The 71,556-nt window shown below is 37.2% G+C and overlaps 4 protein-coding genes, 2 long non-coding RNA genes and 1 pseudogene across 20 annotated transcripts in view; 4 read left to right on the top strand and 3 right to left on the bottom strand.

Annotated features, from left to right (window-relative positions):
- Positions 1-13,777: 13,777 nt before the first annotated feature.
- Positions 13,778-15,157, bottom strand: LOC147495673 (uncharacterized). Its single transcript, XR_015197649.1, has 3 exons — positions 14,907-15,157; positions 14,057-14,184; positions 13,778-13,835 (listed from the first exon to the last, which is right to left on the bottom strand). It is a non-coding gene; the product is annotated as an uncharacterized LOC147495673 (long non-coding RNA).
- Positions 15,158-15,635: 478 nt separating this feature from the next.
- LOC147495672 (importin subunit alpha-1b-like) lies at positions 15,636-19,743 on the bottom strand (annotated as a pseudogene). Its single transcript, XR_015199572.1, has 8 exons — positions 19,687-19,743; positions 19,174-19,223; positions 18,945-19,079; positions 18,754-18,840; positions 18,223-18,342; positions 17,577-17,704; positions 17,412-17,486; positions 15,636-15,951 (listed from the first exon to the last, which is right to left on the bottom strand). The product of XR_015199572.1 is annotated as an importin subunit alpha-1b-like (transcript).
- Positions 19,744-26,912: 7,169 nt separating this feature from the next.
- LOC147495671 (uncharacterized) lies at positions 26,913-31,773 on the top strand. 3 transcript variants are annotated; one of them, XM_086564328.1, is made up of 9 exons: positions 27,018-27,153; positions 27,253-27,470; positions 27,959-28,077; positions 28,161-28,261; positions 29,793-29,868; positions 29,957-30,022; positions 30,114-30,165; positions 30,304-30,482; positions 31,491-31,773. In XM_086564328.1, the coding sequence occupies exons 4-8, from the start codon at positions 28,224-28,226 to the stop codon at positions 30,429-30,431; spliced, it is 360 nt and encodes a 119-aa protein (XP_086420454.1). In that variant the 5' UTR covers positions 27,018-27,153; positions 27,253-27,470; positions 27,959-28,077; positions 28,161-28,223; the 3' UTR covers positions 30,432-30,482; positions 31,491-31,773. The 3 variants fall into 3 exon arrangements, with proteins under 3 accessions (XP_086420455.1, XP_086420454.1, XP_086420456.1); XM_086564329.1 differs by having other exon boundaries at positions 26,913-27,470; XM_086564330.1 differs by lacking the exons at positions 27,018-27,153; positions 27,253-27,470; positions 27,959-28,077; positions 28,161-28,261 and adding an exon at positions 29,636-29,674.
- A 921-nt stretch (positions 31,774-32,694) lies between these two features.
- Positions 32,695-37,561, top strand: LOC147495670 (U3 snoRNP-associated protein-like EMB2271). The gene is made up of 6 exons (XM_086564300.1): positions 32,695-33,602; positions 33,689-33,998; positions 34,271-34,492; positions 34,744-34,983; positions 35,372-35,437; positions 36,698-37,561. The coding sequence occupies exons 1-6, from the start codon at positions 33,445-33,447 to the stop codon at positions 36,773-36,775; spliced, it is 1,074 nt and encodes a 357-aa protein (XP_086420426.1). The 5' UTR covers positions 32,695-33,444; the 3' UTR covers positions 36,776-37,561.
- Positions 37,562-41,541: 3,980 nt separating this feature from the next.
- On the bottom strand, positions 41,542-42,165 carry LOC147495669 (uncharacterized). Its single transcript, XM_086568448.1, has one exon. The coding sequence runs from the start codon at positions 42,163-42,165 to the stop codon at positions 41,542-41,544; it is 624 nt and encodes a 207-aa protein (XP_086424574.1).
- Positions 42,166-58,016: 15,851 nt separating this feature from the next.
- LOC147495668 (uncharacterized) lies at positions 58,017-62,279 on the top strand. 2 transcript variants are annotated; one of them, XR_015197647.1, is made up of 5 exons: positions 58,017-58,480; positions 58,841-59,339; positions 59,536-61,419; positions 61,655-61,718; positions 62,208-62,276. It is a non-coding gene; the product is annotated as an uncharacterized LOC147495668 (long non-coding RNA). The 2 variants fall into 2 exon arrangements; XR_015197648.1 differs by lacking the exon at positions 61,655-61,718 and having other exon boundaries at positions 58,018-58,480; positions 62,200-62,279.
- Positions 62,280-63,844: 1,565 nt separating this feature from the next.
- Positions 63,845-71,556, top strand: part of LOC147495667 (putative disease resistance protein At5g43730) — a 9,235-nt gene continuing 1,523 nt past the window's right edge. For 4 of the 11 annotated variants that reach the window (XM_086564294.1, XM_086564291.1, XM_086564290.1 and 1 more), the window contains exons 1-8: positions 63,846-64,101; positions 64,340-64,408; positions 64,525-67,679; positions 67,910-67,979; positions 68,478-68,627; positions 68,751-69,556; positions 71,158-71,245; positions 71,327-71,386. In XM_086564294.1, coding sequence (XP_086420420.1) covers positions 66,061-67,679; positions 67,910-67,925 — 1,635 coding nt within the window. In that variant the 5' untranslated portion in view covers positions 63,846-64,101; positions 64,340-64,408; positions 64,525-66,060 and the 3' untranslated portion in view covers positions 67,926-67,979; positions 68,478-68,627; positions 68,751-69,556; positions 71,158-71,245; positions 71,327-71,386. Of the gene's footprint in view, positions 64,102-64,339; positions 64,409-64,524; positions 67,680-67,909; positions 67,980-68,477; positions 68,628-68,750; positions 69,557-71,157 lie in introns of all 11 variants that reach the window. The other 7 variants (XM_086564288.1, XM_086564297.1, XM_086564289.1 and 4 more) reach the window with 7 other exon arrangements.

The following is a 71,556-nucleotide window of genomic DNA, read 5'->3' as shown; positions in this document are numbered from 1 at the left end:
CGACTTACGTATCGAGGATGACAAAATCAGCCGGATAGTAGAAATCTGAATTTTTACGGAACATTTTCGGCGACACCCTTAGGATACTTAATAGACCGATCGAGCTAATTGCAAGCGTCATTTTAGTGGGTTGCATCTCGTCTAGACCTATTTGTCTATACAAATAAAAGCGGGGAGTAAGTTAACACTAGCCCCCAAGTCTAATAATAGCGATCGTCGTATAGGAATCTCCTAAAGTGCATTATGCGATGGGGCGACCGGGGTCCTTGTACTTAACAATTCCATTATGTTGGATAGAGTTGGGAATTGTTCTATTAAAAGGTGTCTTTTGGTATATTGGTCTTACGCCTAGTAGTACACAACTCCTTAAGAAACTTAGCATGGTGTGGTAGCTTTTTAATAGCGAGGAGGAAGGGAAGGTTTATAGTTAGATTCTTGAAAGCGTCCCTAATCTCCTCATAATTAGTATCCCTAGTTAACACGGCTAATTTTTGTGGAAGCGGTGGTTTTACGTCTATATTTAGCAATGGTATCACTGGATGTTTAACCGTGGCTTTATGTTTCTTAGGTTGTGTTGTATGGCGGGTACCTCTACGGTGGTAGGCTCTTGAGTTTCGATTTCCGGTATCTAGTAAAATAGCAGGTGTAGGGGCTACTGGTGGGGTACCTATAGGCATAGTTACTTTGTTATCAACCACTCTGCCAGAACGGAGAGTGGTGATGGCATTTAGCTCACCTATATTTTCATATTCATTACTAGTATTATCGATTATCTTAAAGGCTGTGTTTGTTGTTTTAGGATTAGGTATTGCGTGACTTGGCAACACACCTTTGGGTTAGGCTTTATCTTGAGCCAACTGTTGGGTTAAATTATTAACGGATTGTAGAAGCTATTGGTTAGATTGAGCCATGGTTTGGAAAAGTTTTTGGCTTACTTGTATGAAGGTGTCAAGACGATCCGGTTGTGTGGGTGTAGTAGTCACGGGTGGTGGTGTTTTGGAACTATTTCACGTGAATTATTTATGGGTGGATTTTGATAGTTATTATTTACCGGAACGATACCTCTATTAGCATTATAATTATTATAACTACCTTGACTTTGTGCTTGACCTTGTCGAGGTTGCACTTGGTTGTTATAATTATTAAAATTACCCTGACCCTGTCCTTGTCGTGGTGGAACTTGGTTAAAATTGTGCGTTGGCCTAACATATTGATTATTGTACCCTGGAGGTGGGACGTGTTGGTTATTTCTCCAACTGAAGTTGGGATTTTGTCTCCAAGGGGCGTTAGGTTCACTATTAATGGAACAAGCCCTGTTCATAGGCTATAGGGCCGTGGAAGTCGGGATGCTTTCGTGGGGCTCAATGAAACTACATGGATTTGAATTTACATTCATGACGGGGATAGGCTTTTGTTGAACCGAAATGGCCTCTACCTTTTTAGTGAGTGATTCGATTAGAGTTTTAAGCTCGGGATCGTGTTTAATTTCAAACATACGGCCGCCTTAGCGTATTAGAAGAACTAGCGAGCGGTGGATATCGTCACCCCCCCGGTTGTTATTTCGCGCTTAGTTTGATCCTCTAAAATTTATAAGCCTCCGAGGCTCCTTTGCTTAAGAAACTACCCCCATTCATTATGTCTAGGACTTCTTTATGGTGGTGTAGAAGTCCTTTGAAAAGGCACGAACTAACGTGTCTTTTCGCTAAGTTATGATGTGGACACTCTATAAGGAGATCGGTGAAGCGATTCCAAGCCTCGAAAATGTTTCATGAGGATTTTGTCGAAAAGAAATGAATCTTAGAAAGCATCTCATCCGTCTTTAGGGGTGGGTAAAAATGTTCCATAAACAATTTGAACAAGTTTAGCCCACGAGTCCACGAATTAGGCGCTTTGGCGTTAACCAAGACGCAGCCTTATCGGCTAAGGTGAAAGAGAATACCCTTAGTTTAATTTGTTTCCGCACCAACCGTAGGATGGTGGAATGTTGTTAGGACTTGTTCAATCCTACGATGTAATGTGATGAGGTTTTTCATGGTCTAATCCATGAAAAGCGGGTAACAAATTAAAATATTTGGGGGATTCGGAAATCCCCACCGGGTCCGCTAGAACGATGCAAGATTTGGGGCTATCGCTCAAGGCTTTGTAGAAGTCGAGAGAGGAGTCTCTTCTTAAATCGGGCATTGTGTCGGTGATGTGTGTGAAATAGTAGCTAGAGGTGTAGTGGGTGGTATACTAGATAGACTTGTTTGTTGGCGTTGTTGTGTAATTACGTTCGGTGTTTTGTTCGGCCGGACCTTAATCTCATACAAGGCTAAAACCAAACTTAGCTAAACACATCAACACTCCAAACAATTACGATATACTAGTATAAACCTCTAACAAGAGATGCGAGGTGTGGAAGAAAGGAATACCTGATTGCGTCCTTGCCCGGCTTATGAATAACGTCTTGTTTTGGCGTGTTCGGTGTATATAACAAGTTAGAAACGAAAAACTTGAAAAATCAAAGTTGAATCAAAGCGTAGAATTTCGAAAAATCTAGCATAGAGCGGTCGCGCTTCATGTAATCTTCAAATTACAGTGTTTTAGGGATGGTCGCTCCACGGGGGGGGGTCGCTTTCGGTGTTCGAGCTTATGGTAGCGAGTGCGCTCCTGGCGTGGTCGGCTTCGGTGTAGTTTTTTCCGGAACTTTTCAACGCTGAATCGGAAAACCACAGTATGAATCAAACAAGGGTGGGTGGGTGAAATGGGACTTTAAGAAAAGTACTTACACTATGAAAACAATACGAAAGTGAAACTAAGACGGCAGCGGCGCCATTTGATAAACCATAAAATTGAATAGTTTTAAGTAAACTAAACTATTTTACGTGCCTATTATTTATCAAAGATTCTACTCTCAATCCTATGAGATATAGTGGAGTAGAGTGATTCGTTCCACTCCTAGTCTTTCCGCATGCTGTATTCTCTACGTATAAGTATTCTTAACTCTAAAGTCTAATGAGAGATTTACGAAGTGGCAACTAGACTACGATGCAACTACCCACAAGATGCAACTAGTCGACTTTTAGAACAACTATGGGAATGCTACGTTGATTCGATGATAAGGAGTTAGAGGGGGATTGATTCCACCCTAACTCAACTTAATCCAATTAACGACGAATCGTCGTAATCCGAATTTGAACTGCTTCGCAGAACAATTGGTTCTTCCTAATCCCTAATTACATATGGCATTTCTACCAATTCATAACTAGCATGTGAACGATTAAACCCATCCTCATGGTGAACTAATCACTTCTAGAGTGGAAAGGAAATTACGACGACTCTACGATAATCGGAATCAAGCTTTCATCAAGGCTTCTCAACCCCCTCTAATGGAGGTTTAGCCGAGAATCATTACCTTAATCATTTCGATTAAATTAAAACTAAACATAATATAAAGAATTGAAATTTACTAATCTAAATTAAACAATAATTAAAATCTAATTAATAACTAAGAATTGAATAACAAGTAATAAATGAAATCAGATCTAACACAAATATAAATGACAAGAATCGAAATTAACAAACTAACTATTTTATTTATCTAATCAATCAAGAACAATGATTCAAAGACTTAATCTAAAACAAGAATTGAAAATGGAACTTAAACTTAATTATTCTACTGAAAACTAGATCTAGAATTCTATATAGTTTTAGGTCTAACTAGCTACCTTAACTATCTGCCCTTTAACAAAGAGTTAAGCTTTGGTTTTTATACTTTCAGATCCAAAAATCGTGCATGGGCTTGGAGCCATATTTTGGGCCAGAGAATCAGGCCCAAAACCCAATTCTTTCAGTCCAAAAAGGCCTCTTCAGCTGCAGTTTGCTTCAACAGACTTTTCATCTACTTTTACTCCTCTGATTGGATCAAGGCTTAGACCATTAAAAAGCTCTTTCCGAGCCGGTCGTTTTGACATAAGATAGGCCCCATTCCGAGGTTTGAGTCCAAAGATATGGCCTTCTGAAGTTCTGCTGACTTTGTGTGTTGTTTCTCCCCGCGTCGACTTTTCAGCTTTTGACCGGGCTTTAGGAAGGCTTTGTCTTCTTGAATCTTGGCCTTTACTCACGGAACTCCTTAGTAACCGACCTTTGCTCCTTTATCTCGCTAAAGTGGCACATTTCTGCACATAATGGACTTTGAAGCCTAAAATGCATAAAAACATGTAATCAGTGTTAACTCTTAATTATTACTCACATAATTGCTCTAAAAGTATGACTGTTACAGGGTTAAAACTACAGTTTTGGGCTCTTATCAGCCCTCGATCTCCTACTCCTACTGTACTAGTTCATATTGATGTTGATTTACCCGTTAGTGATAGAATTGATACTCCACCTATTGCTGTTCGGAAAGAGAAGCGCATTGCAGGGTTGCCTTCTAGATATTGTAATACATTGGCTTATTCTATCACTGATTTTACTTCAGATCATCGTTTGTCTCCTAGTTACAGATCTTTTCTGGCATCTCTCTCTTTGGTTGACATACCACGTACAGTGGCAGAGGCATTGGCCCAACCTCATTGGAAGGCTGCGATGTTGGAGGAATTACATGCCTTGGAGGTTAATCATACTTGGGCATTGGTTTCTCTTCCACCTGGGCGTAGTGCAGGTTTTCACAGTGAAACAAAATCCAGATGGAACAATTAGTAGGTACAAAGCTCGGTTGGTTGCTAAGGGGTATGCCCAGATTCATGGGGTTGATTATCAAGAGACATTTGCTCCTGTGGCCAAGATGAATACAATCCGAGTTATCTTTTCTCTTGCTGCATCCAAGTCCTGGACCCTTTTTCAAATAGATGTGAAAAATGCATTTCTTAATGGGACTTTACAAGAAGAGGTTTATATGTCTCCACCACCTGGTTTTCATTCTTCTTCTTCTGCTTCAGGGTAGTGTGTCGGTTAAAGAAGTCTATCTATGGACTTAAGCAGTCTCCTCGTACTTGGGCTGATACATTTGCTGCAGCCATGACTGCATATAGATATGTTCAGAGTCAAGCTGACCACATCACCCTGTTTCTTCGACATTCTGGTACGCAACTTGTTGTGTTGCTTGTTTATGTGGACGACATTGTTATTACTGGCGATGATGTTCAAGGTATTAGTGACCTGAAATCCTATCTCAGTACCTGCTTTCAGGTGAAAGATCTTGGTCCCTTGCATTACTTCCTCGGGATTGAGGTTGCACTATCTAGTTTTGGTATTTTTATCTCATAGAGAGTATATTCTTGATATTCTCTCTACTTCAAGGCAACTTGCTTGTCGTCCTGCTGAGACACCTATTGAACAGAACCATCACCTAGCCGACTACGATGGGGAGTTATTGGACGATATTGGTCAGTATCAGCGGCTTTTTGGGAAGCTCCTTTATCTTTCTCCTACTCGTCCTGATATTACATATGCGGTTAGCGTTATCAGTCAATTTATGCACCAGCCGCGTCTTCCTCATCTTCAGGCTGCTATTCATGTGCTCCGTTATCTCAAGGGTTGTCCTGAACGTGGCATCTTGTTTCGAGATAATGGTCATTCTTGGGTTGAGGTGTGGACTGATGATGACTATGCAGGTTGTAGATCTGATCGTCGATCTACTTCTAGGTATTGTACCACTATTGGTGGTAATTTGGTTACATGGCGGAGTAAGAAACAAGATGTTTCTAGGTCTAGTGCCGAATTAGAGTATCGGGCAATGGCCCAAGGTATGTGTGAGCTGATATGGCTCAAGCGTCTTCTACGAGATCTCTATCTACATGTCTCTCTTCATATGCCACTTTATTGTGACAACCAATCTGCTCTTAACATTTTGGCTAATCCTGTGCAACATGATCGTACCAGACAATTTGGGGAAGATCGGTACTTTCTACGTGAGAAGGTGACTTCTGGACAGATTTCTGCTTTATATGTTCCGACGTCTCAGCAGCTTGCAGATTTTCTCACAAAGGCAGTTAGTAGTAAACTATTTTATGATGTTTTATCCAAACTGGGCATGTGTGATATTCATGGTCCAGCTTGAGAGGGAGTGTAAGCAGAGATAGTATTGTTATTTCCTTTTGTTAATCCTGTAATTACCTTATTGCCCTTCTAGGGTTCCTCTTATATTAGAATAAATAGAAAGTGATGAGAAGAAACTCTCATACACTTCATTTTCTCCTAAATTAGCTTCTACAGCCCTCCCTTTCTTTGTGCGTCGTAGCACAATGCTTTTTAGAAGTTTGTGTTTCAGTAAAATCATGGCCCTTTTTCCATCGTAAGAACTCGACGAAACTTGAATTTTCTTGTCTATAATTACTTTTCTCTTTTCTTAGGCAGCAAATTGAAGCTAAATTGAATACATTTGGCTTACCGTTGAACACCTAGAGTATATCATGAGTGTATAAGAAAGTATATAAACATTTGATATTATCCTTGCTTCTAAAGCTTTATGAGCTTCTCTTACTATCCAAACAAACTCACAATTATTCCCTTTAAATCAAACCAACATAATTAGTTAAAGTTGAATATAAACCCAATAAAGTACCCCCAAAAAAATAATAATTAAATAATAATAATAATAATAATAATAATAATAATAAATAAAAATAATAATACGGAAAAAGTTTTGAGTAGCATCAACAAATTCACAAGCCTAACCCCAGAGCATCTTTTCAAAAAAAAAAACACAAGCCCAACTGCCCCAACATATACTAGTCCCATCTAGAAGACTTCTAGGGGAAGCTGTCACAGAATAGAATACGAGAAAAGCAACCATCTAAAGGGTCTCAACAAGAAAAGCACCTCACTTATATCATATATACATTAGAATAGACCAGAAAGAGAGAAATTATGAAGCCTATAGTTTATATTGTGTATACCTTAACCATGGATATTTGGCTCTGTTAACCTCTCTACTGAGTTGGCAAAACAACACAAGGAACATAAATGATTACTAACATTGGAGATGAACAACTTGTCAAACAGTCTAACTTCCACCTTAAGAGGAACACCTCCTAGAGAAAGTTGTGCAGTCCAATGAATCACACCTTGCATTAATGTCGAATAAATGTGTATGTTAACACCATCATAAGTTTGAATATCAACTTAACTCTTTCATCAAGAAACTAAACTCTGACTTTGAATTCTAGAATGGATCGTATACTGCTCAGATCTCAAGAACAGTCTCATTATCATCGCCATAAATAACTTAAGTGGTGCATCTACATCTTCTAGGGAAAGCAAACATTTATGCACCAAAGAAACATTGAATGCTAAAAGATATTTCTTAATTAAGTCTGTGAGACTGTGACCCCAATACAAGACAACTTATATCTATGTGACCACCAGAATTCATATTCAAATCCTATAAATTTATGGGTTTACTACTGGAAGGTTGTGTTTTATTAGTGGTTTATAACACTTCTTCAAAGGTAGGACATATACGTGCTTCTAAGGAATTGGATTATCATAATAAACTACACTAGCACATGGATATGTTAACTTCCATGAATGTAGATATCAGTATATACTGTCAACAACTACATACATCCACTGCAAGTGCTAAAAAAAATATCAAATGAAGAAAAATCATCAAACAAAATAATAAAAGAGTAAGGTGGTACCAGCACATATCTTAAACAAGTTTTCATAGCTAGTGATGGATCCGTGGGGGGAGACCCTAGAATTTGAAACAAATTATCAATATATAATAGAAGTAGTTAAACTAGTGTAAGAAATGTTTGAATCAATAAGGGACTACGGGTTTTCCCCTAAATTTTTTTGATTGATAACAAAGCCTTGATCAATTAGGGGAGGGGACCCTTGATTTTGAAAAAAAAAAAAATCTATATAGTGGAAGCATTTAAACTAATGTAAGAAATGTTTGAATCGATAAGGATTTGCCCCCAACCTTTTTCACTTCACAATAAACTTGACCAACCAAAATAAATTTAAAAATTAAGCTTGCAAAATGTATTAAGTGATTACAAAATATATCATAGTACTTGGTGTAGTAAAATTTCCATGCATAGTGGTAAAAGAAAAGCAATAAACCAGGAGGGTGAGTGGACATTTACATGGAACTAAGAATCCCTTCTAGGTTGGCACCCTATAAATAAAGCCCACTTATTATTTGACATTCAACCCAATTCAGTTGGACAGGAATTCTGCCAAGCATATTGTTATTTCTCAACATGTTGAACAAGTTTAAGGAGAACTAAGCATAATAATATATTATCATAAAAACAATATTCTGAACTTGTAGATGAAAAATAATGCGGAAACTTACATTGTATCAATGTTTTGTTGTTGCCCTAGTTCAACAGGTATCTTGCCAAAAAGTTTGTTAAACGTCATCACTGCAAGAGTCCAACATGAATAATTTCAATGCAAATTGATGTGTGGCCTAGTTGAAGTTTACTAACATATAGAACATACTTTCTTATAATTTAAATGTCATGATAGAATAATATAGAGAAGAACTTGTTCAAATTAAACAAGAGATGACTTTTGGAATTACATAATCTGAATAATTAGGCATAGAGATCTTCTTTGAGTTGAGTTTGTACAATTTTTAAGCCCCAACATAACCTGGTGGAACTATTGCAAGAACCAGTGCATTACTTTCCTCTAGTTCAGCAGCTACAGGAATTATAAATCAATCCTACTCACTTTATAAAGCCTTAAAAGGCAGTAAAGGTTTTTAATAATGTTGCAAAACCCAACCTTTGAAAGTTTGAAACTCACGTCCAAATTCTAAGCTACAAACACAGACAAAGTGCAGCTTTAACAGTCAAAATTATAGTCAAATCAATCAATTAGGGGTATAATATAAATAAAAAAAATTATAATGTTCAAAGCCCCAAAATAAAATACCCATTAATCTCGCTCAAGATTCAGCAAAAACAATCAAAACAAAATGTATACCGATGAGAATGAGACGCTTATCGGGTTTGGATTGACAGTTGAACCGATGAAAAAAATCTCATTGTATATTTGTATCTAGTGGCGGAGTTAGGAATATTGGTGAGGGTTAGCCACTTCAACACAACTAACAAAAAATACACACTAACACACTTAATTTGTCCTTCTTTTTAAATCTTCGAAATTACAATTAATATTTAATTTAGCTTTAGAAAATTAAAAACTTAAAAATAGAAAATATTCCGTATATATGCTTTAGCTAGGAAACCACTTCAAAACTGTACAATTTACAAAAGCAAAGAATTTTTAGGTCTGTCATAAGAATAATAGCCGAGGCAATGGAAAAAAAGAAATTGTCACCACTCAATATGGCAAAAATATTGTAAAATAGTAGACTTTAGTGTATTTATTTTTGCCTTCACTTACACGTTTGCTTTAATTGTTTTTGTTCTATTCCAAAATTTCAATCAATGTTTTAAAGTAGATTCAAAACTAATTTCATTACAATAAACAATCAAAATTAGTGTAGAAACACATTCAACACAATAAATTATCATGGATTCGATTAACTGATATAATTCATTACAACCAATATAAATATGTAAAAATATCAAGGAATAAAATGTTTAGATAACGTACCAATGAAAATATATTATGAAATATTGGGACGTGAGTGTTGTTTTTTTCCTCATTTTTTTTCCTTTTTATTTTTCCTACCAAAGAATTATAATAAATGTTTATAAAACTCGTACCAAAAGTATTGTTCTATGAATGAAAAATAGATATAAAGAACAATCCATGAGAAGATATGAGACTGACGAGGTTTTCTTTTTCGTTTTTGGTATGTTATGTACGATGATGTATGTGTAGGTGTAGGTTAGGTAACAAATCAATATTCATATATATATTGTAGTTTTTCTTTTTTTTTCCAAAATTTGAGGGTGAGCCAGGGTGTACCCTGTGTAGGAACCGTTATTTCAGAATGTAAATTTCTACAAACCGTGAAAACCATGCGTAGCGGAATTAATGGTTCCCACGATTTTGGATAGAAAATTCATACCTTTAGAATCGGCTAAGATAACTCTGAGAATCCAATAGCTATGAAATCAACCTCTTGATCTTATGTTGTATTCCTTTCAATAGATTGGACGTTGTGTGGCAACGATCTACCAACCCCCTTCTTTCTCTCAAGATCATAAACGAGTTCAGATCTATCTTTTCTTGCCTCTCTTTTCAATACAATGAATAGTGAATTTCGGCCAGGAGAGAAGGGTTTCTATTTATAGGCTACAACAGGGACCATGAGGATAAATTAGGGTTGGGCCTCCTGACGGGCTTGGGCTTTCCATGTTCGCCCAGAACACACGGCCCAAGTCTGTCAACAAATGGCTTATTCCACTAAAGGCCATTGTTGCACTACCGCCCTAATCCCAAATTACGTGTTACGTTTATGGGCTCCATATTATATGCTTGTTGATCTCCCCATGTTTAAGATATCGAATGTCCGTTGATTAAGTCAAGTTACTGACAACTACATTAATCAACTTCTTATGTCCTTGAGTAGTACCACTCAACCTCATTGTCATGTCGGATTACATCCACCTGCAGGGTTTGCATGACAATCTTTATGAGCTCCTCAAGGGGACATCATCAACCCGACTACCTGCGGGTCACAGATTCCTTCTATAATCAACAGCACACCTTACATACAATGTCATTACCCAATCCATCGAGTTTGTTGATTCACAAATGAATCTCACTCATTGATTATTTAAAACAATGTACAATACACGTAAGTGCCCGTTATCATATCCGGATTAAGAGGACAAACATCCATAATAACAGAGGTGTTTGTTCTCTTATATAGTCAGTATAAGGAGAAACAACCTCACTTGGTCCTATTTAATACACACAAAGTGTATTAGTGTAATCCTATAGTCAAGATAGACTAATACCAGATTATACTACAACCATACCAATGGTTTGTCCAAATCCATTTAGGTTGTGAACATTTACTTATACTTTATAAGGTACTGATGATATGATCTTCTGTGTGTCACACCATACACCATATCATCTACAACATAAAGCATTAGACACATGCATATAACTAATATTATATATAATATGCATAACATTTGCCCATATGATTCTCATTCAAAATATAAAGAATTAGAGTTAATACAAAAGTAATGCTTTTAGTATATAACCCTATCACCCTAGGACCCCCTAGCTTCGCCACTGTTTGTATCTACTGATGGCACGTTCTCCAAATCCACTGCGGTAGAGCTCACCATTTTTTTTTTCTGTCGATTGGAAAAATGAGGAGTTTTTTGGGTTGGTGTAACCAAATAAATCACATTACATACACTGAACTGGTGTTGCTATCCTCAGTCAGTAATTATGCCTAAGCAATCACCTATAAATAGGAGAACCATAACTATGCTACTTAGCTTGATTTTGATCCTTAATTATCTATCAAATCATGAGTATGCAACTTCTATCATGGGGGTGAATATTGTTGTCATTACACGTGTCATATTGTGATTATCTTGTGATTGGGGGATGAATTTGTAACATTTGTAAATAGTAAATACATGTATTTACATTTTTTGTACCCAGGTGTTTAAAAGATTACTCGGTGAATCTTCGATTAGACACCATAACTATAAGGGCATAGGATAATTCCATTTCATTGATGACTCGCCTTATTCAATTGTTAAACTCGGTTTCATGCAAGGGTTATAATTGGACAAGATTTTTACGAGGAACAAAGAATCAGTGGAAGTAAAGAGTTATTATTGAACGAGACAAGTAAGATAACCCTACTTGAAAAGTACCTCAATACAAATCATATTAAAATGAATACTACAACATCTCAACACAAATCATTCATTTCAAAATTTCGACATAACCTCATTTGTATTTTTAACGTTTTTAAGAATGTGAGACCTGTCATAATGCATTTTCAACCAAATCCAATCATTTTCCAATCAATCCAACAAAAGCAAAGAAACAATAAGAGTTTACAATACATTACATAAAAGAAGATAACATCGCTCTCCCAGAAGAAGTTATTACATATACAAACAACACTAAAGGCTACATGTATGGTGCAACATGTTCCAATCTTAATGTACACGATACGAAAAACATATTATGTCTAATCACATACCAAAATCCTTTCATAAAACACAATTCAAATTGATACATTTTATTTCTTCTTCATTTAAATCATATACAAACAGATTCCCCGTGTATTTAACTATTAACATGTGAAGGTAAAAGATCTGCATTGAACGACTTCATCGTTTATGTATCATCTTACTCAAGGTAGTCTTGGAAATCTGGAATTCACAGATTAATAAAAACTAAAGAGAGGTTAGTGCAGTAAAAGATGTAGAAAAGCTTCAGGCTCCAAAACTTTAAAGGACATTCATACTAATATTACATGAATATTTGCAAATGTCAATTTTAAATCCAAAAGTGTAGCAAATATATGAAAGCTTAAAATTCTCGATGAGCCTAGGGCATTCTGAAAACACTAATAAAATTGAAGTTCATACAAATACTGGAAGAGAAATAAAAGACAAACCCAATTATTTCACTAGCAACAAACTCAACCATACTAACATTCAGGTCTGATTTTAACCATACTCACATGCCACGACTTCAATAGTGAGACCACAAAAGGTCGAGGATGGTAACAAAGAAATACTTGAGAACTAAAATTCAAAACCCACACTACTAAAAAAAAAATACATTTAATGATAGCTGTTATGAAATACATATAATGACACTTCCTGGTTGAAAAAGTATACCATAACCGTCATAAAGTCCATGACAATTCCAGTTGAAGTGTCGAGAAAAATACTTTTTCAATCTCTAAAATTAATTTAAAAACGTCATAAATGGACTTTGTTTATGACAATTTCTTGTAAACATGTCAAGATTTAATGACAAAAAACGTCATGATATAGCTCGCTTTATGACATTTATACTACAAACGTCATAACAAGTTTATGATTTTTAAAAAATAAAAAAATATAATAATAAAAAATAAAAAATGCAATTCCCATACACCTCTACATCTATAGCTGTACTGGATATTCAACCTTTACCTTGTGCCATATATATCCTAATAAAAAGTACATTAACTTCTACATCTAATTACATATAGAGCTTATTTCCTTGGTCCGACTTCCCATAATCGATCAAATTTGGAAGTTATCCAACATCAACCCAAGCTACAAGAAACAAAGTGACAATAACTTTTGTAAGTAACAGAAAATCCAACTAGATACTTAAATAAAAATGAGAACACATACCAATTAATATAATGGCAAGTACAATAATAAATGTTTTTCTAAAAGAAAAGTATACATTCAAAGAGCATATAAAGATTTGTTTGCATCTAACAAACACTCACCTAGGATTCAACACACCTACACAATGCAATCACTATAAGAACAGTGTTGAAACAGCCCACAACAATAATTTATCAACCCTTCAAATACATCAATGCCAACAAACTGAACACTGTCAAGCTATTTTCAATTCATTTAAGAGGCAACCTTCATGATTCAACATCAAATTCAAGCAATAGATCTAAAGGAGCAGCATACATCCTCATAATATGATGATATTCAAAATGATGAACCAGCCTTGCTCAAAGACAGGCTGTACCACTGGAAAAACCTTCACATCTTGAACATTGATGAGAACACTATACTGTAATTTTGCTAAAGTCACCACCATTTCTCATTCTGAAAAGCAAACAATTAAAAAAACATCAAACAAACTTTTATCAGTGAAAGAACATAATGGGCGTAATACTCAATAATAAAATATCTGCCTTTAAAGGCACCTGGTTACATCCAGTATCATTGGGATTTCTTTTGACTTGATGAAGCCTGCCAATTCAAAAACAAATTAACTAATTGTCAGTCCACATAGTATAAGCTATATTAGCATGAATGGATTAAGATCATATTATATGAAATTATAAGTCATCGATCTCTTGTCTCTTGATTCTTCAAAGACAACTTAAGTACTTAACCAATTCCTACTAGTAAAGTTATGCACTTCACCAAATAACCAATCACATAACAACCTTTTTAGAATGCGTACTTACAGCAAGAAAGCCACAATGAATTTTCTAGCCTTCAATCAGCTCCAGCAGTTATGTACTCGAAGTAGAAAAGCAACCCATCAAAGTTGAGCAAGAATTTGGAATGGCTCTCTTTCAATATAAGTACATACCTAAATGTTTGACCAAATAAGCTTATTGGAAATGACCATGGTTACACAAAAAAACAACATTGCTAAGAGAGAGAGAGAGAGAGAGAGAGAGAGAGAGCTGTGGAAGTAGCAAAACATTGAACATTGAACTAATAACCTGGGTTCAAGAGAATTCTATAAGGAATAAGAATTGAATGTCTTACAAAAAAATATTTCCATCAAGGAAATGATATTATATAAAGTATTGAGTGGTTTAGGAACTATATTTGAAAAACCATGGTAGATACCTTTAGGACTAAAACTGAATTAGTCCTTTAAAGACCGAAGTCAAACACCTTATATTCCCAAACGTGTAAACTCTTTGTGGTTTCTCTTGCCGGAGACCTACTCCCATTTCAGAGGAGATCCCTTGTCATCTGACACTGGTAGCTCTGTTATGTTGAGAGCTAAACTAGTAATCGCTCTCAAAACAACAGAATTCAACAACCAGAAAGTTAATCAGCATGTAAAATGCAACAAATAACTTACCTATTGAGAACATACGTCAATCTATATGATGCAAGAGATAAAGTCCAAAAAAGAAAGAAAAACGATGGTCGGGTAACTTTATTACTAACTTTTAGTAGCTAAGATTTTGGGAAGCATACATATATGAATGCAAAGCCACACATAAGGCTTGGCAATTGGTACACTAGAAACAAAATTATCATTTCGGGAAGCATACATATATGATCTGTTTGTACCTGTAAAATATCCCAAGCATATTGGCAACCATATTATACCTTGAATGACACGAGAACTAATAGCTAGAAACCAAGGTATATATCATTAAGACTTGTTCTGAAATATAGGTGAAGTGACTGAGTGAGTCTGTCACAAGTCACAACAGATACATCTATTACCATAAAGAATTGATTCAATTTAAGTAATGCCTAATAAACTAATATGATGATCTCTACCAATATGATCAAACAGTAAGTCATTGCAATATGATCAAAATATGGCTTTGAGGTAGGTCCTCAGTCATATGTATATGCATATAATAGAGACGGTAACGTCTTATTGATTTACAACACTACAACATTACTTAAAAGGTTGTTAGGAGCTCTATTGTGCACTAAAACAACTCAATAATTGGACGAAAAAGATTTTGAACAAAGTCGTCAGTAGTCTCTGACATGGAGAAGATGTATGTAGTGATTACACTGAAAACTGCTCTACAGTTAGCAACACTGCATGCAATCTATTAACAGAGAATGAGGAAGCACCTTGGTCGTACACGTTATGAACAGATCATTTTACAAGAGAATTTTAATAAAACTAAATGAACATGTGCATCTTGAATACAAATTTCAAAGTCTCCCTCCCACTCATGAAGCCCTTCCTGGATATAGACTATATGTAATTGCAAACAGTTATTGTATTCACCTGAAGTAAAAAAAAAAAAAAAATTATAACACCCCCCCCTCGTGCGCACACACACACACCTGAGGGGAAAACTACTTGAGGGAAGCCCAAGGGATTGACAAAAGGCCGAACAGGCTGAGAGCTAACAAATGGGGCAGTACTAGGGGGCATAGGTCTCACAAAATTTCTTTGAGGAACCGTCTGCTGCATGTGTCAATCTCTACTACCATTATAACCCCGATGAGTAGTGTTTGAATCATGATTAGCAACACGATCATACTCACGCCTATTATTTCCATGCCCATAATGGTTGTTCCCATCACCACGATAATGTGCCCACCACCACCTCTTCTAAAATAATTCCTCCTGCAGTGCTTTCTCCTGTCCGGTATTAGGTGACATAGATCGATAGTATATGAAACAGATATTTATGAATGGAAGTGTGGAACTAACACTGCATATAGCTAATGAGAGAAAATTATACATTTTCTAGAAATCAATATCCTCTTAGCAAACCTTCAAAACCCATTGTTCTTTTCGTAATCTTTTAAAAAAACATTCTTCTGGTTCTTCTAGTTCTACCCCTCTCATTGTGTGGCTAGGAATAGCGTGCACCACTACTTTCAATACAGTTCGCGCACCGAAGATTTAGCATTTTTAATTATCTTCTGCAAAATGAGCAAAAATTACTATTATCATTGTTCTATTTGCTTATCAACTTGAATTCCTTCGATGTAAATCCTAGGTCCGTAACTGAGCACATCCATAATAAATGTGCTACTACAACATGGACATCTAAACTTAGTGACGACAAGAAATCCTAATTGCTAAAAGCAAAGATGTCATATTAGCATTGAGCTGAGATGGCCTTGTTTCCAGCAATATGGAACCTCTAGTGGGAGTGCAAATTTGCTAGTGAAGTATGGAAATGACTAATGAATTGGTTTAGGATCATGCAATACTTCACCAATTTCAATGAGGCTATATGTCTAGAAATAAATAACGAAGTCTATTCACTAAACAACTATGAGAAGAAGTTGTCTTTCATTAAAAGGTGGTGCTATGTCACCGTAAGGATTCAGTTATTCGAATTAAATCTTCAACTGAGTTTTTTGTAGTTAAGGGGCATTCCTACAACTTGCTTAAACACCGAGTTATGTGTCACAGCTTGAGTAATATTTGAAGAGCTAGTAGAGCACCTAGGCTAAAAAAGGTGCTCCTAGTTGCCTCTAACCTAACGACAATTTAAGCTAAACTTAGATGGTGTATTGGTGTATCGAGGAGAATCTTTAAATTGTAGGTTATGGTATATATATGAGTTAGAGTCTTAGAGATTACATTGGTACGTAATTTCGTATTGATTATCCAAACAACAATCAACTGAAGAGATAGTAAACCTAGTTCAAAGAAGATGACCCCTGTAATAATAACCTATTACATATCCCTACCTAAAACAGTTAAATCTTTGGTGGGAGCTCTACCGAAAGATAATTAAACGATAATAATAGCTTTTATTGCTCATTTCTGCAAAAGTTTTTGGAACCAATTTGGGCCTGGGCGAGTTGGTTGGGCACCGTATAGCGCCTAGAGACCTGCAGCCGGTCACCTAGGCCGATTTTTAGAACACTGCCTACAAGTATTATGAATAAAGTTTCAACCCACTAGTCCAAAACACATTGAATAGGCACAATTGATAATAGTCTGTATTGTCCAATATAATTTCTACCATATTCATTTTTTTTTTGTTATGTATACACTCATTTGTTCAAAATAAATCAAACAAATTAATTCCAAAATTTCACATTGACCACACCAATTTAAATAAGATGAAATCAACTAACCTGACGAAAAGGCAAAAATTGTAAATGAATCTTCTCATTCTCTCTCCTCTCTAAATCAACATCACCACCAGGTACCTATTATCAAGCAATATTTAGTAACCAAATGGACTAAGAATATACCACTTGAGAAAAAGGCAGGGAGATGTAAAATTGAGATGTATATACTTGATTTGATTAGGATCGCCACCATAAGTAGCATTTGATAATTCCCAAGCAGCCTCTTTCTTAATATCAAACTCAGCAGTTTGGAGCAAATGAACTAAGGGGCAAATAATAATTGCAACAATTACAGCCTGTAGAATAACAACATATATTAACGTTAAGAATGGATTAAATGAAATAATAAAGGAATATTTTTAAAATAAGTTTTATATTCTATGCAGTTAAAAGCACATGCACCGCCAAGCCAGGAGAGCCTTTGCCGGCCTTGTTCACATCACATTTCATTTCTTTCACAACCAAATGAAGGTATAAAAGCAACAGCTGTGTTTCTTCACTTTAAAAATTCAGGTAACATTCCTAATTAGGTTTTAACCTAAACTTAGCCTGATTCAAAGATTTGTTGTGCTAATTATACAACCAAAATCCCTACAAAGAAAATGTAAACTCTTATAAAATTCTGCAGTCTTCAAGTGGCAGCAAAGTTTTAAACTCAAATTAAATCTTATTTCAAAGGATTTCGGTTGTGGAAGCACACCCACCAAGTCCTTGAACCAGCATACAATATCAGGATAAAAAAAAATATCCCAATTCACAGTAGCAGACTAAATATGGTAATAATAGAATAGTGAAAGGAGAATATATTCCGTACATGTATCTTATCCTTATTTCCAGCAATAATATTTAAAATGGTCCAGCAAACTTCTTTCTTGATACTCTTCTTGTGACTATTTGTTAACAGGCAAGGAAGCGCTTGAAAGTTGATTATAGCCTATAAAAAGTAGAAGAAAATCATCAAAGACAAAACAAAGTAAAGATTCAACAAAGTTAAAAATATATTAATGTCCTTGCAAACTTTTTCTTACTTATAGAGTTACATCATATCTCTTCCCTAACTAAGTAAAAACTGGTTATAAACTTGTTTCCCCTCTAGGGGGTTCAGAGTCACATCACTAAGACGTTTTAAAAAAAACAGGTGCGGGCTCATTTTGTAGAGAAGACAAACACAGATTGACAATGACTGTAAATAAGATTAAACATATTTGACTATAAAACCATGTCGGAACATATCAAGCTGATTCTTAGGGAGGGGATCAAATTCCAACATAACTCTAATGAAAAAATAGAGTGACCATGAAAGATAGAATCAATATTAATGGGAAAATTTCACAATATGTATTACCTAAGTCTGCATATCATCTCCAGTAACAATATTTCCAACTGTTCGAAGGGCAGGGATTAGCACTAAAGGCGATGGATGAGTGAGAAAGAAAGAATACAATAGATGTTCAAATTTCAATCAAAGATATGTAGAAGAAAGCATATAATTCATCAGTTGATATATTTTTAATAGAACTTGAATGAAATCCAACACTCATAGCAAGAGCTTAACAAGCCGAGGATTTTGTCATTCGTACCATCAGACAAATAAGATAGTGCCCAACAGGCATCTGTACTTCCTCGTCACTTAAATGAATAAGCTGCTCAAGAGTAGGGAATGCAGGCCGGCTTTGTCTACCCAAAGGTAATTACAAATAAGTTACACCACAGTAAAATATCTACTAGAATCTATGCCACTACGTATATATTATGTGGATATCCAACCTGTTCGAAAGGAGGCTGTGGTTTCCCCCTGCAAAAATTTGATAAAGTCTAGTGGCATTTCTAAGCATAGAGAGCTTGGCATGCTCATTCACCTGTGCAAGTGTAAATGAGCGTTTTGGTTCACCTTTACATACAAGGGGAGAAGGAGAATAGGATTGAATGTGGGTAAGACCGAGTTCGTTGATGAGTGAACTGCCTACGTATCTTCTCTTGATTCTGGGAGGAGAGAAGAATCAGGTCTGACGTAGTTCCAGCGGAAGGTATTTATAGCTGTTGAGCGTGAAGATTTGCGCTACATGTGTACTGACGAGTACAGATGTGTGGTCGAGATCAGGGATGCGTGTAAGATTGGTGGTGGTAGGAAGTCCGCAATAATGGGGAGTGGTTGGGTTGTGTTAGTACGGCTCTAGTAATTATTGCATCTAGATAATGGATGATGTCACTAGGTGGAACGTTCTGCGTGAGGGTGTGCGAGTTGAGCTACTCTGGAGCGAGCTCGGAGGACGAATACCTTAGATCGGGTGTGCGAGCTGATGATGTGAGTCGCTATGAAGTGAGCTGCGGACATGAGGTCGGTGCGATATTTATAATTGTGTTGGACACGTGTGTGGTATTCATTGGATGTGAATACTACTCCCTCACACAGCCCCCTCTCAGTAGGTCTCTTTGTATAATAGAGCAATCTGCTAAGAGAGAACAATAGCACGTGTTTAGCACATGTGAGGAAGCGAGTAATTGTGAACGAAAATAGTAACTGCCTCGTTTTACAGAATTTGTGATGGGTTTCGACTGAGTTTGTTCTGGACAAACTGCCTACGTATCAAGCTCTCTCTGGGAGGGAACCTGAATCAAGTCAAACGTAGTTCATGTAGGGATGATTTGGTGTGGTTGGGGAGAGTGGAGAAGATAGCGTGCGAGGCGTGGAGCCTAGGGCAAATAGAGTAGTCTCTTCTGGAGAGCGTGGAGGAAGATGGAGTAGATCTGGGAGTCTCGCGGAGGGAGTCGATCCAGCCCCAGCAGGTGGAGAATAGAGTCTGTTTTTCTAGTCTTCTTGGTTATCGTTTGCCTTCTCTGATGGTGGCAGTTCGTGAATAAGTATTTGGGCAACCTGCTCGGAACGGCTAGGTGATCTCACGGAGAGACTGTTGGTTCACTATGAAGTGAGCTGTCTTGAGCTCATCGGGGAGATGTTATCTGATTGACCGTTTGGTAGGTCGGGTGACATTTCAGTAGATTGAGTGGTCGCTCCAACGTTGAGTTACTCCTTGGTTTAGATAGAGTGACCGTTTGGTAGGTCGGGTGGCGTTTCTGTAAGCCGAATGATCGTGTGGTAGGTCGGGTGGTGCTTCAGTAGACTGAGTGGCCGCTCCATCGCTAAGTTGCTCCTTGTTTTAGATCGAGTGACCGTTTGGTAGGCCCCAAGAGAGCATAGGTCAAGGGACCTGTTAGCGTAAAAAAGCGTGCTGCTCGCGGAGAGCGTTCTCGCTGAGTTGATCCTAGAAGTGTAGGTCATCAACTAGCAAGAATTGGAGAGGCTATGGAGTCTGGTAGCTCAAGAGAGCGTAGGTCAAGGGACCTGTTAGCTGAAGAAAGCGTATTGCTCACGGAGAGCGTGTTAGCTTAAGAAAGCGTATGGCTCACAGAGAGCGTTCTCACTAAGTTGATCCTAAAAGTATAGGTCCTCAACTAGTGAGAATTGGAAAGGCTATGGAGCCTATGAGCTCAAGAGAGCGTGCTGCTCGTGGAGAGCGTATTAGCTTAAGAAAGCATATGGCTCACGGAGAGCGTTCTCACTGAGTTGATCCTAAAAGTATAGGTCCTCAAGTAGTGAGAATTGGAGAGGCTATGGAGCCTATGAGCTCAAGAGAGCGTGTTGCTCGCAGAGAGCGTATTAGCTTAAGAAAGTGTGTTGCTCATGGAGATCGTGTTGCCCGCTGAGGGCTTGTTAGCTTATGAAAGTGTATTGCTCACTGAGAGCGTTCTCACTGAGTTGATCCTAGAAATATAGGTCCTCAACTAGCGAGACTTGGAGAGGCTATGGAGCCTGTAAGCTCCAGAGAGCGTGCTGCTCACGGAGAGCGTGTTAGCTTATGAAAGCGTACTGCTCACTGAGAGCGTTCTTACTGAGTTGATCCTAGAAATATAGGCCCTCAACTAGCGAGACTTGGAGAAGTTATAGAGCCTGTAAGCTCTAGAGAGCGTGCTGCTCGCGGAGAGCGTGTTAGCTTAAGAAAGCGTGTTGCTCCTGGAGATCGTGTTGCCCGCTAAAAGCGTGTTAGCTTAAGAAAACGTATGGCTCATGGAGAGTGTTCTCACTGAGTTGATTCTAGAAGTATAGGTCCTCAACTAGTGAGAATTGGAGAGGCTATGGAGCCTATGAGCTCAAGAGAGCGTTTTATGCTTGAGCACGTTTGAACTCTTGAGAGTGTTTTGTTCTATAGAGAATGAGCTGTGAGTGGTTTCCTCATGCTGAACTGCTGTAGAAGATGAAGCGACCTCAGCGGAGCTGGTCTCGGGTGATTGTTTCTCGACCGGAGGAATGGAGATCTTGGCAACAGGAGTTGGTGCGACCTTAGCTGGGGTCTTGCCAACAGGAGCTGGGGCAACCTCTGTGGTCTTGATAACAGGAGCTGGGGCGACCTTTGGGGTCTTGATAACAAGAGCGGAGGCAACCTCTGGGGTATTGACAATAGGAGCGGAGACGACCTCTGGGGTCTTGATAATAGGAGCGAAGACAGACAACCTCTGGGGTCTTGTCAACAGGAGAGAAGTGGTGATGCTATGTAGTGTTTGAGCTCGAGTGAGCGTTATATTCAGCTGGGTGTTGTGACCCGAGTGAGTCTGTGGGCATCCTGCTTTGGAGATCGTCGTCAATAGCTAGCCTTGAATTGGCGTGACTATAGTTAGCCCCAGTTTTGGAGCTTCATTGACCTGTAAAAATGCGAGCTAGCACCAAAGAGTTAGTACGAACTAACAGTAGTAATTTTGGAGATGCATGGATCATAATAACATAATTGAACTTGTTTAGATGGCAACAATGAGCCACAGTCCGGAGATGGTTGTGGCTAGCCCCCAGTGTGCATTGGAGCTTGATTGACCTGCACTAGATCGAACTAATATCCAAAAGAAATTAGAACAAAAAAATCTTAATTTGGAGACTTTTCCCGCCGGAGTAGGGTAATGTGCCCGTTCATTATGCCTAGTTGACCGACTAAACTCTGGACTTGAGCTTCGAGGCTTTCCATGCTTCGTGGGCTTGAAAATTTTTCTTTTTGGTGGTAGGATTTATGAAGTGGTTCTCAAGGAATCAAGACCACAGACAGCACCAATGTAAAGGAGCGTTTTGGTTCACCTTTACATACAAGGGGAGAAGGAGAATGGGATTGAATGTGGGTAAGACCGAGTTCGTTGATGAGCGAACTGCCTACGTATCTTCTCTTGATTCTGGGGGGAGAGAAGAATCAGGTCTGACGTAGTTCCAGCGGGGGGTATTTATAGCTGTTGAGCGTGAAGATCTGCGCTACACGTGTACTGACGAGTACAGATGTGTGGTCGAGATCAGGGATGCGTATAGGATTGGTGGGGGTAGGAAGTCCGCAATGATGGGGAGTGGTTGGGTTGTGTCAGTATGGCTCTGATAATGATTACATCTGGATAATGGATGATGTCACTAGGTGGAATGTTCTGCGTGAGGGTGTGCGAGTTGAGCTACTCTGGAGTGAGCTCAGAGGACGAATACCTTAGATCGGGTGTGCAAGCTAATGATGTGAGTCGCTATGAAGCGAGCTGCGGACATGAGGTCAGTGTGATATTTATAATTAAGCTGGACACGTGTGTGGTATTAATTGGATGTGAATACTACTCCCTCATAGCAAGCAATGGGATCAAGAACAAGATCTCGGCATTCACTAGCGACATTTCCTATACTTATAATAAGATGATGAAGAATAATAATTTCCGACTAGTAAACACTCCAATTGCTACAAGTTGATTATGAGAACTCTCTATTTAATCACCATGTTTCGCTTTTAGAGGGAGAAAAATTCTAGGGAGACGAAACTGGTTACTAGTGGAGTCGTACAATAAAAAAAATCTAATACGGGCATACGGCTATTTTTATTTTTATTGAAAGTGATATACCCTTTTTACCCTTTTTTGTACACTTATTCTATCAGTTGCCAGTTTGCAGAATGAGTGGACAAGAATCCCGCATATCCGATACATCTGGCGCACCATAGATTTAGCCTAAACAAAAAGTTAACTTCCTGTTATTATTTATGGTATTTGTTACTGACGGACCCCAATTTGTGTTGGGCGGACTCCCAAAAAAAAACGATTATTACAAGTGTGCTATTGGTTTCAAAAAATCTAAAAAAATAATAATTATTACAAGTATGTCATTGGTCCCCAAAAAATTGAATTCGAAACCCCAAACTTAAACGACTCGGCTAGGTTGTTTGGACTAAGTCCCAAACGACTTGGCCACACCGTTTGAGACTTAGTCCAAACGACCCGGCCACACCGGTCAAGAGCCCAAAAAACATAACTTTGAATTTTTTTTCAAAGTTCAAATCCCAAACGATATGGCCACACCGTCTGGACTGAGTCCAAAACGATGTGGCCATGTCGTTTGGGATTTGGACTTAGAAAAAAATGGTCACACCGTTTGGACTTAGAAAAATCCCCAACGATATGGCCACACCATTTGGACTAAGTCTCCAACGATATGGCCACACCATTTGGACTTAGTCCAAAACGATGTGCCCATGTCGTTTGGGATTTGAACTTTGAAAAAAAATTCAAAGTTCTGTTTTTTGGGCTCTTGACGGTGTAATTTTGGGGTCGTTTGGATTTAAGTCCCAAGCGGTGTGGCTAAGTCGTTGGGACTTAGTCCAAACGACTTGGCCACACCGTTTGGGACTTAGTCCAAACGACCTAGCCGGATTGTTTAAGTTTGGGGTTTCGAATTCAATTTTTTGGAGACCAATGACATACTTGTAATAATTGTTTTTTTTTTTTTTTTTTTTTTGAAACCAATGGCACACTTGTAATAATTGTTTTTTTTGTGGGAGTCCGCCCAACACAAATTGGGGTTCGCCCAACAATAGAAAAGTAGAAAACCCAGGGAAACAAAAGGCGCTCTTCCTCTCCTAAAAACTATCAAACCGATCGTGCAAACATGTTGAACACCCCCACACCCAGAATTCAATTAGAAAAAACACAAAGAAGCAAAAAGAGATGTAAATATTATAAACTTGTTTTGTTCCAAAGCTAAAAAGTTTTCATCAATATGAAATTTGATAATTTTGAGTTGTTATTATATTGATATAAATTAAACCTTCAATCATCTTATTTCTGCTCTATAATTGTGGTTTACAAGGAAAAGAACAAGTCTAACAACCTTTTTATAGGATTTCTATTTGTAATCATAGAAAAGAATAATCATCAAAATGAAAACTTTATTATTAATCCCAATAGAAGAAATGAACCATTGTTTTTCAACCCAAAGAGAACCCTTCTTCATTATTATCCCCATACTCATGCCTTCATGCATGTACTTCTAAAACACTTCAAAGTCATAATCTTGTAAAATTTTATCAATTTGTTAGTGCTTAATATGAATTGATTGAATTTTATTTATTAGAAGGAAAAGCAATTGGAGCAAGAGCTTATTCTTGATGGACATCGGGACATGGCAATGGCAAGTTGACAACACTAGACAAAAGAAGAAGACGAGTAAGGGTACATTTGGGAACGAATGAGAATTAGAATTCTCTAAATGATAATGTGAGAAATAGGATCGTTTGGTTGTCCATAAGAATTATCTTAGTCCCTTCAAAAACATGTACACGTGTCATTTAATTAAATAAGGGTTCTTTAAGACTCTTCCATATTTTAGGACCACTATATTGCAATTTTTTTTTCTCTAAAGATGCACTTCTTTGTTAACTATATCTAAGAAATTAACTAGCCTTAACTATCGTGAGAATCCCAATTAACATAGTTTTAGGGTGAGAATCCAAGTCTTGTTAGAATTCTAATTCTCATCAGTTATGTGCAACCAAACACACATGAGAATAAGAAAACCCACCAATTTCGGTTAAGATAAGAATTCTCAAGGTTTCCAAACGTACTCTAAGTTTAGTAAATTTTATTTAGTGGTGTATTTGGTTTTTGGAAAGAAATAAATAGAAAAAAATGATTTTTTTTTTGGTAATTACCAAAAAACAAAAAATAGAAAAATGGGAAATGTAAGTAGAGAAACGGGGAAGTTATCAGGTCGTTAAGTGGAGACATGTATGTGTCATCAAATACAGAGCGGTTGTTGGGGTTTGATCCCAGTACCCGGTTATTGAGTAGCCAGACTCCTTTAAAAACAAATGTTAAGGTACTCGTTACGGTCACTTTCTATTTTGTGTTGGGAAGACCCCGAAAAAAAAAAAATTATGACAAGTTTGTCATTGACCTAAAAAACATGTCTTCTGTTGGGCACCCCCCTAACTACATCAAGTTAACGTTAACCTGTTGCAACCTCTTTTATCGATCAAACCGACTCACAAGGCCATATTGGACCTTATGAACCCACCTTATAAGGCACACGTTGGAAACTAAATGTTTCTATTCGGCAAATTAGTGCTATTTTGATCAAATTATGGTTGCTTGCTTAAAAAAAAAAGTGGCTAAATTGTGCCTTATGAAACCATCAACTAAGGCGCAAATCGGACTTTTGGGACCAAAATGATTATGTTTTGTAGATGTCTGCCACATGTTTTTTATCCAATAGGCTAGTGTAGGCTGTTTGGTACTAAAAAAAAGGTTTAAATGGCAAATTTGCCATCATTGTGCCTTATAGAACAATTTTGGTTGGCTTAACTGTGCCTTATGAAACAACTTCAATTGGCATGACTGGGCCTTACAAAACAATTTCAATTGGCAAGATTGCGCCTTATAAAACAACTTCATTTAATTTGGCGTGCCTGGGCCTTTTGGAACAAAAAAAAAATCAAGTGTTTTTATGTAACGAATAAACTCATAAACATCCTGCACTTAGAAACTCAAACACTCGTAAATCATTTCCAACATAATCAAACATCCACAACATAAATCAAAACAACGAATTCTATAACAAAACCAGTCACATGCATTGTTTGAAATTTTACAATTTCATCAAATAAATAAAGTTGTTTCAAATTTTACAACTTCATCATACCCCAATCTCCATGAGGAATAAATTGTGTCTGAGTCATCTGGTATGCCATCTGGAAATATGTCATCACATCCTTAGGAATTGCACTGACACCCGCATCCATACCGCGTCGTATCATATTTCCAGTTTCTCTCAAAATGTCATGCTGCAACATAATTAAGCAAAATAAATATATAATGCAACCTAAATAGAATAACGCAAAATAAATAAATAAAACTCACCAAATCGTAGATGGGATCTCTCTGCACATAGAAAGATTCCCAATTCTCTAGGCTAATTGTAGACGATTTCTAGGCTTTTTCACTGGTTTATAGACGATTCCCGATTCTCTAGTAGCTAGCACTAGAGCTACCACCGCCAATCACACATGAAACAACTTTAGACACATTTTTTGTTGGGCATACCATATCGTAAACATCTCTTGTATAATATCGACAAAGTTATTACATAACAGCAAAAACGTGTAACTTTTGGATATCTCAAACAATAAAAAATCTTACTGAAGACTGTTATGTTTCTTTGTCTGTGCCAAAAAAAAAAGTGCAGCAAAGCTATAATCATGTAGTGTTTGGCCTTCTCATTATCATCATCTGTCTATCTATAATCTATAATCCCATATAATAATGTTGATTAAGTCAACAGATTGGACCTATGTGACTTCTCTACCTGAGTGTTGTATAATCGTGAAGTCTTGAACTGTGAAAAACACATTGAGAGAAAAAAAAAAATGAAAACAAATGCCATAAAATGATTCCGATAAACTGTACGCATGTACAATTCTAAACTCTACTCTCCTTTTTCCAATAAACATTCTGAATTCTACACTCAATGGTACACTTATGACTTACACAATTGGAGTTTGTTGGACAGTTGGAGAAACAATTTTGGAGCCCTCTTCTGCCTGATCTTTAAAAGAGTATATGTACCCGGCGACCTCGTACCTTAAACACACATACAAATACCGAAAGGGTACAAAAATATTAAGGAGACGAATTCGAGGATGAAGAAGAACGACAACGTAAAAACTGGGATCTCCAAACGACTCTCCTCATGCCCCGATGACTACGTTACACTGCACTACAGCGATGGTAATAACAATATTCTCTTATTTTATTTTGAATTTTTTTGATCTTTTCACCTAAACTCATATAATTAGTAACGGCAACGAAGAAATTATTAGTGCTTCCAAATTGCAGACCTAAATTAGTGTCTGTCAGGGTACCAAGATGGGTAACCAATATTCATGGGGTGTAAATTAAGCTTCTTTTAATGTCATTCTGAACACTTTTTGGAGGGCTCCCTTCTGATGTCCATAAGGAAAAATCTTTAGATGGGCATGATGTCAATAGATTATACTAATCCTCTGAGTTGTTGTTGGGTTGGGTTTTTTTTCTCCTTCCTGGCTACGATATTAGCAAATCTCAGGGAGTTGGACTGTTATTATATTATATAGTTGACACACTTTTTGTGTAATTTGGTCCAGCCTGTGGTGTGTGCTCTAGGTTCTCAGCTATTGATCTTCCATTTAGAGAGGTTCTTGCTAGTTGATATAATATACATTTTGTTTTTTGTGCAGGCTTCTTATACTTAAAAGTGAAAAATAAAAAAAGAGCTCGCGTGCCAAATAAATATCGGATGCTAGTTCAGTTACCAAGAAATTATAGGAAAGCACTTAAGCTGATTGACGAACATTTGGTATGCTACTTTACTTGGTTTCTCTTAGTTACGGTTGCTTTATGAGTAAATTGCTAATGTGCATTCATTTTTAAATATGACAGATGTATTTTCCCAGTGTTCTTGTGCGTAAGACTAAGCAAAGTGCTCACCGAGAATGACTTCGGATGCAGAAACGAATGAGGAAGAATATTATGGAAACAAGGTATGAATTTTTAATGGTCTTGGGAATGCTCTTCAAGGTTGCATCTTCATCTAGAGAAAAAAGAAAGTGGACAACTAACCATCCTTCTTTCATTCTAAATTATAAGCAGCATGGACAAAATCCCCATGGCTGATTTACTGACTTTAAAGAAACCAATTATCCCACAGTTCCCAAAACAGGGAGTGACTCTCAAGGACAAAACTGCCGAAAACGTAACTCTCAAGGACACATTTTTTTTTCGTAACTCACAAGGACCGGGTAGATGAAAGGTCAAGTATACCCTTGACGGGAAATAAAAAACGGATCGGGTAGATGGAATGTCAAGTATACCCCTGACGCGAAATAATTAACGGCCCGGCCTAGGCGAAACGACCTGGTGTATTTAGTATGAACAATCATTGTTCATACCTTTAAGCAGGTGTGAACACTCATTGTTCATTTGTTCATACTCCCAATTACAAACATTAGCTATAAACAATGAGTGTTCATACCTATTGGAGCTATGAACAATGATCCAATAGGTATGAACATTGATCCAGTTATGAACATGGATAGTTCATACCTATTTGGGAGTATGAAAAATCACTGTTCATACATCAAACATGAACAATCATTGTTCATGACTACTTTTAAATTTTTTTCAATTGGTAGGTATGAACATTGATTGTTCATAGTCTTTGGGTATGAACATTCAATGTTCATAGTCCTGGGATATGAACATTCGATGTTCATAGTGAACATTCAATATTCATAGTCATTGGATATGATTATATGAACATTCGATGTTCATAGTCCTTGGTCCTTTGGGTATGAACATTCAATGTTTATAGTCTTTGGGTATGAACATTGAATGTTCATAGTCCTTTTGGTATGAACATTCAATATTTTTTTTTTTTGTTAGTAATGTTCATAGTACATCAATATATTGTATAAGGTACATTCACCTATTTGGATATGAACAATCATTGTTCATACACCAGCAGAAGGTATAAACACTCATTGTTCATAGTAAAATGACAGAAAGGGTAAAATTGGAAAATATTTATTTTAAATCCGGGTCATTTGTCCTTGAGGGTTATTTTCACGGAAAGGTATAACTGGCATTTTAAAAAATATAAAAAGGCGGGGCCAACTTATTTTGTCCTCGAGGATTACTAATTTTGAAATAGTGGGTTCGTGAGTTACTTTTCCCCAAAATTTGTCCTTGTGAGTTACTCACAAAAAACCGTGTCCTCTAGACTTCATTTTCTCCAAAATTGGGCCTTGGGACCAATTTCTTGTTCCCAAAATCTTCTCTGTAAAATTCTTTCAAAATAATTTCCTCTCTCTTCGCAATTTTTTTTTTTATTATTATTTTTTTACTTCTGTGATTCTAGGGTTTTGATTTTAATCCATGAAGAAGTGTTTGCTTAAGTAAGTTTTTTCTGATTCTAATTTTCCAACATTTTGTTTTTTTTTTGTTTAAATCTAGATATGTGTACTACCTCTATTTATCAAGTTTTACAAACTCAAGTTTATTTTTTCTTTACAGGGAAAGGCCAACCCCTAGAAAGAAGGGAGACACTCAAAGAGAGAGAACAGCTGAAGAAGTTGAACTTCTCAGGATGGTTATATATCTTTCCCACACATGATTTTATTACGTGATTCACTTCATGTATTTCCTCTTGGTAATGGCACCTTTGCATTTCATTACAGATAAAACTAATTGAACCGAAGCTACGATATGGTGGCTGTCTTCGACACGATCAGGCAGAGATAGCGGTACGATCATTGATCTTTCTTAAGCATACTAGTACTATTGATTTACTCTAATTGATGATCATTCTCTTACTGCCTCTTATGCGATAAATAGGAATCTAAAGTGGAATGTTTGAAAAGAGGGATGGATTATGTATCTGACGAAGGTATGGAGGATTTTGGTGGTCTTGCCATTATTGAATAACTAACAATATCGGTTCACCTCATGTTTGTGCAGTAGTGGTGGATAGTAGTACAAGTGTGTGTATTTTCTTTCTCTCTAATACAGTCTGTCAATATTGCAGCTAGCATGAGTAGAACAAATCAAGATGCTGAAGACGATGAAGACGATTTTATTCCCACCTTCCTTTCAGACGACGATGACTTCTGTACAATTTATCAAAAGAAAGCAAGATCTTTTGCAAAAGAGTAGCAGAATTACAGAGCAAAAGAAGCTGCAAAACAAGGAAGAGTACTTGTTGAGGTAAAAACTCGTCCACCTTTTCTTTTCTTTTATTTATTTCATTTTATTCTTATAATTGTTCTCGTTTTGTTATCACATGCTAATAACGTGGGCAAGCACTGAACAGCCCATGCATGAATAATCCTTGATGGATGTCGATTCCCTCCGAGTATCTGTTCACTTGTTGTCATTATCTTCTTCATTTCCTTGAATATCTACAAGTTTCATTTATTGTTATCTATTATTGTTATCTATATGACTACGCACATAACTTGCTGATAAGTCTGGACAAAGTATATCTGCTAGGCACTGCAAGTGCACACGTATTCCCTTTCAGTTTATTTAGCAGTTCGATCCTAAATGTCTGAGCTGGTTAACTGGATTGTTTTTATTATTGTGTAAATCTTGTTAGAGGAACATTGCTATCTGAACTCAAATTATCAGAAGCGCAGTTTAATATTTTCTATTAACAGAAGATGACGTTCTTACTAAGTAGTCAGTACCATTATATGGGAACTTGATTCAAGGATTGGGTTCAATACTATAATGATATTTATGAAAATCAGTTGATGTTGTTTTTTATTCAAGGATTGTTTTTGCCAAATTTTTAGGTGCTAAGTAGTAGTCTTAAAAAAAAAAAAATTGTACAGGCTCCACCACAGCTCTATTTAGGAATGACACGATCAAAATAAACCTCCCAACTTTTTTTCTCCCCAAAAGCAGTTCTCCCTATGCCAATGCAGTGGCAGGCGGGTGGACTCCTGGGAACTTTGCTAGAAGCTTTCATCTAGATGGATTTCTTAGTTATGCACTTATGCCTGTTTAACCGATCCACTCCTTTCGCATCTTTATATCCAATAAATTATTTTATTAGCAACAGTGGAAAAAAATGTAAAAAATGTAGTTATGTCGTATATTATGAACAGCTCTTGTCCTATTTGTTCCTTCCCCCCTTTGCTTGCATCTATAACTGTGGACAATTGGTATATGCAATTAATTTGTGTCCACTGACATTTGCACTTGTGTCAGGTTTGAGCGTGCAGACCGCAGCGAAAGACAAAAGACACTTAATTAGCCGGCATCAAAGGCTAGATTTTCCATTGGTGCAAATGTTGGAGTTCACGGAGATGCTATTTGGGCCTTTGGGGGTTTTCCTTTTTCATGCGAAACTGTCGCCCGTTGGATGGTGGTTTTTTTTTTGTTTTTTTTTTCTTCCTGTGGTCATGTGGTGTCACTGTAACCAGCAAAATGGAGAGAATTGGTAATAGTCCTTTTAGAGCTTAATCGAATATAGGTCGAATTGAAGTTCTGCGCTTTCACAGCTTTGATAACTTCAGTAGCATCTAATGCCCACTTTCATATTCACCCAATCACCCATATGATTGAACCGTCCAATTTCAACACTTAACGATTCTGTAGAAAATTGTATGCAGTGTAGACTGAGTGTATTGGAACTTATGTTTCAACAACGACAGAACTTTAATGCTTCTGTTTTCCTTTCGTAAAGTGAAACCTACATCTTTTTGACATCTTGTGTGTTAGCATTTCAGTATAATCTCTTAATAGCAGTTCTAGAGTATGCCTGCTACTCCGGTACATTTGTGCCCTTGCACAGTACTTTGTGATGCAATATACACGCACCATTTGCCGTGATGAGTGGCCTCGATTGACTACACCACTCTCTCTCTCATGCGCACTGTAGATTTTCTACTCTCTTAATTCATTCCCAATTTACTGCTATTATGATATTACATTGCGTCTACAAGAAAGATATCGATGAGAGTACATTTCAGTCACCTGAGCGGTCATGCAAGTTTCTATTTTTTTTTTCTTTGGGTGAATAAATAGTAGCAAGTCTAGAACCTTAATTGCGCATATTATGGGATCAACCTACAAGGTGGAAGGGTGTATAAGCTTGGGAAAAAGCGTATTAAGTGAGGCTATTGCTGGGAGCCTTGCACTGAGCGTCTGAGCCACACCTAAGATGTATATTCCTATTGCTTGGTATATAAGCATTTTGTACCAACTAGGAGTTACCCATTGGTGGCTTGGTGCTTTGAGCTGCTATATCCATGTTGGTAGCAGGACCGGCTCTGAGATTGTGGAGGCCCTAGGTGAATTTTTACATGAGGCATATAGATATTGCCGTAACAAAAAAGCTCATTATTTTTTATTTTTTTTTTTTTTTATTTTTTTTTTTTTTTTTGCACCTTTTTACATATTTTGTGATATATATAATTTTTGAAAATCATAACATAAGAATTGTGTAGTGTAGTGGTTGTGTGTCTAGTTTCCGGATGGATGCATTAATAACAAGCTAACAAAAAGATGATATTATTGTTATTAATCTGTTTTTGTGGGAATAAGATGAAAAAGAAATACACAGTTTGTTAGTTTATTCTATTTTTTATTATTTTTTTATTTTTTTTTTCTTTATGAGAGACAAACTAGTAAAACTAGGAATTTTGAGGATTTTGTGACGGTCGTAATTTCTCTCTTTTTGTGGAAAAAATGAAAATTCTCTTGGAGCGCTTGGAGGAACCAATTCTGGGAGTAAAAAATCACTCTAATATCACATTATCACCTACTCCAAAATCCAAATCACTAAATCAGGACAGTATCTTTTATTGGTATGGCACTATGGCAGCAATCAAGTGAAATGAAATTTTACTACCGCACAAGAAGATGATTAGATGAAGAGAGAAGGAATACACGTTCTTTAATTTTGGCAAATTAATTTCTTACAAGTTACCAGGGACAAACAAGTAAAATCAAATATTTTGAAAAATTCATTCTCGACAGTCACCTTTTTTTTTTGGAAAACCGGAGAAAATGTCAGACCGTGGGAAAAAGAAGCTAGAAGAAGACCAGCCCCTGCCTTTTAGTGAGAAAAAGAAAGCTAAACTACAGAGTTGCTCATCATCTCATCCAAAAACAAGAACAAGAACAAGCACAAGATAAATGGATATATCGCCAAGATATCATGGGTTTGTTCACTGGAAGAGAAAGGAAAAAGCTAGAGGATTACAGTCAACCTCAAGACCTTGTTCCTAAAGAAACCATAGTTTCATCTCTTGCAAATCAGTTTTCTAATATATTACATAATAACGTGGAGCCTAGTTGGGAAGCTATTGGGAGGAGGTGAGGTTATTAATGTTTTTTCACACCTAATACATGCACATGCATCTTTAGATATTAATTTCTTGATTTTATCTCATACATTGTAGAGTTCAAAAAAATGAAGATTGTAAATTTGTAGAGTTGCCGGTGAAACATTCTAAGTCTGTCACTGCGGTAGCTATAACTGATGATGACAAGAAAGTAATCTCAGCTTCCAAAGATGGAACCATTAGACAATGGGATGTAAACCAAAACAGAACGTCGCAGTATACATTGCCAAGTAGAAATCCCAAATCCGATCCAAAAAAAGAAGCGGTTCTGGCCGTAGCGGTTGATGCTAAAGCTGTTCTTTTAGCGGCTGGAGGCAAAGATAGTTATGTCTATTTATGGGACATACGTACACGAAGGCATATTGGGGTAAATATTTTTAAGAAATGTTCATATCATTACGCTTCTTTTATTACATATATATGCACTAATTAAGCATAGGGTAACTTTTATTTGAATTATGTGTGTTGTCAGAGAGAGAGAGAGAGAGAGTCATGTTTTGAGGTGGATACATTTAGAATACATGTTCTATAGCAAAAGAAATAAATAAATGTTGTGCTTTACATTCATATTCATGCACCTATATTTTTTTTTGATTTTTTTTTGTTCATGTTTTTTATTTTTGTGCTGTTATTAAGCAGGAGCTTTTTCAAGGTGATAACCAGACTATATCATCGTTGTCCTTTAGAGAAAATACCTCAGACTTATGTTCTGGGTCCTCTAAGGGAAAATTCATAATATGGGATACAAGAAAACTCCGGAGCAAAAAGACATTTAATACTTGCGAGAATTTATGGGGATTAGAATGGCTACCTGGACACCGTTTGATGACTTTTGGACAAAAAACTGTTCGCTTGTATAAAGTGAGTCTGCCTTTTAGCCCTTTTAATGTGATCTATGGATATTATTGATATATGAGTATCTTGTAGGTACAAGTTGTCGTTTGTTTGTTTCTACTTTCTGCAGATAAATTATATTCCCTTTTTCAATGTGTAGTTGAATAGGGAGGAGTTCATAGATTTTAAATCCGGGCCTTCTTCGGGCTGTTTCCTTAGCAGTCTTGACACTTCATCTGAAACAAGATAATGAGGATTTCTTATCTGGAACATTTCAGGGAAGCATTATTCTTTGGAACACACATCGGAAGGAATATTTGTACACTATTAACAACGCGCATGGTCAAGATAGCATGCCCACTGCAGAAAAAATGGTTCACTCAATTACTGTATGCCGAGGAAGTGATCTGGCTGCATCAGGAGGTAATAATGGGGTGGTTCGTCTGTGGGAAATAGTAAGGGACCCAAAACGTTTGCAAGACCAGGAAAGAGTTCGTTCTTTGTATGATGTTCCTTTGGTATGCTTCCTCTCTCGAATAAAACTCTTCAGATTAATGAGTATATGGTTAAACTCCGTTGCTTGGATATCTATAGTTCATAATGCTTATAGTTATAGAACTTATCTGAGGCTCTACCCTCATTAGCTCTGGCTGTCCAACATTGGCCGTTCTGCTTTAGATAGATTGTAGATTGTTTTCATTTATATTTGTTATATTCGTTTGGTTCTAAAAGTACTAGATGATTGTTTGTTATATATATATATACTTCCCAGAATGACAATAGTGCTAGGCAATGAAATTTCTTACTGTTAGAGTAGCACTTTTTCAGTTTTGAGGTCACTTGAACACATAAACTCTACAATTTGTATTTTTCAATACATGCCTACTTTTCTGTGCTTGGATATAGGATGGGTACGTTAATTCCCTAGCGTTTGCAAGATCTGGAAGATTCCTTGTTGCTGGAGTTGGTCAGGTCAGGTTTTCTTCCTGTTTAATTACTTTCAGTGCTGGTCAACCAAAACAAGATGTTGAGCTTATAGGCTTGTTTCATGCCATACTGACCACTATTGGGCCGTGCCTTCTATATGTCATAGTATCTTATTCAGCTTCTTCTCTTTTTTAATGTTTCAAACACTTATTATGATGCTTTACATGTTCTTTGGATACCTATTTTTGCGCGAGCAAAATAAGTTGCTCTCTTTTGTCTGTTTCTTTATGTATCCTTCATATATTTTTCTTTATTTACTTCAGAAAATCCTCTTTTATTCAATTAAAAATATGGGCAAACACTGCTGCACGCTGTACTGTACTGAAAAAAGGACGGCCTGTGTCTGTTATAATCACCTCCCTTGTTTTTGGCCATTTACAAAACTAAGACCTGCCATGTTCTACACCATGTGCACTCATAAGATTATTATTTTTTCTGTATGTACAAACAATGCCAGATTCTACTCTCTTCTTTCTATAATCAAATAGCCTCATTAGCAGTAAGATGTCATCTAAGATTTACCACCAATCATAGGTAAACGCCCCTTGTCCTTGAGAAATCACCCTACTCAAAACCTTTTTAAGCCTAGAGGACAAAGGATATAGTACTATGCTATGAGAAGTCTGAATCAAGAGTAGCTTATAGCTTATTGCATTCGGATGAGAACAACTTCCCGGTACTAGCGAAATGGAAGACCAGAGAGTTAGACCTCAAGAACGGATCATAGAGTGAGTCCGGAACTTAATTCAGGATCCACAGTTCACAAGTAATCGAAAAAGGTGTGAAGAGTGAAGACGTATCGTGAAAGAAGGAAGAGGAAGAGAGAACTTTCCTTTTTTTTCCCTCTCTTTTAGACTCTTACTACTTATTAGGAATTAAAGACTCAAAGTATGTAAACAATTGCGGAACTTACTTTTATTGTCTTTTAGCTAGTACTGATTGTAGAAAAATTGTATGCAGTGCAGATTGTACAAGAATTTGCGTGTTTGTTCTTCCGTTATCCTTTCATAAAGTGAACCATATGACATCTTTCTTGCATCTTGTGTGTTAGCATTTCAGTATAATCTTTCATTTCATTACCAATTTATTTCTTATTTTTATTATGGTATTCTATTGGTAGCGTCTACAAGAAAGATATCGATGACTCGATGAGAGCACATTTCAGTCACCTGAGCTGTCATGCAAGTTTCAAACGCTATAGGAGGTCTCATTTTTTGTTTTGTTTATTTTTCCTCTTTGCTGCAGGAACCACGGCTGACTGGCACACCTCTCAGTGCAGGCTCAAATGGGGTTTTCATGCATTATCTTAGTTTAAGTGACTAGAACTCTAGAAGTGAAGTTTTTACTTGTGTGAGCAGAGAAGTAACCGGAGCACTTCCTCGATCAATTTTTGCAGGACCAAAATCTTGTATTATTTTCCTATTCAGGTAAATAGGATTTCTTTAGTGATTTTATTTTGTAATAGATGCCAAAGTTTTTTGTATTAGTTTCCCAACCAATCTTAGGGTCTTCACTCATTAGCTTAGCCCAAGTACATAGCATTGACACAATGAAACCTGTCTTGGACTCTTGGTTTTCATATGTTTGGATCCATTTCTCCTCTGAGAATTTGTTAGCAGTATATTGTGTTCAGAGTTCGGACATTTCGTCTAAGTTTGTCTTCTGCTAGCTTATTGAATTACACAGACATTTGTTTGTCTTTTGACTACAATTGCACATGTACCCTTCTACCGTCTGCTAAGGTTCTACAGACAGGTAATTAAGTTAAGTTGTGTTTGTTAGAACTTAGAACTGCAATTTGAGCAAGGTGAACCCAAGCCTATTGGTCGTGACTCGTGAGCGGATTTCATGTAATGGGCTGAAATGGGCAGATCAAGAAATTAAAATTGAAACTAAACTTGGATAAGAGATGGTGGATGTTAGCCTGTTAGGTGATCTGCCCAACCCGGATCCAATATGTAAAGACCTTTCGAGTTTTAACTGTTCGTGACAATGATCCTGAACTTTGGGAACGATCAAATTAAAGCTGAACAAGTCTGAGAATGGTAAGCTCGTTGCATGTACATTGTGAGTTCATTCATTCATGTCATTGTTTGCCTCATGGTCTATGAACAATATGATATTATAGGGCATAACATAAGTTAGAATTCTCATGTGAAATCAAATTAAGATTATAATTTTCATTTGAAATTGTTAAGCATAGCTGGCTGTATTTAACTATTTATCCTTTAAAAGTTTTCTTGATTAAATTGTATAAATTTACTTAACCTTCGGATATGGGAAATATCAAGTTATCTCTGCAGTCTGCACTATACTACAGATCAGAGTACGCGCATCTCATCGGCACAACCTTCGTTTTTTTCTCCCTTTTGCTATGTATTAGAATCATCTCCTTGCGCTAATGATTTTTCTGAAACATATTTTGCGAAACTATTTAGTAGTGATTTTGGGCTAAAACTGAATATAACCATGGCAAGTGGTATGCAATAAACTTATGAACGACATGAAGGTCTATGTTCAAGGAATACTAGCTAGCTTGAGTAAAGCTGAATCAAGGTGCAAGAATGCTCCTGGAACAGCTAGGCGTACCAGCCACTTATAAACAACGTATCCCTGTACAATGCATATGGACTAAACTGGAAGTCGGTACTATAAAACTTAACACAGATGGTTCCATGTCAGATGCAAGAGATAGTATTGGAGGAAATAGAGGAATGATCAGAGACAGTGATGGTGAGGTGTTACTTGCATACACCCGCACCGGTTCTATACCAAGAAATGAAAGCAATTTTGATGGGATTAAGAGGATGTGAACAACTTGGACAAATATTGTTGCTTCTGATTCTAAGAGAGCCATAGAGATTCCCCAAAACGAAGAAGTTGCACCATAGATATGTTGGGACACCAAAGCTGCTATACTAGAAGTCTGGAAGTGGTTAGTAGAATGTCGAATGTGCTTTTCATTCATGTCTATAGAGAATGTCATTGTGTTGCAAACTATCTGGCAGCACTAGAGTCTTCCAATGGTGGAGAAGAGTTGAGTATAGTGATTGTGAGAGATGACTTGTGTGTCTTTTTAGGTAAGAAAACACTTCAAGTTCTAGGCTAATATAGCATACAAGAAATTAGCCTCACGGCCCAATTTCGTTTCAAAACAACTCTAGATGACATGGTTTTTTTATAATCACTCACAAACCCAATTTCTACGTTTTAATAACCCACGGACCCAAGATTTTAATTAAAATAACCCTCAAATACAAAATAAATAAGTTGGTCCGTTTTTTTTTTTTTTTTTTTTTAAATCCCATTTTTACCCTTCAAAATTACCCTTCGCTATTTTATAAGCTATCAAAACACCCATTCTCTCATTCTCACGTATGTTTTTCTCCTTCCCAAAAACAATTTCATTGAAAAGAGAGAAAATTGTGATGGCAATCTCAAGTGATTTATGGGTATGTATAATAAAATAAGAAGATCTAGTTCTAACTCACCTTAGAAAATAAAGTAAGAAGATCAAGTAATTTTTCTTTTTCGTTTTTTTTGTATTTGAGCTGGTTTTTTGTAGTTGTGAATCAGAATACTCAATTTTTATTGGGTTTGATGATTTGCGTATTGTGTTTGTGGTTCTTTTGATGTTAGTTAATTTAGCAAGTGAAGAGTTTGATTGTTGATAGGAGCTTTCAAAAAAGTTTCAAAAAGCGTTCGATAAAATGCCTGTAAGTGATTTGTATCGAGTTTTTACCGATTCGTGTTCAACTGGAAATCCTAAATCTAACAATCAATACATCTACAAGCGTGGATCTTTAGCTCAAATGGTCGAGCACTTTGGATATATCCAAAGGAGATGGTTGTTCGAATCCACCAAGATTTTCTAAAATTTTAACATTAATCAAACAGGGAATCAAGTGTGTAATTTGATTATTTTTCAACTTGGATGACACTTCCAAAAAAAGTTCCTGAAATTCAATTCCAAAAAAAGTTCATAGTCCAAAAAAGTTTATTGTTGTTGAGGTATGAACAATGATTGTTCATAGTCCACTAGGGGGTATGAACAATAATTGTTCATGATCCAATAGGTAGGTATGAACAATGATTGTTCATAGTCCAACATACGTTTTTACTGACCATTCCTCATGTTGTTGAGGTATAAACAGTAGTTGTTCATAGTCCACTAGGGGTATGAACAATGATTGTTCAGTGTTGAACAATGATTGTTCAGTTTTGAACAATGATTGTTCATAGTCCAATAGGTATGCTTGTTCATACCCTTAGTGGACAATCATTGAATGAGTCAGTGTTGAACAATCATTGTTCATAGTCCAATAAGTATGAACAATGATTGTTCAGTATCCACTAGGGGTATGAACAATGATTGTTCAGTGTTAAACAATAATTGTTCATAGTCCAATAGGTATGCTTGTTCATAGCTCATGTTGATGTATGAACAGTGATTGTTCATACCCCAAATAGGTATGAACAATTATTCTTCATATATAAACGAATCATTGTTCATACCCAAAATATGGGTATGAACAATGAATATTCATACTCCAATAAGTGTTCTTATTGATCATACATAATGTTTAGGTATGAACATTGATTGTTCATACTCCAAATATATATGAACAATGATTGTTCATAGCTCATGTTGATGTATAAATAATGATTGTTCATATTCCAATATGTGTTTTTACTGATCATACATTATGTTGAGGTATGAACAGTGATTGTTCATACCCCAAATAGGTATGAATAATCAACAATGATTGTTTATATGAACAATGAGTGTTCATCGCTCATGTTAATGTATGAATAGTGATTGTTCATACCCCAAATAGGTATGAACAATCATTGTTCATACTATATACACCGGGTCGTTTTGGTTGGGCCAGACCGTTTATTATTTCGTACTAGGGGTATACTTGACATTTTATCTACCCGAGCCGTTTTTAATTTCGCGTCAAGGGTATACTTGACCTTTCATCTACCCGGTCCTTGTGAGTGATTTAAAAAAAAAGGTGTCCTATCGAATTAAGTTTTCCCCCGATTTGTCCTCTAGAGTTACTCTCTGTATAGCATAACTAACTCCATTGCGTGGCTATTACGTTGCATTGGTGCCTTTATTGGTGTCATCAACTTGTTATATCCCAATGGATTATGTAATCATTGCGAGTCTTTTTTGACATGTAAGTTGTAACTCAACTCCCAACAATGTGTCACACTGTCACCTTGGTATTGGTGGACTTCTCTTTAACACATGTCCTAGTAGCATTTGGTGGTGAGGATTATCTACTTGCACCATAATATAAAATATCAGGATATGAGTGTTTATTGATACTCAATTTCTTGATATGTATCATGGATATATTCCTCTTTTTGGGGATATTTTACATTGTTTGATATGCAAATATTGTGGATATATCTAAAACATCGTAGATATTGTGGATATTTCTTGATATATAACGATATATCATTTCCATTTATTTAAAATATAATGGTAAATATTAAATAAAATTGTTAACTAAACAAAATATCGTCAAATACCGTCAAATATCATAAATATTGAAAATATTATCGAAATATCACCGATATTTGTAGTTGTATATATCTCTAAATTTATCGCGACATTTATATATCTTTTGCAATGAGTGACGTGGATCCAGATTCCCTACATATATGGCCTCGAGCTTAACTGGCCTCTTTTTCAGTAAATTAAAACCATAAAAGCAATTGTCCATCCTCAAAAACACTAAAACCTTCAATAATTCTAAAGGTTAGCATGTGTTATAAACTATCAAACTAAGACATAAAACTGATTATAACTAATGAGAAGGAATCTCTATTTCTCTGAAACATGAGCCTGTTTTTCTTGTTCTTCCTTTATAGGCCTCTTACAATCCTTTCTCTCTTTTTAACAAGACCGGATCCAAGAGATTTGCTCTACTCTTAACCCTACACGTGTTCCCATCCTACTATACTTAAACTATTACAATTACTTAACTCTCCTTACTAACAAAAAAAATTACTTGACAGTTGTTGTATGTCCTGCAAGTCATGACAATACCATCCCCTTTTAAAAATCGTTGTCCTCAAGGATTGAATTGAGGAAAATGGGTGCTAATGTTTGACCAATCTTCCCAAGTGGCATCTTCTGGGGAGGTGTGAGACCATTGAATGAGTACTTGGGTAACAGCTTGATTGTTTCTTGGGATGATTCGGCGAGCCAAAATAGCAACAGGTTCCATTAAGAGTTTCCCGGAGTGCGCCACCAAAGGAAGTGTAGGCGTTGGAACTGCTGTGGAGCCTAACTTCTTTTTGAGTTGAGAGACATGAAACACAGGATGTATTCTGGATGCTGCTAGGAGGTTGAGCATGTACGCCACCTTACCCACTCTGTTAGCTACTTGAAATGGGCCATAGAACTTGGCTGAGAGTTTCAGATTTCTGTGAATGGAGACTGTGGTTTGTCGGTAAGGCTGTAGTTTTAAGTATACCCAGTCACCTACCAAGAAGGATCTATCAGTTCTCTTTTTATCAGCAAAGTATTTCATGCGCTCTTGAGGCTTGCATAAGCCATCTTTAATCAACTCGACCATGCTCTGTCTCTGTCTCTGTCTCAGATAATCCTCAACTGCTGCAATGGATGTGCTGACTGTAGGTGGAATCGCCAAGTGGGGTGGAGTGTATCCATAAAGAGCTGTGAAAGGTGACATTTTTAGGCTTGTGTGGAAGTTGGTGTTGAACCACCATTCCGCTAGAGAGAGCCATTTCACCCATTGTTGAGGGTTGTTCCCAGTCATGCATCTGAGATAAGATTCCAAACAAGCATTGGTGCGTTCTGTTTGACCATCGGTTTGTGGGTGATATGCCGTGATGAGATGAAGTGAGGTCCCTAAAGATTTGAAAAGACTTTGCCAAAATGAACTGATAAATACCTTGTCTCTGTTTGAAACTATAGTCTGAGGCAGCCCATGTAGTTTATATATATGATCCATAAACACCTTGGCCACTGTGGCAGCAGTAAAAAGGTGACTAAGAGCAATGAAATGGCTGTATTTAGTGAATCTATCTACCACTACCAAAATAACTTCTTTTCCTTTAGATTTTGGCAAACCTTCAATGAAGTTCATGCTGATGTGTTGCCAAGCTTGGTCCGGCAGTGGTAATGGCTGAAGTAGTCCTGTTGGATAGGTGTGTTCTCCTTTGCATCTCTGACACACATCACAGGTGGCCACAAAGTTGAGTACATCTTTCTTAAGGCCTGGCCAGTAGAAGTACGTCTTTGCTCTGAGGTGGGTTCCTTGGATGCCCGAGTGTCCACCAACTGAAGAAAAATGAATTGTAGCTAATAACTTAGCCCTTAAGTCCGTGATTACGCCAATGTTAAGCTTCCCTTTGTATCTAAGCAATCCCGCATCATAAGAGTAATGGATAATACTAGTTGGTGAGATCAACAATTGAGAGATAATATGTTGTAAAGCTTGATCATGAGCATAGCTTAGTGAAACCTCTCGTCATCCATTGAGGTTGGATTTTGTAGTAATGAGGCTACACTCTCCTTGTTCTTCTACCACTCTTGAAAGGGCATCTGCTGCTGTATTTTCCTTCCCCTTTTTGTACTTGATTTCATAGTCAAATCCTAACAACTTGGTGAGCCACCTTTGTTGCAGTAAGGTAGTAATCCTTTGTTCCATGGAAAATTTAATGCTTTGCTGATCCGTGTGAATGATGAAGTGATGCCCTGTGAGATAGGACCTCCATTTTGACATTGCCATTACAATGGCTAAGAGCTCTTTCTCATAAGTAGAGAATCCCAAGGCCTTGGGTCCCAATGCCTTGCTGAAAAAAGCAATCGGGCGGCCATTTTGTATTAAAATTGCCCCAATTCCTCGTGCACATGCATCTGTCTCAACAATGAAAGGTTCCTTGAAGTTAGGAAGTGCTAGCACAGGTGTAGAGATCATAGCTCTTTTAAGTTCCTCAAATGCTTGTTCAGCTGCTGGTGACCACTGAAAACTATTCTTCTTCAGCATGTCAGTGAGAGGTCTACTGATATTGCCATACCCGTTCACATATCTTCTGTAGTATCCTGTCAGTCCCAAATACCCTCGCAAAGCTTTAATGTTTTTAGGTTTTGGCCAATTGACCATTGCCTCAACCTTGGTAGGATCGGCTGCCACTCCTTTGGGTGTGATAAGATGACCTAAATACTCTAGTTGTGATTGGGCAAAAGAGCATTTAGAAGCTTTTGCAAATAGCTGATGTTCTCTGAGGGTGTTCAAAACTTGTCTTAAGTGGATCATATGGTCCTCCAATGTAGTACTATAAATCAAAATATCATCGAAAAATACTAAGACGTGTTTTCTAAGAAATGGGGTGAAAATCTCATTCATCAAGGCTTGAAAAGTAGCTGGGGCATTAGTGAGGCCAAAAGGCATTACCTTAAATTCATAATGCCCTTGATGAGTTCGAAAGGCTGTCTTGTACACATCATCTAGGTGCACCAAAATCTGATGGTAATTAACTAGAGCGGAGATCAGTCTTTGAGAAAATGCAAGCTCCATGTAATTCATCAAGCAACTCATCTATCACAGGCATTGGAAACTTATCTTTCACCGTCATAACATTGAGTTGTCTGTAATGTACACAAAAACGCCAAGAGCCATCTTTCTTTTTCACAAGTAAGACTGGGGAAGCAAAATGGTTGTGACTAGGTTGTATCAAACCAGATTTGAGCATCTCAGCCATTAGAGACTCAAGAACAGCTTTCTGAATGTAAGGTTGCTTGTAAGGCCTTTGGTTGGTGGGTTCTGAGTTGGGTTTTAATGGGATGTGGTGGTCTAGAGTTTTGGAAGGTGGAAGGCTATTAGGTTCCTGGAAGACATCAGCAAATTCATGAAGTAAGGAAGTGACTTCCACTGGAACTTCTGGTTGTATTTTAGTAGCTGTGATGGAACAAATTTGTCCCACAAGAGCATGGGTGTTTTTTCGTAAAAACTTTGACATGGCCTTAGCGGTGATCATTTTTAAAGAAGCCACGTCAGGTCCACCAGTTAACTGATAAGAGCCCAAAACTGTAGTTTTAACCCCTTAATAATCATACTGTTAGACCAATTATGTGAATAATAAATAAGAGTTAATACTGATTACGTGTTTTTATGCATTTCAGGCTTCAAAGTCCATTATGTGCGTAAATGTGCCATATTAGCGAGATAAAGGAGGAAAAGTCGTGAGAACTTCCGAATGCCATATCGTTGGACTCGGACCTCGAATTGGGCCTACCTTATGTCAAAACGACCGCTCGGAAAGATCTTTGCAATGGTCCAAGCCTTGACCCAATCAGAGGAGCAGAAGTGGACGAAAAGTCTGTGCCAGCCAACTGCAGGTGAAGAGGCCTTTGGATTCGAAAGAATTGGGTTTTGGGCCCGATTCTCGGCCCAAAACATGGCTCCAAGCCCATGCACGATTTTTGGATCCGAGAGGATAAAACAAAAGCTTGACTCTTTGTTAATGGCAATTAGGTTAGGTAGCAAAAGTAGTTAGGTTAGGAAGCTAATGTTAATGGAGTTAGGGTTAGAAAAAGATAGATCTAGAATAATTTTTAGATCTAGAATTAAATCTCTATTTTAATTAGTTTTCATTTCCCTTGTTTTAAATTAAAGTATTAAAATATTGTTATTGCTTCATTAGATAAATCAAGTAGTTTATTATTGATCAAATTCGATTTTGTCATTTATCTATTGCTTAGATCTAATTTCATTTCTTGGTTGTTAGTCATTTTAGATTTGTTATTGATGTTAGATTTTAATTATTGTTTGTTAAAGTTTATAAAGTTAGAATCTTTAGATTTAGTTGTCTTAAATTTATAATTAGTTTTTAGTTTAAACACCAAACACATCACTCTCAATCGTTCCTTGTGTTTGATAAATTGAATTCTATTTAAGTCTTGAAGGTTTAAGAGTGGAACTAATTCCTTACTCATTATATTGCATGAAGATGTTTTGAGAGTAAGAAGAATTGATTTAAACGTAAAGAACGGTAGGATTACGTATTAGTGTTCTTGTAGCATTAATATTTAGGATTCTATTATTTTTATGTTATCAAAATCGCCCACGCTGCCATCTTAATCTCGTTCAAGACAAGAATTCAATTGCTTGAATCCAAGGGCAATCCCCATTCTCTACCCACCCACCTTTTTAATTTTTCATTCTTATTCCTTGAATTTACTGAACCGTTTCAATCGTTTTGGGGCATAGGGCTCATGGATTCACAGAGAAAAACACTGCGGTGAAGGTATTTCTAAATTTTCGAAAATTCTGAAAATATTCATACATAATATTTAATGTGTTGTTGATTTACTAGAATATTTTCAGATTTTTCAGAGTTGGTTTACCTTGTAAAACAAATACGATCTTTACAGTACTGCATTTCAGTTTTCACACCGTATGTTCTTGAAAAACAGACGAGTAAGGTTACTTAGGGAGTTCTAAAAATTCTATAATTTTTACAGGAGTATCTATCCTAATCCAGAAGTTTATAGTAAAAATTTGATGAGTTTTTGATTTGTTTTGACCACCTAAATAGTAGAGTGTTTCCAGTGTGTTTCTGCAGTGTTGCAAACACTTAATATCTGAAACACCAGCCAATAAGGAGAGGTTGTAGACATCCAATTGATCTAACTTTTTTACAGGAACAACTAGAATCTCTCAGGAGTCTCCAGTAACAATTTGGAAATTTTTGGATTTATTTTGATGGGTTAACCATTCGGTTGTTTGTATTGTGTCCGAAAACGGTTTCGCAAACTTTGGAGGGCTGTAGAGGGACTTTCACAGCTCCGATTGCTCTGAAATTTTACAGGCTACTTGATATACGTCTTAGCAAATTACTGTAAAAATTTCAGATTTTTTGGAGTACGATAAAAGGCCTAAAACTTGAAAACCCTGGAGCGCGCCCGCGCCCATGTTGAGCGCGACCCGCCCTTATTCACTGTAATTTCAACTTACCTTGAGCGCGCCCGCGCCCTACCCGCGCCCAGCAAGGAAAATTCATCCGAACAGCCCAATTTTCATAGGAAAATGCATATTTTTATTCCTTAAAGTTATTTAGTGTTTCTAACTTCTTAAATACACTAAGATCAAGGTGATACAAGACGCTTATTCAAACGCTGTAAGGAAGTATTATTCAGTACTCCTTCTTCCACTCCTCGCCTCTTACGTAGGAGGAGTTTTAATTCTAGTATAATCGGGGCTTGTTTTTTCGTAGAAATAAATACAACACGCCTATCTAGAATTTCACACACTACACTTGCATCAATGGCTAAAGAACAAGAGACTCCTCTCCGATTTTTATAAAGCCCTAAACGATGGCCCTAAGTCGTGCATCGTTCTTGTAGACCTAGTGGGGATTTTTGAATCCCCTAATATATTTAACTTGTTACCGGTTTTCATGGTTTAGACCACGAGAAGCCTTACCAAAGACACGCGTAGAGGATAGACCAAGTTCTCACTACATTCCATCATCCTAGCGTAAGTCCGGATCAAGTTAAACTTAGGGTGTTTCCTTTCACCCTAGCCCGAGGCAAGGCGGCGTCTTGGTTAACTGCCCAAACGCCAAACTCGTGGACTCATGGGCTCAACTTGTTCAATTGTTCATGGAACAATTTTACCCACCATCGAAGCGGATGAAATGCTTCACAAGATTCATTTCTTCAAATTTAATCCTCATGAATCCTTTTCGAGGAGGCACGGAATCGCGTTTCAATCGATCTTCTCATTGAATGCCCACATCATAATCTTGCGAAAAGACACGCTTTGTTCGTGCTTTCTTCAAGGGGCTTTCACATTATCATAAGGAGGTTCTAGATATCATGTCCGGGGTAGTTTTCTTAGTAAAGGAGCCTTAGAGGCTTATAAATTCTTAGAATATCAATCTAAGAGGAACAACAAATGGGGAGGTAACGATTCCTCCCGGCTCCTCTCCTTCTTCTCTTGAGGTTAAACATGATCCCGAAGCTTAAAACTCTTATCGATGCCCTCACTAAAAGGTAGATGCCATCTCTGCTCAACAACAACCCACTCCAGTCATGAACATTAACGCTTATTTTCGTTGTAATGTCTCATTTGTAGTCTTGAGCATTCCGACTTCTATTGTCCTCTTGTCTATGCACAAACACCACCACAACCATCACACTTTAACCAGTTAACTCAACATCAAGGACAAGAGAACTTAGGTGACCAGAATAGAGGTTTAGTACCCATTACCCAGAACTATCAACATCAAGACATGAACGCTCAACAAGCTTTAATTCCAATACAACCATCTACAGACAAAGTAGTAGTGACCTTGTTGGAGAAACAAAATCAAATTATGCAACAAAACTCCAACTTAATGAAAGATCAGCATGATCAAAACTCTAATATGATGAAACAAACAATGCAAATGATGCAGTCTTTGTGCCAAAAGGTTATTGACATGTCTTCTAACCAAAATAATAACCAAACCGGCGTGTTTCCAAGTCAAGCGATTGCCTAATCCTAAGTCAACAAACACCGCAGCCGAAATAAAAAGTATTGAGTGTAATGGTAATATAAACCAAGGGACCTTCTGGTGCAGTCCACTACTACCGTTCTCAGGCGTAGTAGTAGTTGATAACCAAGTGACTATGCCTAAAGATTACCCACAAACTAAAAATGATACCATACCACATACTATAATAGAAACGAAGACCCTACAACCGTAGAAGTACCGGTTAAACCACAACCAAAAAGGGAAAATATTACAAGATCCAATAATAGAAAGTGAAGACCCTACACCTGTAGAGGTTCCAATATGGATACCTAGATGGAAAACGGATAGAGATAAAGCAAAGCCTAATAATACTTTTATCCCTTCGTTAAAAATAGCGATAAAGCACCATATCCCCAAAGACTAGTTGTGTTTAAAATGACGAGAATTTTGATGAGATTAGGGAAGTGTTTAAAAATTTGACTATAAACCTACCTTTTCTAGAAGCTATAAAAGTCTACCGGACACGCTTAAGTTTCTAAAAGAGTTGTGCACCAAGAAGAGGAAAACCAACATACCCCCACGAAGCAAGCATTCTTAATCGAACAATATCCCTCTTTATCCCGAACATAACGGAATTGTTAAGTACAAGGACCCCGGTCGTCCCCATTGTACAATGCACCTTAGGTGATACCTTCATAACAACTGCTTTATTAGACCTGGGGGCGAGTGTTAACTTACTCCTTTTTTATTTATATAAACAACTAGGTCTAACAAAACTTCAACCAACCAAAATGACTTTGCAGTTAGCCGATCGTTCTATTAAGTATCCCAAGGGTGTAGTTGAAAATATTCTCGTTAAAGTTCAGGATTTTTACTATCCAGCCGACTTTGTTATTCTTGACACAGAAGTTGCTCATGATTCCATTCCCATCATCTTAGGGCGTCCCTTCTTGGCAACCGCCAATGCCCAAATCAATTGTCGGGATGGCTCAATGACTCTTTCTTTTGGAAATCTTTCTGTAGAAGTTAACATGTTTAGACAAAAACAAGGACAACTAGGTTTGCCTGTAGAAAGGGAAGTGAAGTCCATTGAGAGTTTTGTACCTTTTACATTAGCGCGGTGACACTTTAGTCCCCACACTAGTAGATACCCCTCTTATGGAAGAAGACAAGGATCACAATTTCTACTCCCTAGGCGTAGATAACATCAAGGAGGATTTCCTTCGACTCTTTGCAATCCTTCTTTGCGCCTCAGCGAAGTTCTCTCCTATTGACATCCATTTATCTCTTGGACGCCATGACGGAAGAAGAATTTTTCGCCCTCTATCCCAGTGATTCTTTTTACCCACCTATTGAGGAATGTCTTGCATATCTCAAGGCCTCTGATGATATAGAACTAAGAACACTAGTTGAACACCATTCACCCACCTCACATCCTCATGTCACTCATTCACCTTCCATCACGAATGTTCCTCGCCCTCTACCTTTTCAAAGAACCATTGAGTTTGTACTTGACCTTGGTGTTTCTCCTATGCTTCATAACTATCTAAAACCAACTAGTGAAGAAGTAACACCCAAGGACAAGCCACCTGACACTTTTTCATTCTTCCCACCCTTTTCTTCTAACACTTATCCACATTCCAAGTATTTTCCAAAACCATTCATTTACTCACGATCATTCACTTGGACACCTTCTTATTCAACTAAGTTGCGTCGTAGAAAGTTTTGGAGCTTGATTCTGTTTGGTGGTGCATTCCATGTTAATTATTTGTGGAAAGACCCACAACTTTTAGATTATTGATATATGGGAAACCGCATGTAAATACATATATATCACTTTTAAGTCTAGGGAATCTGACTTTAAAAGACCCACGTTTTAAAACAAATTTTTACAAACCTGTTTTCAAAAATTTGTTTGGGGTGGGGTGTTTGGTTTTTCCATTCTTGATCACTCAAATTCCTATTCTTACCCCCACCTCACTCCCTTGAAGAGTAGTTAGATTTCTTCTTGTTTGTCGTTTTGATGTTGTTTTTTATTATTTTTAGTAGATAGGATGTTACGTTGTTAAATTCCGTAGTTAACTTTGAATTTGGTAGTTAAATGTTGTTTGAATTTCAATTTTAATATAATGTGGTTCTTTTCAAATTGTGCATAGATTTTATTGTTAATCCCACCTTCCCGAATTGTTTGGGGGTGGTATTATTTATTATATCATGATTTGTAGAAGATCCCGCATTTTAGAGTTTGTTTTGGAGTGAAGGTTGAGAATATTGTCGTAATTGGCATACCTATGATTAGATGTGGTGGTAGGATGAAATCTAAGAGAGTTTAGAAGTTGCTAGTCTAAATCCAGTATGAAAGATATTAGGGTTGTTATAGAATCAAGAATATGAGTTGTTTCCGTTTTCGGGTTTGGCAGTTTTCTATTTCCGGAAATTGCCTTAAAACAATTTGGCAACTTGCCGATTCGTTTTGGAAACCCAGAACCTATTTAAACTTCCATCATTCTACACTCACAACCCACACTACACCCCACAATCATCTTTCACTTTTCACTCCAAGCTTTTTCTTCTTGTTTTTCTTAGAAACTGACTTTACGCACTTCTGGCGCAAGCGCTTCAAGACGCGACTTCCTATTATTACATCAGAATCGAAAAATCACTAGAGGCCAAGCCTTCAAGTAGAGCGACCAGCGCCAAACACCGGAAATCGAAAAATTCACCGAAGGGGCGCCAGGCTTAATCAGAGCGCGACCCGCGCTCAAACTCTGTAATTCCAAAAACTAAAGAGCGCGCCCGCGCCCTCTCCATTAAGCACAGGAAATTTCGATTTTTGAGTTTTCTTCCAGATCATTCACAGCTATTCCAGAGCGTAATTTTGAGATGACATCTCCTACATTGATACCGGAACAGTCTTTCGAAGATTTGTTTCAAAGCACTACTTATGGTGCTTGGTTTCGCGAGGTGATCACACACGTAGGCTGGGAACCGCTTATGGTTCTTGCAAGCAATTGTTCTTGGACTTGTCATGCCCGCTAAAATACAAGACCCATGATGCTATTGGGTAGATAATATGCATGTCTACACTTATGACTTTTTGCATGAGGCTTATGGGTTCAACATTTTCCGTGTAGAGGACCAAGGGACATATAATGTAGCCCTTGGTAGCTTGTCCCTTAATGTGATACGGTAATGTTCTTTATCATGCTAAACATATTAGGGGGGTGACATTTTTTCTTCCGCGAATGATGCCACTTGCGATATATTTTCCTTGCTTTAGTCGAGGAATGCCCGCTATATGACCTTCCTAACACCTTAATGTCTAGTTTAGCACAAGCCCATAGCATGAGGCATAAGTATCTTCTTATGTCTATAGTAGTTTGCCGTATTATGATATGTTTCTTCCCCTCTTTTTTGTGCCCGTTTTCACGGGGTTGGGTTGGGGTCGACATTGTGAGACCCACCAATTCTATTATTCGATCTTTTCCGTGCAATGACTTGGCAAGGGTGGAGGATACAACCTCATCGAGGTTGCACCTTACACCCCATCCGACCAAGTGGGCTTTTAACAAAGTTAGCATCCGTAGATGATAAATGGCGGCAAGCTTGACAAATTATAATGGCATGGCAGGATGCGAAGGAACCTCACTTCTTTATAGAAGAGGAGGATGACAAGTAAACGCTGGAGTGGAGGTAAGTTTTTTGTTTCAGTTAGTGTCTGCTTATGTCCCAAGCAATTTAATTTTGTTAACCCCATAATGGGTGGAACTCTTATAGAGTTGCGTCAGTTTTTATTTCCTATATTAGTACGTTCTAACCTTGTTTTGCAGATGTTTCGAATTTCACGCTCAACTTCAATGGTATTTTTCCTACCCTCTTTATTTAAATGCTTTGAGGACAAAGCATGCTTTTGTTTGGGGGCATAGAAACACGTGTAATTAAGACATCTGTTAGGATATAGATATGTATAATGTGCACTTGTTTTCTAGTTAAAATTTCAAAAAAAAATTCAAAAAATATAAATAAAAAGTATGCTATACACTTAGGAATATTGGTATTGTTTTCTTTCTCCATGCTCTTAACAATCTAGAAGTCTCGTGAGTAGGTTGTTGCATCGTGGAATAATTGTTAGAAACTTAGGTTAATATGTAGGTAATAATCTTTGCATCTATCTATAAATTTATTATATGAGTATCTATGATTGTTAGCAAGTAAGTTTCAAATCTAGGCTAGAGTATTTATTCTACAAATCCTGTGAGAATATAGCCTAAAGCCTTATATTGTTTAAACATTTGAGAAATGACACAAGGGAGAAGTAAAATCCGGATAGAGAAATCACACGTCCACTTGCTTGATCACTAAACCATATCCTAAGCGAGAATTTAGGCCCTCTTTGGATCGATATAGCCATAAATTCAAACCTATGAATTATTTTCCGCTAGTCGCCCCTCTGAGCCTTTCTTTAGCCTTCCATAAACCACAATTCCTTTACCCTGTTACAAAAAAAAAAACAAAACAAAATAAAAAATCAACCCACCCAATTTAGAATAAGTCTGAGAATAGAATGAGGAAGAAAGAAGAAGAGAAAAACCTGTGTAAACAAAAATTAGTTAGTTGCTTCAGAAAATAAAGAAAAGAAGTTTCCATCCAAAGAAAAGAAAAAATAAATAAATAAATAAATAAATAAATAAATAAAAACTCCAAAAAAATAGAATAAAAGGGAGTCAAAGGCCAAAGAAAAGAAAAAGAAAAATATGGCTAAGGATGGAAACAAAGTGTAGAAGCAAAAGTAAATAACAAGGTTTTCTCTAGTTACATAATATGAAGACTTTATTATCTCAGACTTGTCCTCTAGAATATCCATTTCCTTCCTTCTTAAACCATCTCCTAATCCCCTTGAACACCTAATAAAGACCTCTAGCTCAATTAGGAATAGGTTAGTGTGATAGTAAGTGGCGGATGTGTTTGATCGACCCGAACTTCCTTGTTGTCATTGAGATTGTAAGGTAAAGTGTGCCCACCGCATTAATCGGAGTGGCTTAAACTTGAGTGGAAAAATCAGAGTGGTTTTGTCTTGACATTTATGTGAGGACCTACTTAAGGGCCATATTCCGAGTTTTCGGAAAACGGACACGCTATTACATTTCATAGTATATTACTCATTGTTATATGTTTATTTTAGATGATTGATTATTATGCATATATTAGTTTAGGGTTCGACCGGGTTAGTCTTATGTAATTGCTAGAGAGATGTATAGATAGTTGAGCATGAATAAGGAAACAATAGTTTTATTTTCTTAGTCGTTGTAGTATAGATGAAGTTTGTGAGTACCTTCATCGGAAAACTCTCACGAGGTTATAACTTCGTCCACTAGGGAATTCCTAGTGGTTTAAGGCCTTGTTGCATATGGTCAATGCAATCGCGACTCAGTAAACGAGAGTAGTTAAAACTCCATTTGTGGTCACTTATTCTAATTTCTCATCTTTGCTTGAGGACAAGCAAAATCTTTGTTTGGGTGGTTTGATAAGAGCCCAAAACCTGTAGTTTTAACCCCTTAATAATCATCATTGTTAGACCAATTATGTGAATAATAAGTAAGAGTTAATACTGATTACGTATTTTTATGCATTTCAGGCTTCAAAGTCCATTATGTGCAGAAATGTGCCATATTAGCGAGATAAAGGAGCAAAAGTCAGCAGAACTTCCGAATGCCATATCTTTGGACTCAAACCTCGGAATTGGGCCTACCTTATGTCAAAACGACCGGCTCGGAAAGAGCTTTGCAATGGTCCAAGCCTTGACCCAATCAGAGGAGCAGAAGTGGACGAAAAGTCTGTGGAAGCCAACTGCAGCTGAAGAGGCCTTTTTGGACTGAAAGAATTGGGTTTTGGGCCTGATTCTCTGGCCCAAAACATGGCTCCAAGCCCATGCACGATTTTTGGATCTGAGAGGATAAAAACAAAAGCTTGACTCTTTGTTAATGGCAATTAGGTTAGGTAGCAAAAGTAGTTAGGTTAGGAAGCTAATGTTAATGGAGTTAGGGTTAGAAAAAGATAGATCTAGAATAATTTTTAGATCTAGAATTAAATCTCCATTTTAATTAGTTTTCATTTCCCTTGTTTTAAATTAAAGTATTAAAATATTGTTATTGCTTCATTAGATAAATCAAGTAGTTTATTATTGATCAAATTCGATTTTGTCATTTATCTATTGCTTAGATCTAATTTCATTTCTTGGTTGTTAGTCATTTCGTTGTTATTGATGTTAGATTTTAATTATTGTTTGTTAAAGTTTATAAAGTTAGAATCTTTAGATTTAGTTGTCTTAAATTTATAATTAGTTTTAGTTTAAACACCAAACACATCACTCTCACTGTTCCTTGTGTTTGATAAATTGAATTCTATTTAAGTCTTGAAGGTTTAAGAGTGGAACGAATTCCTTACTCATTATATTGCATGAAGATGTTTTGAGAGTAAGAAGAATTGATTTAAACGTAAGAACGGTAGGATTACGTATTAGTGTTCTTGTAGCATTAATATTTAGGATTCTATTATTTTTATGTTATCATTAACACAATCTTCTTACCTTCCCGTTTGAAAGATAACTGAAGTTTCTATAGATTAATCATGACATCCCCACATTGTTTGAGCCAATCTCCACCTAGGACCATATCGTAACCACCCAAAGGTAGAGTCCTTATATTCTCCTCAAACACATGTCCTTGCATCTCCCACTTTAGATTTCTGCAAATTGATTTACTGATCGTCCTTTCTCCGTTAGCTACTGTTACCAACATGTGAGCTGTAGGATCTAGGTTACATCCTGTGTGCTTAACCACTTCTAAGTCTAAGAAACTGTGTGTACTTCCAGTGTCAATTAGTATGGTAATAGGTCTCTTCTTGAGAGACCTTGTATGCGAATGGTGTTCTGTCCCACATTACCCATCAAAGCATGATCCTCTTCTCCTTTAGATTCATCAATGGTATCGTCTTCTTCTGTTCCAACTAGCATATACAAGTGTTGAGTTTTACACTTGTGTCCTGGTTTGTAGATCTCATCGCAATTATAACAGAGTCCCTTATCTCGACGTACCTTCATTTGTGTTGGGTTTAATCTTTTGATGGGTGGTAAATTGGTGGTTGTCGTGTTGGTGATGGGTGAGTTATTGGCAAGTTTGACAATGGGTGGAGCTATTGGAATGGAGTTGGTGAAGGCTGTTTGTTTATTTTGGAAGGGAAAATATGAGGTGGTAATCGGTTGGTAAGGTTTTTTGTATCGGTTTTGGGGTTTTCTTTCCTTGGGCTTCTAAGGCAACTTCTTGCATCTTGGCCAAGTAGAGTGCATTATTAAAGGTGGTCGGCTTAAACATTTGAACTAAAGCTTTCAACTCCTCTTTTAACCCACTCAAGAAACTAAGGATAAAATATTCCTTCGTTAATTGTTTGTTCTTGGTTACCATGAGAGCTTGGAGTTCTTCAAACTGCTCAAAATACTCATCCACACTGCCTACTTGAATGAGTTTGTTAAAACTTCCCACATAGTTTTCCTGCCCTACCACTTCAAATCTAGTACAAATTACTTTGACTAGGTCTGCCCAAACTGTTAGTTCCTTTCTTTCTTGGTAAGTAAGAAACCATGAGTCGGCCCTCCCTTCAAAATACAGCGAAGCTACACTAATCTTTTTCAGGTCATCCATGGGGTATAGTTGAAAAAATTGAGTGCATTTCCTAGCCCAAGCTCTCGGGTTAGATTCATCAAAACGAGGAAAATCGAGTTTGGGCGTTCTGATAAACTTACCTTGATCGTTCGTATCGAATCTATTCTTTCTTGGTGAGTTGGTGGTTGAATGGTCTGCTTCGGTGGTGGTCTCCAATGGCAGCTTTGAGCTGGATGGTAATTCTGTTGTCTTTGTGTTGTTCATTATCTGAAATAGTTGTTCAAACTTGGCCTCTAACTTCCTATCTGCCAGTTCAAATCACGTATCCAACTTCTTTTCGGTTACTTCTCTTGATTGGATCTCCCTGATTAACCTATCATTTAATTGGTTCATCAAACCTTGCATTTCATTCACCTGTTGTTTGGTTTCTCTCGCCGTTTTCTCCACGTCTGCTAGCGTCATCTTTGCCAGAAAATAATGCTCCGATACCAATTGTTATAAACTATCAAGCTAATACATAAAACTGATTATAACTAATGAGAAGGAATCTCTGTTTCTCTGAAACAAGAGCCTGTTTTTCTTGTTCTTCCTTCATAGGCCTCTTCCAATCCTTCCTCTCTTTTTAACAAGACCGGATCCAAGAGATTTGCTCTACTCTTAACCCTACACGTGTTCCCATCCTACTATACTTAAGCTGTTACAATTACTTAACTCTCCTTACTAACAAAAGAAATTACTTGACGGTTGTTGTATGTCCTGCAAGTCATGACAGCATGCTAATTTTACCCATTATCATATCTAAGATTCTAACTACACCCAACTTTATCAGCTAAATCATAGTGCGTGCAAGCTAAGCAAACTACTTTCTTTTCTCTAAAAGTTCATGTCCAGGGCCAGTTTCAGGTAATGCAAAATATTCATCTCATTTTAGTCTTTACAGATTAGGAAGAACGTATATTCCCCAGGCGACTTATTCATGCTTTGTCCACGTCGTCTATATATACCTGGGCATGGATTGTCGCTATCCCACCTTGAATCCTACCCTTGCCCCCTTACACCAAACAACCATTGTAAGAGCATGGATTTGCTTAGCTGAGTGAAATACTTTGCAAAATGGAAGAAACACAAAAACCATGAACTTATATTCATCTTCACTGGTGATGCCAGCTTGGTTTGGGACTTCTTCTGATAAGAAGCAGCTAAAGGAGTAAAACAAAGGGAAGTGCCGTTTATGTTAGTGGTAATTAAATATGTTTGGGATAAGGCCCTAAAATTTCAATAATTCTGCCCATTGCCATTATCATTATCATATCTAAATACACCCAACTTTATGGGTCTCACAGGTTTATCATTGTTCTACAAGAATGAGTGGAGCCTATTAGAGTGTGCTTGTTCCTGATCAGATCAGCTTATTATTCCATCCAATCTATAACATCAGTTCCTACCAACTATAAGTTCAGCTCTATTATATACTACTAGGGTATGCCCGTGCCTACGGCCGCGAGACCTCGACGCGCCTGCGACATTACTCCGACAACTCATCGCTTCTTCGCCGTGTATGCATTACGCGCATTTATCGCGTGAAAATATTCTAAGACAAGACCAAATAAACAACTCAATTTATAAATACAAACCGCAAGTCCATCCCAATTACCCATTATCTATAAGCCCAAATCAATTGGGCGCTTAGCGGTTTTTATAAAAAGCCCAACAATTTATAAGTCCAGCTGCAATTATTGACTTTTGGTTGATTTTTGGATAGATTCTATAGTATTGATTACACTTAACAAAATTACACAAACTCTCCAAACACTTGGATCTGCCATGTCACAACTTAGAAAAGACAATGGGAACTATTGGATGGAGTCTCTGTGGACTCCATACTATTGCTTTTTATTAGATACTAGGGTATGCCCGTGCCTACGGCCCGCGAGATCTCGACGCGCCTGCGGCACCACCTCGACAACTCATCGCGCCTTCGTCGCAAGGCGTACACACATCTTAGGTGCAAAATATTTAAGCAAGACCAAATAAACAACTTAATTTATAAGTCCAACCCATGAAGGCCATCCCAATTACCCATTATCTATAATCCCAAATCAATTGGAGGCTAACAATTTTAAGCAAATTTCAACAATTTATAAGTTCAACCAAGAATTGTTGACTTTTAGTTGATTTTTGGACAGATCCTATGATATTGGTTACACTTAACAAAATTACACAAACTCTCCAAATCTTTGGATTTCTTATGCCACAACTTAAAAGATTGAACCAGAAGAATCGGATGGATGGAGGCCCTGCGGGCCCCACACCATTGTGTTTTATTAGATAGAAGATATATACATTTTCTTCTACGTGCCTTATTATAGATCAAAGTAGAGTGATTTTTTGCTCCCAGCGTTGGTTCCTCCAAGCGCTCCAAGGGATTTATCAGCCATACACGTTTCATTTTTTCCATCCAAAAAAAGATGTTACAGCTGTATAAAATCTTCAAAATTTTGAATTTTACTTGTTTGTCCCTCATAATTAAAAAGGAAATAAAAAAGAAAAATATAAAGAAAAAAGGAAAGTGGAATAAACCAACGTGTGTTCCTTCTTATACGGCAGTATCTTCAACTTCTTACTGCAAAAACCAGTTACTCTTTTCAATTAATTAACAACTACACTTATCTAGTGACTAGTTGCCGTAGGTTCCCTAATCCACAATTATCCAACAGTAACAAAGATCTGATGTTGTTAGGCACCTCATTCAATGCTTGAAAATCACCAGACCTTTGATTCATACTAGCTAATTTATTTCCTTTGTTATTGAAGCTGGTCAAATGAAGCCAAACATGATATAGTACTTGAGGATAAGATTTCAGTAAGTTTCCTTGTCTTCGTCCTTGAGCCACGTAGGTTAAAGCGAAAAAAGAAAAAATATAGTCAATATACTGAAACTACAGTATACCTAAACGTGCTAACCGCAGTTGTTGGTCCTCTGGGTGTGAGTAGAAGATTACAATTTTGTTTATAATTTTGCATACTGTTTCTAATTGTGCTAGTGATGGTGGTTGAGGACTTGGGGTCCATGGGTCTAATGAGTTAGCATATTTGATATGATGTTTAGTTTTTATGGGAGTTGATCATCTTCTCAGATATTATTTTTCTATATTAATTACCCTGGGCTTTGTTTTTTCCGTCAATTTGTTGCTTTATCTATTTCTTTTTTGAATGACGACAGGGTGATGCTGACAGTGCACTTGATCGACTTTGGTAGAAGAAGAAGGTCGAAGTTCAGCAGCAGTAGAGATGCTGTTTAGCATTTGAAGGTCTTCTGTAGGGAGAGTAATTTAGAACTTAGAACCCTTTTGGTATTATTTTTGGTGAACCTAATAGTTTTTAATCGATGTTTGTCTTAACACTTGGGATACCTGAATCTACATGTTAGAATGAACTAATGAAGTGTGTCAACTGCTTTCTACTTCTGCAATGTTAACCAGTTTTTACTGCCGTATAAGAAGGAACACACGTTGGTTTATTCCACTTTCCTTTTTTCTTTATATTTTTCCTTTTTATTTCCTTTTTAATTATGAGGGACAAACAAGTAAAATCCAAAATTTTGAAGATTTTATACAGCTGTAACATTTTTTTTGGATGGAAAAAATGAAACGTGTATGGCTGATAAATCCCTTGGAGCGCTTGGAGGAACCAACGCTGGGAGCAAAAAATCACTCATCAAAGTAATACTGTCACTTCATGTATAATTGTTACGGTCTTATTACGTAATGCTGTCAAAACCAGTTCCATAGTTTATGTAATGAGAGTTGGAAAAATGGATATTTTGTTTTTATCGTTTACTAGTTCTGCTTTTCGTATTATTGATTCAGGTATGGTATCGTCACTCTTTAACAAGTAATTAATGCGTTGTAATGACAGGAATGGAGATCCTTGTAGCAGCTATTGGAACCATATTGAATTGTGGGTGTAACAGCATAAACGCATTACTGGAAGAGAAGTGTAAGTATATTAAAAGTTCAAAAGAAGAAGTTTAGTCATTGAGAGACAGAAAACAAGAATTGATTGCCCAAGTAAACGATGTCAAAGCGAAACTGTTGATTGCGGAGGGGGAAGGAAAGACACGCACCAGTTTGGTAGAAAACTGGTTGAATAAAGCCAATGGTGTTATATCCGAGGTGGATGTGGTGCAAACTGAAGCCCAAGTACCAATCAGTTTCCTAAGAGGAGTTTCACCTAATTGTTGTTCAAGAGCGAAATTAGGAAAACAAATGCTCAAGTTGATTGAAGAGATGACTAATCTCCTAAATGCTGGTAAGTTCTAAGAAGAGGCGTAGCGTTTTTTGTTCAAGAGATAGGAAGGGTGATACCAACAACAAGACTGATTGGTAAAACTACTGCTGAGAAGAACTTGGAGATGGTTTGGGAATGTTTGATAGGTGATGAATTTCAGAAAATTGGTGTCTATGGGATGGGCGGCATGGGCAAAATCTCTTTAATGAAGAACATTAATAATCGATTCTTGCAACAACAGAAACGCTTCAAAAGTGTTTTGTGGGTCACTGTATCCAAAGATGTTGATGCTCAAAAACTTCAAAAGCAGATTGCGGGAGTAGTCAATTAGGATAAGAATTTTTTTGATGAACATGATGAAGTTGGACGTTCATCAAGCTAAGTGCATTGCATAGAAAGGGAAAGTTTGTGCTTATCCTAGACGACATATGGGAGACATTTGATTTACAGGATCTTGGCGTTCCTGAACCCACAAAAGACAATGGGTGCAAGATAATATTGACTACCAGGTCAAGGGAAGTGTGCAAAGGGATGTTGTGCCAGAAAAATGTCAAAGTTGAGCCGCTTTCTGAGGACGAAGCATGGGAACTGTTCTTGGTAAATGTCGATGGGGAGCTTGTTCCCGACGTGGAAGAGATTGCAAAAGAAGTTGTTGTAGAGTGTTGTGGTTTGCCCCTTGCAATCATCACTATTGGCTGAGCTATGAGTAGAAAGGATAAGATTGAGTGGCGAGTTGCATTATTGGATCTGAAGGAGTCTACAAGTTTGAACATGGCCATGGAGGAGAAGGTCATTCAGCGTCTGAAATTCAGTTACGATCAATTGAGGGAGAATCACCAGAAGTGTTTCTTATGCTGTGCACTGTATCGTGAAGATTATGAAATCAGCACTAGTGAGTTGATTGAGTATTGGGTTATGGAAGGGTTAGTCAAGGGATCAAGTAAAGAAGATGAAATGCTTCATGGCCATGTCATACTGAATATACTAAAGCATTGTTGCATGCTAGAAGAAGTTTCTTTAGAAGATAGTTATTTTGAAGAGCACTTGGAGTTGGCTATTAATGTACAGCAACTCTTGGCGGTCTGTTTCAATTTATGGTTTGAATCAATCGGACCACCTGTTTTCAATGAGGTTATTACAACAACACTTTCAAAACCTGGAAGAGATCGCCGTGGAGAATTGTGCGGAATTGGAGGAGCTAATTGTAGAAGAAGAATCAGTTGAAGGGCGCACTGGTACTGGAATTGATTATACTGTTGCACTCCCAAGGTTGAAGACATTGGAATTCCGCAATCTACCGAAACTGAAGAGCATTTGGAAGGGTGTGATGGTTTGTGACTCTCTTCAAGCAGTTGAAGTAGATAATTGTCCTGAATTGGAAAGGCTCCTTCTGTTCAACCGAGAACATCAGTCAGCCCCACCTTCTCTCAAAGAAATTTATGGAAGCAGAGAGTGGTGGGATTCACTCGAGTGGGATTATCCATGTCCTGAACATCTCTTTGAAGAGATTGAGTAAGTTAGTTAAAGCTTTTATTCTTTTCAATTTTCCTTTTAAACTTCTTCATAATCTGATCTAATGAAATTTTCCCTACTATTATAAAATCAAGGTCTGGAAGAATTAATAGGTCATGCTGATCCACATATAAATTCGAACTTATATTGATTTTTAGTGGAGAATCAGAAATTCAGGTCTTGTTTTGGTTTCAACTGATTGAATTTTTGAATTTTATTGTTTTGTTTTTTCCAGTTGAACTGATTTGTAGAATTTTTGATTGCGGGAATCGTCCCCAATAGTATTGGAACTTCTTTTGGTAAGGGTAAAACTCAACGATGGCAGTCTAATGTGTCACCAATGTCAGCGAAACGACAAGCGTGCTGTTGTCTTTTGTGTTCCAATTGCACAAAACGTTACTGCCATCCTTGCACCAAGAACTGCTAATTTGAACTCTAAATAATTACTGACATCTATTAACTAGAAATCTATTTTCAATCTAGAGTAATTTCACTAATTTGTAAGTTTCATAACTGCGTAATGTGTTGTTTTGATGCATTGATGAAAAATTGTGTTCACACTACTCTTTACAGTTGTAACTCCATAAATGTAATTTGTTAGGACTTAGAAGACCAAGAGTTTCAAAATGCCATTTTTTTTTTGGTTTTTTTAGTGGCTCAAAATGCGAATTTGCACAGTTCAAAAGTGCATATACTTTTTTCTGATTTTTATGGCTAAATGATAATTTTGTGTAGAATTATATAATGAGCTTATTTGAAAATTCTGGTTTCTGTATGGAGTATAACAGGTACCCTGAAAAAACGAAGGAGCAAATTGAGAATGCATGTCCTGTGTGCTGTGGAAATTATAATTTGCAAGGCTTGCTTGCTTTAATATAGTGGTGGTGTGGACTTTTGCTTTTTGCTTCTGTTACTTTTTAATTTCTGGTAATACCTTTTGGAGAATACTAACGTACTATTTGTGTACAGTCCAGATGTGAGGAACCCAATCCAAATTTCAAACTTCAGCGGCTCCTCTAATTGGTACACGGAGCTTTGCCTCTCCTCTGGCCGACAAGTTGTTTGGAGCAGGATTCCGAGATAGAAATGGAAGCCAAATCACAGGGTAATTTAATCGAATGTGGCAATTACATTTGAAATTGGTGCTTTCTCTATTTGCTACTTCTGTTTGAAATAGTTATGTCTTTACCTTTTAGGGCTTGAGCGTGCGGAAGTGAACATAAGAAGGATTAAACTTGATGAAGATGAACGTCAGTATTGGTATGCTCTAATACCCTCATGTTTGTACTGTCTTCTTCTTTCTTTCTTTTGTAGTTTTTTTGTTATTTCCAAATATTGTAGTTACTTGCATCTGAAATTGATTTTTATTTTTATCTTTGCTTTTTGTTTTTTCGATTTGTTTGTGTTGGCATCTTTTGGAGAACAAAGCGATCCTGCAGAAACACCTGTAAGGCATCTTTTGGACGAGGAGAGTCCGGGGAACCTGCCATTTTTCAAAATGGAGCGGGAGCGTGATTTTGAGTTATCCTTGCTAACAGAGTCGAAAGGGGATTTACATTAGTGAGATGAATTTCCATGTAGATCGTGTAACCAGTTGACCATCCCAGAGGAAGGAAACTTCTCCAATCTGTCCAAGCGGCTTTAGGAAGAATTTAAGGGTAAACTAAAACTGAAGCTATCAGTGAAAGGTGGTGCTTTTATGTGACATTGACATTGCTTTGCAATTCTCAAGAGGCCTATTGTGAAAGTGAAGTTATTCGGCTGATCAGATGCTTCAGCTGGTTGAGCGACTGAAACCTTTGCTGATCGGATATAAAAGGCTTATTGCATATAATTGGGTGCTTGTACGTTTCTGTTACAAAGGCACCCGTGGTGCGAAAATAGGTCATTATTGAGAGGTGAATGCCATTGTTTTGGGCTGTTTTGATAAAAGATAAACAACTTTTTGTAATACACTGAATCATGAATACTGTACAGATTAGTCAGTTACCTATTCAGGCTTCAAAATTTTGATTTTAACTAGCAAGTTATGTTCTCATTCATTTATTTTTTTACTACTTAGTTTACAATTAAACCGATGTTAATTCCGGACCAGACTTTGTACAATTTTGAACTGAATGATGAACAAAACCACAAGAATGTATTATTTGTATATTTACACCATTCATAAAGAATTCACACTGATCACATTTGTAATGAAATTTGCATTTTTTATGTCGGCAAAAACAGAAAATCGGCTGATCAAAAAGTCAAATGAAGTTAGGTAGGAAGCAAGTCAACAACAGAAGACCAACAAAAAAAAAAAGTCAACAACAGAAGTGGTCTTGCCAAAATATCAAACATAGCATTCAATAATGGAAGACCCACCGTCCCAGTCCCACCACTATGTAAGATAGTTGTAAGATACATAACACTATGTAAGATACACTATGTAAGATACACCAAAATATCAAAAGTGGAGAGCTGATAATACACTATGTAAGATATTTGTGGTTCACACATTCTCTCTTTATTGACTCTTTATGGAAGAAACAGAGTTGTTGGTTTTTTTCATTTCATCACAAACAGCAGAGAGAGTTTTGGTGGTCTGCTTAGCTTCTTTGTGGTGGTCTGCTTAGCTTGGTCGATCTTGGAGTAGTACTCAGCTTAACATCACTCGATCAATTATATTATATATATAAGGTCAGTTTATTACAAATTTTCTTCTTCCTTGTTAGTTGCTATTATACACTTGATTATTACTCTTGTTTTTTTAATCGTCATTCATTGTTAAAGGTTAACAACATAACCATGCTTTGCAAACTTAAACTCTTGATCCATCACTTATTTGAAATCTGAGCTAACCAATTTTACTGATAAAGTCCAATCATGACCATCTCTTAAAACTGATTTGTATTTTTACATGATTTTAAATGTGCAGATATCCAGTTCGTACTTGAACGTTTTCGTTTGGTTCTTGTTATTAGAGAACAACCAACTGCCTAAGCAAGTGAGATTATACATATTCTCTATTTACTTAATGTTATGTATTTTACATATATCCTACTGGAATAGCTCTACCATGTCTCATCACTTTAATTAACAATCAATGTGTTGTAATGACAGGTATGGAAGTTGTTGGAGCAGCAGTTGGAAGCGTACTGACTTGTGCGCTTAACCAGTTGGGTGTCAAAAGTCTGAGTGAAGAAATTCAGACATTGAGAAACAAAAAAGGAGATCTGATTGCCAGAGTAAAGGAGGTGGAAGAAACATTGCGAATTGCAGAGGTAGAACAAGGAAAGAAGCGCACAAGTGAAGCACAAAATTGGTTGACTAATGCCAACAATGTTATAAATAAGGCGGATGATGTGGACAAGGAAGCCAGCGTGGGAAGGAGATGGCTAAGTGGAGTTTTACCTAATTGTTGTTCGCCTAGTTGTTGTTCACGACTGAAATTGCTAAAACAAATTTTGGAGTTCACTGAAGAGATAGTTGGTCTATTAGATGAGGCTAGTCGATTCTCAGAAGAGTCTTTGACGTTTTTGGGAATGGAGATGCCGACTACAAGACTGATTGGTAGTACTGCTGATAAGAACTTCAAGATGGTTTGGGAATATATAGTAGGTGATGAGTTTGAGAAAATTGGTGTATATGGCATGGGTGGCGTGGGAAAAACCACCATTATGAAGACAATCAGTAACCAGCTCGTGCAACAACGTATTCGTTTTGAAAATGTTTTGTGGGTCACTGTATCCAAAGATGTTGATGTTCAAAAACTTCAAAATCAGATTGCAAAGAGAGTCGCATTGGATCTTTCTGCTGAACAAGATGAAGCTATACGGTCGTCAATGTTGCTAAATGCATTGCGTAGAAAGGGAAAGTTTGTGCTTATCCTAGACGACATGTGGGAGGCATTTGATTTACAAGATCTTGGAGTTCCTGAACCTACAAAATACAATGGGTGCAAGATAGTATTGACTACCAGGTCAAGGGAAGTGTGCGAAGTGATGTTGTGCCAGAAAGATGTCAAAGTTGAACAGCTTTCTGAGGACGAAGCGTGGGAACTGTTCTTGGCAAATGTTGGTGAGGAGCTTGTTGCCCAAGTGGAAAAGTTTGCAAAAGCAGTTGTTGCAGAATGTTGTGGTTTGCCACTTGCAATAGTCACAATTGGTCGATCTCTGAGAAGAAAAGATGTTGATGAGTGGCGAGTTGCATTATCAGATCTGCGAGAATCTACAGGTTTGAACACAGCCATGGAGGAGAAAGTCATTCAGCGTCTGAAATTCAGTTATGATCAACTAAAGGAAAACCAGCAGAAGTGTTTCTTATACTGTGCATTGTATCCTGAAGATTATGAAATTGACACTAGTGAGTTGATTGAGTATTGGGTTATGGAAGGGTTAGTCAAGGGATCCAGCAAAGAAGATGAAATGCTTCGTGGCCGTGTGATACTTAATATACTAAAGCGTTGTTGCATGCTAGAAGAAGTTTCTTTAGAAGGTCGTCTTGATAGGGACCTTGTTAAAATGCATGATTTGATTAGGGATATGGCCATTTACATCATTTTAAATCAAAACCTAAATTCATGGTCGAATCGGGCGTTCATCAACAGAAATACCGCATGAAGATGATTGGTCGAAAGATCTTGAGAGGATTTCGTTTATGGAAAGTAGAATAGAAAATATTCCAATTATTCCGAAATGCCCAAAACTCTTGACATTGATCCTTGCTCAGAAGTATTGTGCACTGAAACACGTTGCACCTGGGTTTTTTAGGCACATGAATAGTCTGACGGTTCTCGATTTATCTGGGACTCGTATTGAGTCATTACCAGATTCACTTTCTGATTTGGTGAATCTTCGTGGTTTACTCTTAAGTACTTGTCACCAATTAGTTAGAGTGCCTTCTCTATCCAAGCTTCAGTCACTGAGAGTGTTGAAGGTCACATGGTCAGTCATAGAAGAACTGCCTAATGGGATGGAAATGTTGGTCAACCTCAGATGCCTTGATCTCACTGACAATTATATATTGGAAGAAATGATCCCTTCAGGATTGATATCCAAGTTTTCCTTACTTCAAGAGTTAAAATTGGGAGAAATAAAACCGAAATATGTGTATGCGCGAGAAAGAGGGGGAGATTTCGTGCAGGAACTCTCAAGCTTGACCCACTTGGAGAATCTTACAATCAAATTTCACGAGCTGTCGGACTTTATTTCCTATGGTGAATTTACAAACTTTGAAAAGTTAAAAAAGTATTATATTGATATGGAAAGAAAAGTATTTTATTCCGAAAGTCAGCACGAGAGAAGTCTATGTTTGTCCAACTCAAAGGGTATTCCTTGCAATGCCCTCCGACTTCCGAAAAGCATTCAATTTCTTCAAGTTTTACATTTCGCAAGATTATCAGAGTTGCCCTTAAATGATTCAACAGACCTAAGAGAAATTTTCATTAGTTTATGCAATTCAATGGAATTCATAGTACCAGAAAACGAAGAGGGCATCTTCCTACAACAGATTGAGAAGTTGGCTATCAGTGAGTGTCAGAGTCTAAGCAAGATATATGAAAAGGTCCCAGCACACGGAGCTTTTCCTTGTTTGAAGAAGTTACAGATCAGCTTTTGTCGTAATATCAAAGTTTTATTCTCGTCTAGGTTGCTTCAACAGCTTCTTAACCTTGAAGAGATCCAAGTTGTGAATTGTAAGGAATTGGAGGAGCTAGTGGTAGCGGATGGAGATGAGAGTGGTGCCATTCCAGTACTCCCGAGATTACATAATCTGAATTTGGGAAGATTACATAAACTGAAGAGCACTTGGAGTCAGCTATTCATGTACAGCAACTCTTGGCAGTCTGTTTATATTGACTATGTCAAACTGGACCGCCTGTTTTCAACTAGGTTATTACAACACTTTCAATACCTGGAAAAGATCAGCGTCAAGAATTATGCGGAATTGGAGGAACTAATTGGAGAAGAAGAAGAAGAAGAAGAAGAAGAAGAATGTGAAATTGATTATACTGTCGCACTCCCAAGGTTGAAGACATTGTTCTTCTGGAATCTACCGAAACTGAAGAGCATTTGGAAGGGCGTGATGGTTTGTGACTCTCTTCAAACAGTTTATGTAATGTATTGTCCTGAATTGAAAAGGCTCCCTCTGTTCAACCGAGAACATCAGTCAGCCCCACCTTCTCTCAAAGAAATTTATGGAAGCAGCAGAGAGTGGTGGGATTCACTCGAGTGGGATTACTCACGTCCTGAACATCTCTTTCATCCCTTTCGATCAAGGTATGTGTCATGTTCATCCATAGTTTCAAGCTTTTCATCAGAAACTTTATTTCTTTTTAGGATTTTGTTTGATTTGTTGCCGTTTTTAAAGATTTTCAAATAATTTGTTGTTCAATTTATCCACAGATAAATTCGAATTTGTGCTGATTTTTCGTGGAGATTCAGAAATTCTAGTCTTGTTTTGGTTTCAATTGATTGGAATTTTGAATTTGGTAGTTTTGTTTTTTCAGTGGAACTGATTTCTAGAGTTTTTGATTGTGGGAATCCTCATCGATAGTATTGGAGCTTCTTTTGGTGATGGTAAAACTCAAAACGACTTCTATACTCTCAATTATTTGTTCCTGTCAATCAATGGTGTCTATGTGTGTGTCCGCAATGTGATTTGTTGAACAGTCAAACTGGACGCAGAGAACGCAACAACTTAATGTATGAACAAGAAGATGTATCTGAATGAGGATTTGATTTAATTTGTATTGTTTAGGTTGAGTATATATCTATATTACCTATTGATCTATGAAACGAGTTTTAGACACATTTCTTCAAACTACACAAGTTTATGGTACTATATTTGTAAGTCTTTTGTGATACACAATGCATATCCTGTTTGATCTAAGCATTTTGTGGAGCATCCTAAGTATGTAACTAACTGTAGGAGTGTAGGACTGGTACTGCAAAGAATGTTGGCTCATTCATTTTCTTACTAGCCACTTCTATCAGTACATTGTATGCATAGGCTTTCAAGAACTTTTGCTTCGACATTTATCCTTAGTCTGCTGAAATTAGCATTATAAAATGCAGATAGTTAAAAGGGAAGATGGTTAAGAGGAAACTCTTGAGACCACTGTCTAGCTATTTAGTCCTTCGTTGGAAATTTGAACCGTCTCATTCTCATGCACATGTCCTGCCTTGATGTTGGCAAACCAAAGCCTAAATTGTCTTCCTGTGGAGGTTAGTAAGATACCTGTATTGTGTGTTACGAGAAATGTTTCCATTGACTCTATATTGACTCTCTAGAAATATTCCTCATTAGTATGGCATGACTTATTCCCATCACATTGCCTTCTTCAACAGCGATAATTGCAATACATCCATTTTCAATTTCCATAGAAGCTTCCCCAATCCTAATTGTTCATGTGATCTCTGTCTCACATGCTGTCTGAACTAAGGGAAGGCCACTAGCCTAGGGGTAATGAAGTGTATTCTTCTCAGAGACGGTATGCTGAACGAGCTCATGGTCAAGACTCAAGATACGGATGGCAAGGGTGCAACTAGGGCCTCAAGAAAAAGATCTGACTGGGAGGGAGTTCAATCAGCAGAAGGTTCATTAACAGATGTGGTTGGTCCGTTTCCTGACTGGAGAACAACTGTTGACTGTTCCATTCCCTGTCCTCCGAAAGAGTGGTGGTTGTGGTTCCAAGATTCTTGAATTGAGACGCAGCCTCAAAGCTAATTGGGCATGTAACTTGCTTAAGAGTGCTGATAAACTCACTAGCAACTCTCATTTCCCAAATGTTGATTTCCCTATTGGCTGTTCTTCATGTCATCCTTTTGTGGGGAAGGTCTTTAAAAATCTTGAAGTGAGGCGGGCAACTTCATTATTTTGTGGGGAAGGTTTGTATTCCGAAGTGATAGTAAGAACAACTACTTGTATTGCCCCAATGCTGTTGACCTGAGAAATGATGAAATTGAGCAATTTCAAATTCATAGGATGAGAGGTGAACCGATTATTGTTAGACACATATGTACTTGGAAAAACATCTGGTGTTAGTTGGGAACCAATGGTCATGTGGAGGGATTTCAGAGAGACAGGTTCCAAAGGAAAACTCAGAGAGGAGACACGAAGTGATAAGGCTATTGACTGCTTGGATTGGTGTGAGGTATAGATCTCATATTTTTTAACTTTTGTTACCCTGCAATCTTATACCTGTCAATGGTTGTGTCTACTTTTTTCAGTCTAATTTGGTTAAGATTATTAAACTGTGAGACCTTGACCTAGCTTCAACGAAGTAGGTACTGCTACTAGTAACTTCAGTCACTAAGGTGCTGTATCTTATGAACACAAGTTCTGATAGGATAAATTATGAACGTGTAATCTTCTAGTAAAGGATATCTTATCCTATACTTTGTATTCCTTTTGATTATGTATATAATATCTCTATTTTTACCACTTAAAAAAGAAAAAGAAAAATGGTAGTTAAAAAATGTGTATTGCTCTTGTTTATAGCTTCCTCTCTAGTAGTAAAATGGGTTCACACTCTTTTTTTTGGGTATTCTGTTTTTCCATATTGTTTTAACAAAATCCTTGAGAAAGTGCCATATGTGTTACAAGAGAGATACTTTAACTGTAGATAATCTCATAGAAATTTCTTATATTCTGTTTCCCCTAACTTCCAAAGCTACACCTACACGGACGGTGTTAGGTGCTAATTGGTCCTACCAGTATACTCCCCTCCAGTTAGTGGGATCTGTTGAAGTGTGCTTAATTTGATTTATTTCTTTTTCCTTAAGAAAAAATATCACATAATACCATAATAGTTGTCCTATACATACTTGGTATCGGTGTTCCTCCGAACTGTTATATAACGTCTTCTCAAGCATAGAGGCTTTAGGTTCTCTATTTATGTTGGCATGATTGAATATAGGTCACCGCATATTTTCCCCTTAGACATTTCAAACTGAAGCCCAATTCAAGAATCTTCGAAAGTATTGTTGCTCTTGGCTCCAGCACTGACTCTAATTTAATCAGTTTGACTGGTAGAAAATTTCAAAACTGCTAGTAGGATAGAAGCCGCCTGCTTGTCATAAAATTTGGTCTTTGACTTGTGCTTGTTTTATGGGCTGCTATTACTTAAAGAAAGTTAAACGACGCCTGGTTACGAGGAGCCTACAGTTTGAATACCCTTGTGAGTATATTTTAGTTATTTGTATGTGTATCTCATTTCAAAATTTCAATCATGAACTCTGTTGTCAAAGGCTGCACCCTGATGGCTTAAGGAGGCAATTTTAATGAAAATAGTTGGTCCCTGTCAAAGCATGTTCCCATGGCTCCCAATGTGTTGAGAAATTTAACACCTTGCATCTCCACTCGACAACTTAGATGATGAAACACTTTCCTTTCCTCCTTACGTCCTTGTACTATATGGTCATATTAAAATTAAATTACGACATTGGGTTCTCTGATTTCAAGTAACCGCTTGAATGTGACTTTGATGCATAAGCTTTATACATTTGGAAGTATCAAGTGATGAACTATATGTCTGTATTGTTGTTCCATATCTAAATTTTTTGAGCCTCACATCGCTCACCTGACATGTCTTGTTGGATTGACTTTAGCACATATTTTAGTAGACATGTTTCACTACAGCACATAAGTTGCGCAGGTTATACTATATTGAGCTATGAACTTGTGGGATGGACATGTAGAATCTGGGCCCTTTTTTTTATTATTTATTTTATTTTCATTTTTTTGTTGTGGCAGTTACCATCAGTGAAGTAGAGGCTCTGCACTGTATGAACTTTTTAAGAAACTGAGCAGCTCAATAATCGATGATGGGCTTATTTGCAAGGTCCATTCTTTTAGCTTTTTATGAGTTTCCCAGATTAGTCCAGGATTGATTGCTCATCACTTGTCCCATTCTCGTGATCAGGAAGAATTTCAGCTGGCCTTATTCAGAAACAGCAACAAGCAGAATCTCTTTGCAGATAGGGTCTGTTGCCAACTTCTCTAATCTTCTTGTTAACTGCAAAATATGAGTGCTAGGAGCTATGCCTCAATTCACTTCTGTCTATATGGCTGACTTGCCTTGGATTAAATTGTGTATGATGATCTGGTGATTGTAAATATTTTATGATCGGTCGCTAGACCTTAATCCTGCAT

The sequence above is a fragment of the Coptis chinensis genome, chromosome 6, assembly GCF_015680905.1.
Source record: "Coptis chinensis isolate HL-2020 chromosome 6, ASM1568090v1, whole genome shotgun sequence".
NCBI lineage: Eukaryota > Viridiplantae > Streptophyta > Magnoliopsida > Ranunculales > Ranunculaceae > Coptis > Coptis chinensis.
This window is presented reverse-complemented; position numbering and strand designations above follow the sequence as displayed.

Coding starts and splice junctions, on each gene's coding strand:
- LOC147495669 (XM_086568448.1), bottom strand. CDS start 42,165: ATGTCACCTTTCACAGCTCTTTATGGATACACTCCACCCCACTTGGCG.
- LOC147495670 (XM_086564300.1), top strand. CDS start 33,445: ATGGGTTTGTTCACTGGAAGAGAAAGGAAAAAGCTAGAGGATTACAGT. Junction 33,999..34,270: donor GTACACGAAGGCATATTGGG/GTAAATATTTTT, acceptor GTTATTAAGCAG/GAGCTTTTTCAAGGTGATAA. Junction 34,493..34,743: donor AAACTGTTCGCTTGTATAAA/GTGAGTCTGCCT, acceptor GGAACATTTCAG/GGAAGCATTATTCTTTGGAA.
- LOC147495671 (XM_086564329.1), top strand. CDS start 28,224: ATGCAGAAACGAATGAGGAAGAATATTATGGAAACAAG. Junction 28,262..29,792: donor AAGAATATTATGGAAACAAG/GTATGAATTTTT, acceptor TTTTCTTTACAG/GGAAAGGCCAACCCCTAGAA. Junction 30,166..30,303: donor GGATTATGTATCTGACGAAG/GTATGGAGGATT, acceptor TCAATATTGCAG/CTAGCATGAGTAGAACAAAT.